The 72,089-nt window shown below is 42.0% G+C and overlaps 2 protein-coding genes and 1 long non-coding RNA gene across 10 annotated transcripts; 2 read left to right on the top strand and 1 right to left on the bottom strand.

The window, feature by feature from the left end:
* Window positions 1-12,684: 12,684 nt before the first annotated feature.
* Window positions 12,685-32,825, top strand: LOC143303462 (uncharacterized). Of its 8 annotated transcripts, XR_013059813.1 has the most exons (6): window positions 12,686-12,824; window positions 13,634-13,756; window positions 14,273-14,355; window positions 14,594-14,683; window positions 14,784-25,547; window positions 32,598-32,825. It is a non-coding gene; the product is annotated as an uncharacterized LOC143303462 (long non-coding RNA). The 8 variants fall into 8 exon arrangements; XR_013059811.1 differs by lacking the exon at window positions 14,784-25,547 and having other exon boundaries at window positions 12,685-12,824; window positions 14,459-14,683; XR_013059815.1 differs by lacking the exon at window positions 14,784-25,547 and having other exon boundaries at window positions 12,686-12,800; window positions 14,459-14,683.
* Window positions 32,826-34,682: 1,857 nt separating this feature from the next.
* Window positions 34,683-53,750, top strand: LOC117165189 (uncharacterized). Its single transcript, XM_076623494.1, has 2 exons — window positions 34,683-35,367; window positions 51,254-53,750. The coding sequence occupies exon 2, from the start codon at window positions 51,258-51,260 to the stop codon at window positions 53,250-53,252; it is 1,995 nt and encodes a 664-aa protein (XP_076479609.1). The 5' UTR covers window positions 34,683-35,367; window positions 51,254-51,257; the 3' UTR covers window positions 53,253-53,750.
* A 14,015-nt stretch (window positions 53,751-67,765) lies between these two features.
* Window positions 67,766-69,589, bottom strand: LOC143303461 (uncharacterized). The gene is made up of 2 exons (XM_076623491.1): window positions 69,065-69,589; window positions 67,766-67,777 (listed from the first exon to the last, which is right to left on the bottom strand). Exons 1-2 carry the CDS (start codon window positions 69,587-69,589, stop codon window positions 67,766-67,768), a joined length of 537 nt encoding a protein of 178 aa, XP_076479606.1.
* Window positions 69,590-72,089: the final 2,500 nt, after the last annotated feature.

Here is a 72,089-nt window from a genome sequence, read left to right as displayed (position 1 = left end):
AATAACTACAATTGTTCAATTACAGCTATAGTAGACTCTAGGTTACAATGTTGCGGGATTATCCAAAATTCCAAAGGCTCCGCTGTTCTTTCATCTCCGACACGGCCTTCCTGACTATCACACGTCCTCGTGTGTAACTAAAATATCGTGTTTTCTTTCATTAGATTCAACTGACATTATTTACGATTTAACTAAATGTCCAAGCAAGTCAAGGGTCCAGTGCAATAACAAAATTTCGTTCGGAGGCTTGACAACACAAAACTAAAAGAGAACAAGAATTTGTAGCGTTATAATTTGTATTCAAAGTGCTAGTTGCGTTCTGTGAGTCGCCAGACCGTAATGACACGACAGATCATGTTCGATTTCGTACACTGATGAATCTCAGTTGGTTGGATCATATTGCTACGTTGGGTGTATCACTATGGGTATATTGCAGATGTATGAAACATCACAGTGGATATATTGCAGACACGCAAAACGTCACTGTGGGTATATTACAGATGTATGAGACATCACAGTGGATATATTGCAGATACGCAAAACGTCACTGTGGGTATATTACAGATACATGAGACATCACAGTGGATATATTGCAAATACGCAAACGTCACTGTGGGTATATCACAGATGTATGAGACATCACAGTGGATATATTGCAGATACGCAAACGTCACTGTGGGTATATTACAGATGTATGAGACATCACAGTGGATATATTGCAGATACGCAAAACGTCACTGTGGGTATATTACAGATATATGAGACATCACAGTGGATATATTGCAGATACGCAAAACGTCACTGTGGGTATATTACAGATGTGTGAGACATCACAGTGGATATATTGCAGATACGCAAAACGTCACTGTGGGTATATTACAGATGTGTGAGACATCACAGTGGATATATTGCAGATACGCAAAACGTCACTGTGGGTATACACTACGACCACAACGTGGTGTTAATGATCCTCTGAGGTCAGTGCACTTGCATCGTTATTATCACCATCGTTGTCATCACCACAGACGTCCATCTCAGCAGGGGCGCAACTTTCTAGCATCTTTCTCAGTCTGTCATGTCTGTCCTTATATGATTGTTTGCCGTCTAAGGTTTTTAAAGTATATCTACCTCCTTCCAAAATCTTTGCTATCTCGAATGGACTTCTGAATTTCGGATCTAACTTCGTCTAGTTTCTTTCCTCGTTTTTGCATAATACAAAATCACCAAGGTTAAACCTAACTACCTTAGTTTTAGTTTTGTCAACTCCACCCTTATCGTACCTAGCACTAATTTCTATATCCTCTATTGCCCGCTGTCTTACATCAGAGATATCTACTTCTTTTTCTTCGATATTATCGGGTATCAATGAGTCGTAAGGTCTTTGCTGTTCCACCAATTAATAGTTCCAATGGGCTCGATTTAGTCACGCGGTTGGTGGTGCAATTTAAAGCCAGCCGTATTTTTGCCAACCGCGTCTAGCCACGATCGCCCGGTCGTTTCTATGATCGTGAACATAATTTTCAACGTACCGTAATACGCTCTACCTGACCGTTGGCCCTACTCGCACCGGTTGAGATTAAGTGGAGTTTTAGTGTTCACCTTGCCAGAAATCTTGGAATTCTTTACCCGTTAGGACACCTCTCTTGGTCCGCTATTATCCGGCAAGGACTGCCGAATAAAAATATAGTACTTAAGTGCTTTACCGGTACTAAGGAAATCTACTTTGCGAGTATGATGCAGATATGCGAATTTAGTGAAGACGTCGACCAAAACAATGACATACTCTTTCGAACCACTTTTACCGCTTAGTTTGCCCGTTATGTCCACGTGATCTGTATGCCAAGGTATGCTGGTCTTAGGTATAGGATGTAATTCAGCTTGTATTTTACCTGAACTGGCCTTTGAAACTTGACAAGCGTGACAGTTCTCTACGAATTGGCGAACATACTCCGCCATTCCTTCGAACCAGTAACACTCGCACGGTTTCTCAAGCGTTTTATCCCAACCTAAGTGCATAATTGACTGTTGCACATGGTTAATAACAGATCATCTAAAACCTCTGGGGACAATGGACAAGCAGAGAGTTCTGCCTTTTCTCTGTATTTTACGATGAAGGGTACCGGACCGTAACTCATACGTATTCGCGACGTCTTCCGCGAGCTCTTCGTTCTGTAATTTATTGACGATCCCAGAAATTTGGGAGTCGCGACGTTATTCCACTAATAGCTAGTCTTCGGAGATTTCGGTCAGATTGATTTCCTTCTTTATGACTTCGTTGATCGTAAGGTGATCCAAGTCTACGGGATTTCGCGAGACAAAATTTACGTGGGCCATTCGTTTACCTTCCCGGTACAGAATGTCAAAAGTAAAAGTTTGTAAGTAAGCCCACCACCTGTAAACCCTGTCATTTAAATTTACCTTACTACTGGAAGCCTTCAAAGGATTACAATCGGAGACGACAAGAAATTCTCGTCCGTGGAGATAATGACGGAAGTGCTTGACGGCGTTTACAACTGCTAGCGTTTCTAATTCGTAGGAATGATACCTAGATTCTGCAGGGCTAGTTCTTTTGCTGTAATATTCCACTACTTGATTTTTACCTTCAACCCTGTGCATTAAAATGACCTCCTATCCATCCGAACTAGCGTCGATACGAAGTTCTATCGGGTAGTTCGGGTCAAATACCATTAACACCGGCGCGTCGGTCAGGGCGGAAATTACCTTTTGCCTTATTTTTCCATGCCTATCTGTCCAAGTCATGTTTTTATTATCGGAAGTAAGCGCATACAAGGGTTTCATTACCCGTGAAAATTTAGGGACGAATTTTCGGAAATAAAGGGCTAAACCTATGAACTGCCTGAGCTGTGTGACGGTCGTTGACGCAGGTAAAGAACTCAAGGCGTGCATTTTACCCGGATTGGGACGAACTTCTCCGACGTAAATTACATATTCCAAATAGAGTACCGATGCCTTTAGAAAAGAACATTTTGAAAAGTTAAAGGAGAATCCGGCTTTTACAAGGGTATCTAGTACGGTGTGCAATACTTTTAGAGCTTGATCTATCGAGTCGGCAATAATTAGGACATCATCCAAATAGACGACAACGTACGAATGGCACGTTGGCTGTTATACGTGTTTTCAAAGGAATCTCAAGAACGATCTCTCGTTTCGTTTGTTCGCAACATCGAAATCAGCAGCCGCTGCTGAATACAATGAAGGAAAGTGTAGTACAGATCACTCCGACCAAATGATTTCTTATGTTACCACAATTAAAAAGGGTCAAATGCTACAGAAGACTTGGCACGCGACTACTCCTGAGGGTTTCCGTAGTAAACGCTTTGATGGTTTACAAAATTGTAGCAAGGAAGAACATAAATATTAGAATATTTAGACAAGTATGAGTTGCAAAATTATTAGGGTTGTCCGAAGATATAAGAATCCCCATTTTCGACGGAGTCAGCATAGTATCGCCGTCCCGAAAATGACTTCCGGAAGAAACATTAAACGCGCACGCACTTATGTTATGCAAATAAAGGACATCGAATGGATCGAACAAAGGCACAAAAGAATTCGAAGAAAACAACAACTTATTATCCAAATTGTTCATCGAGGGTAATCAATGCTGTATACTTCCTAGAATTAGGATGAATAGGGGTTTGGAGAAACCCACCGGCCATGTCCAGAATAATAAAATATCTCGCTTTTGCAATCTCGCGACTCGATCCGCAATGAGGGGTAAAGGCTACCGATCCGCGACCGTATGTTTATTTAGTTCTCGAAAATCTGTCTATCATCTATCTGTACCATTGTTCGTCTTCACGAGTAACACGGGGCTCGCGAACGGTGAATTACTAGGCTTTATGATTTTTGGCTGTAATTAAGTCGCTTGTTCTATCACGTACTACTCTGCGCTCGCGAAGTCTATTAGGACTCCTTGTACGGCGATGTTAGGATCAATTAATTGTACTTCTAACTGTCCTGTATTTTTTGTACGAGTACGTAGGGAACCCGTAACGGATGAATCTCTGAATTTTCGAAAAGAAAGATTAATCGACTTTTATCACTACCACGTACCTCACTGTCAACTTCATTGACATCGATCTCGTTTTCAGCGGTTTTATTACGGGCATGAATTATTTTTGTTTTACACATAGCGAGGCTAGTTTGTGTAATATTACGTCAAGATCTTGGCTTAAAATTTGACGAGCAATCGCGATATCGTATTTTTAAATAACTATCAGCCAGGACATGAAAAATTTATCTCTAACCACTAACACCTGCAACGGGCAAGATTTGAGCGATACGTTTAGTACCAATATCTCTTATTCCTCGCATTACTACTATATCAATCGTTCTTTTGCCAGAAATTCTCAAGACTACGGATTCTTTAATTAGCGAACACTCGGCTCCGAAATCGGGGTAAAATGGAAACGACTCACCCGGATGGCTTGATCTACCAGTTGGCGCCTCCACTACGTGGAAGTCGATTCGACACTCGGTATTGAAATTATATTCAGGAAACTGCTTTGTAAAGGATTTTCCTCCATAATCAGATTGGTAGCTGCGCACCATGCAGCGGAGTCGAAAAATTGTTAGGTTCCACACTCGATTCTTGCACTAGCGACGGAATTAACTCGCGCACGATGGTCGTAAGCTCTTGCACTGTTATAACCGGCACTGATCCCACTTCTGATGTCGGAGCGCACATTAGAATTAGGGTTAGGGGCGTGAAACGAATCTTCGTTTGGGTTACACGTTGTCGTTGTGCAATAGAGGAGACATCGGCTAGTGCAAATACGATTATTATAGAGCCGGACAAGTAACCGTGGTAGTTAGGCACTCGAGAAACTAATGACAATGATCCTAGGTTCAATAACGAATCCGCGGTCGACGGGATGATAGATGAACGTACTCACAAAATCTAAGTCGGATGCGTGATATTCACTGGTCGTAAAGGGTTACTCCTCTCATCATTGAGATCGCGAACGAGAATGCCTTTCCTGTCCCGATGATGCCACAGAGGAAAACTATAATGGGGTGTGTCTAAGGACACGAGATCATCGGATTCGTCGAGAAAAGCCTTCGTTCAGAAAGTAAGGGAAATTGGCGTTGCTGCTAATTGGTCAATCTCCATATCGGTGGTTAGAAAAGGATGTTAGCCGCCCTCGAGGGAAAGTTGCTAGTGGGAGACGCCACTAGTTGAAAAATATGTCTCCCCTATCTTCCCGTAGTTGGGACAAAGACTGTTTGTCTGTTTGAAGGACTTTAGTTAACTAAACCTTAAGATTTATAACGGGCTCTCGGGCTAGCCGAACATGTCCTGCGGAGACGCATCGACATCTGGCAATCATCTTACTCGAAGAATAGGGTCTGCACGTGGCGAGCCACGGGACAGAAACCGTTGGAATGTTTATTGTCTCGTGTCGCCCCGAATATTTCTTTTAAGGAGAGCTATAGAATTACTCCATACCTTGTTAGGCAAAACGTTCATCCCGTGACCGCGGCTACGTTCGGCGACTGACTGTCGCCTCGAGCCCAAGCTCATTATCACGACTCTCGAACAATTACAATCGGGTTGAATAACTACAATTGTTCAATTACAGCTATAGTAGACTCTAGGTTACAATGTTGCGGGATTATCCAAAATTCCAAAGGCTCCGCTGTTCTTTCATCTCCGACATATATATACGTATTCATATGCATATTTCTCTTGGCAGTGTAGTATTCATACGAAATGAAATGTCAATTATTTATTTATCCTTTACCGGAATGTAGGCTAGTTTTAAGTATGTATCTTAGATTATCGGTTTGATAGAATTCGCACACATATATATATTTCTGACAATGTAACCTTCATTTCTTTAATAATACAATATTGTATGTTTTATGTATTCGTTAAACTATTAGTTTTTGACTTCATGTATACTTATATTTCATAAATTGATAATATTGTATTTATTGCATAGTATTGGAAGCACTGTCTCTAATATTTACTAGGTTATTACATGTTCGGCATATATGTTTATACTTATATGTAACTCTCCAAATTGATTGATTGAAATATATTTATATATATATATATATATATATATATATATATATATATATATATATATATATATGTCGGAGATGAAAGGAAAGCCGAAGCCCTTCCTTGGAAATTTTGGGAACATCCTCTAGTACCTTAGCCTAGATTTTATTATAGTTGTAATTGTTTAAGATTTGTAATAAGCGAGATTGGGTTCGAGGTGACAATCGGTCGCTGAACGTAGCCACGGTCACGGGATGGATGTTTTATCTAACGGAGGTCTGGAGTGGTTGTATGTGTTTTCCGAGAAGTGTGGTTGTGGCGGCATGCGGCCTCGAGAGCGGGCCGAGCCACGTGTGATGTTGCCTCGGAGGTGCCGATGCAATGGGACATACATTGTATTTAGTAATCAAAACTCCAGGCGGAAACTGCCTAGCAACGGCGTTTGGAACTTTCTCGATGCTTCCAACGAGTGTGCCTAGCAACGGCGTTTGGAACCTTCTCGATGCTTCCAAACGGGTATAGAAAACAAAATGCAATCGTACAGGGAGAAAAATCTCCACGAGGCTGGCATTCTTGCGATTGCCTTGGAGAGTGATACATCGAGCGTTTTCGAGGATCGCATTTGCGCCTAAGTTAGTTTCGCTTAGTAAGGAGTTATCCCGGTGACCGTGGATTCGTTTGAACTCAAACATTGCTAATAGTATTATTTAATTTAATTATTCGTAGATCGTATTATTCATTAGGCTTAGTGTTTGTTAGACTTATTATTAGTTGTACTTATTATTTGTTAAGCTTAGTGATAGACCTGTATATACGTGTAAATAAAATCTCGGCTTTGTGAAACGATGGCTAGTCCACATGAAGAGTCGTCGCGCGCCCAAAATTCGAATCCCGATCCGACATCAGAAGTGGGATCAGAACCGTTTAAAGTGCTACAAGAGCAAATGGACCTTATGCGCGAGTTAATTCAGACGCTAGCGCACAAACCGGGGGAGCAACGACCGAGTACGGAATCTAAGGATGCAACGTTACCACGTTTTGACCCCGAAGGCGCGGGCGCCGATCCATCCGCGTGGTGCTCTCATGCTGATCTGATTTTGAAAGACCACCCGATGCAAGAGAGTGCGTTACTTTCCGCTCTAAATCGCGCCCTAAGGGGTTCTGCTGCGCATTGGCTTTCACAAATGGTGCGCGGTGGAAAGCTTACCTGGCCAACGTTTAAGGAACAATTTCTTTCGCGTTTTGGTGGCAGAGAGACAGCCGCTTCGGCGTTAATAAGGATATCCAGAGAACGACCGTCGGAGACTGAATCTCCGGGAGCGTACGGTAGTCGCCTCCGCTCCATGCTGCAGATGAAGTTACAAGATCTAACGATGCCCGAAGTGATCAATGCCCTCGCCCTTTATATGCTGAGTTCACAAGATCGACGCTTTCGGCGACTAACGCTCGCGAATAATATCAGGACGGAGGACCAATTTCATGATGAAATGAGGATTCTCCCTTACAACGATCAGCCGACATTTTCGCCAAGAAATTCACTAACGGAACCTGAAGCTAAACGCAGCAGGCTATCAGTTCCTCGGATTAAGTGCTACCGCTGTGGTGCTCACGGACATAGGAGAACGGAGTGTTGCCTGCAAACACAAACGGGGAAGGAGCAGGATATACGAAACCCGAAGGAAAAACGACCAGCCGCATCGTCGAAGGTGACCTGCTTCAAATGCCACGAGGAGGGACATATCGCGCCTAATTGCCCATCATCGCGGAAAAGGAACTACGATTCCATTGACGAACGCCGGATCGACTCCTGTGTAGTAGAAGCTCCGGCTGGTAGATTAAGCCATCTGGGTGAGTCGTATCCATTTTACTTTGATTCTGGGGCCGAGTGTTCGTTAATCAAAGAGTCCCTAGCCTCGAAATTTTCGGGCAAAAAAATAACCGATGTGGTAGTGATGCGGGGGATCGGGAATACTTGTATTAAGAGTACACTTCAGATTTTGTCCACTGTTCGTATTAACGATCTTACATTGGAGATAGTTTTTCATGTCCTTGCTGACGATTACCTAAAATACGACATCATGATTGGTCGCGAGATTTTGAGCCAGGGATTCGACGTAAATATCGCGCAAGATAGCCTCGTTATTTGTAAAACAAAGGTCGTTAACGCTTGTGGTAAAGTCGCGGAAGATGCGGTCAACATTAACGAGGTTGACACTGATGTGATCGGTAACTATAAAGATCGATTAATCTCTGTTCTCGAAAAATTTAAAGAATCATTCATTACGGGTTTCCCGCGTACTCGCGTCAGTACGGGCCAGTTGGAAATACGGCTAATCGATCCCAACGTCACCGTGCAGAGAAGCCCTTACAGGCTTAGCGTGGAAGAGCGAAGAATAGTACGCGAGAGGATAGACGAGTTAATTAAAGCACAAATTGTAAAACCTAGTAATTCGCCGTTCGCGAGCCCTATAATACTCGTGAAGAAGAAGGACGGCTCAGACAGATTGTGCGTAGACTTTCGAGCGCTGAATAAAAATACGGTCGCGGATCGGTATCCCTTACCCCTTATTGCTGACCAAATCGCGAGATTGCAGAGTGCGAGATACTTCATTAGCCTGGACATGGCTAGCGGATTTCACCAGATCCCCATTCACCCTAACTCGACGGAATATACTGCGTTCGTTACCCCCGACGGTCAATACGAATACGTGACGATGCCGTTTGGGTTAAAAAATGCACCAGCCGTTTTCCAGAGAGCCATTTTCAAGGCCTTAGGCGACCTCGCTTATTCGTATGTCGTTGTTTATTTGGACGACGTTCTAATAATCGCCGACTCAATAGATCAAGCTCTAGAAAGGTTGCACACTGTACTAAACACTCTCGTAAACTCCGGATTTTCTTTCAATTTCGCTAAATGTTCTTTTCTGAAGACGTCGGTACTTTATTTGGGATATGTAATTCGTAACGGAGAAGTTCGTCCAAACCCGGGAAAAATACAAGCTTTGAATTCTTTACCTGCACCGTCGACCGTCACACAGCTTAGGCAGTTTATAGGTTTGGCCTCTTACTTCCGAAAATTTATTCCTAAATTTTCGCAAGTGATGAAACCCTTGTACGCACTCACTTCTAGTAACAAGCACATAACTTGGACGGACAGGCACGAAAAGATAAGACAACAGATAATTTCCGTTCTGACCGACGCGCCGGTGTTAATGATATTTGATCCCAATCGTCCCATAGAGCTACATACCGACGCTAGTTCGGAGGGGTATGGAGCTATTTTAATGCATAGAGTCGAAAAGGAAAACAGAGTCATCGAATATTATAGTAAAAGGACCAGTCCCGCGGAATCTAGGTATCATTCGTACGAACTGGAGACACTAGCAGTAGTCAGCGCCGTTAAGCATTTCCGACACTACTTACATGGACGGAAATTCTTAGTAGTTACGGACTGTAATTCTTTGAAAGCCTCCAGCAACAAAGTAAACTTAAACGACCGGGTTTATAGGTGGTGGGCTTATTTGCAAACATTCGATTTTGACATCATGTATCGAGAGGGTAAACGAATGGCCCACGTAGATTTCTTTTCGCGAAACCCCGTAGACTTGAATCGCCGTATGATAGACAAGGTCGCAGAGAAAGAGATTAATCTGGCCGAGATCTCCGAAGACTGGCTATTAGCGGAGCAACGTCGTGATCCGCAAATCTCCGAAATCGTTAATAAATTACAGAACGAAGAGCTCGCGGAAGATATCGCGAATACCTACGAACTGCGATCCGGTACACTTTACCGTAAAGTACAACGAAAGGGCAGAACCCTTTGCTTACCCATTGTTCCGAGAGGTTTTAGATGGTCCGTCATCAACCATGTGCATCAGTCAATTATGCACTTAGGATGGGATAAAACGCTCGAGAAGCTCTATGAGTATTATTGGTTCGAGGGAATGGCGAAGTATGTTCGCAAGTTTGTCGAGAACTGCCATGCTTGTAGAGTTTCGAAGGCTAGTTCAGGTAAAATACAGGCTGAACTGCATCCTATACCTAAGACCGGCATACCGTGGCATACGGTGCATATGGACATAACGGGCAAGCTGAGTGGCAAGAATGACTCGAAAGAGTATGTCGTCGTCTTGATCGATGCCTTTACGAAATTCGTGCACTTATATCACACACGCAAATTGGATTCGCTCAGCGTTATCAAGGCACTTAAGTCCGCCGTGTTTTTGTTCGGTAGTCCCTGTCGGATAATAGCAGATCAGGGTAGATGTTTCACGGGCCGGGAATTTCAAGAATTCTGTGCAAGCAAACAAATCAAAGTTCATTTGATCGCGACCGGTGCAAGTAGGGCCAATGGGCAAGTAGAACGTGTTATGAGCACGTTAAAAAATATGTTCACAACGGTAGAAACGACCGGGCGTTCATGGCAAGACGCGATCGGGGAGATGCAATTGGCTTTGAATTGCACCATCAACCGCGTAACCAAATCGAGTCCTTTAGAGTTATTGATTGGTAGAGCAGCAAGACCGTATGACTTATTACTACCTGATAACATCGAGGAAAAAGAAATAGATATCTCCAGTGTAAGACAACAGGCAATAAAAGAGATGGAAACTAGTGCTAGGTATGACAAAGAGAGATTCGATAAAACCAAAGCTAAAGTAGTTAGGTTTAATCCTGGTGATTTGGTACTACGCCAAAATGAAGAAAGGAACCAGACAAAATTGGATCCAAAATTCAGGGGTCCGTTTGTGATATCGGAGGTCCTGGAAGGAGACCGATATACCTTGAAAACACTGGATGGGAAAAGGTCATACAAGTACAGTCATGACAGGTTAAGGAAAATGCCGGATAGTCGCATTCCTGCGGAGTTGGATGTCTGTTGTGATGACGAGAACAGTGACCATGGCGATGTGAGTACCCCGATCCCAGAGGATCGTAGAATTATATGAGCCCAGGTGCGGCCATGGGACGGAGTTCAGTGCGGTCAGGCACTGGGAGTGACGATGTCACGAAGCTGGGAGCCGGTTTAGTACCGACAGCGACGATGTCACGAAGCTGGGAGCCGGTTTAGTACCGACAGTGACGATGTCACGAAGCTGGGAGCCGGTTTAGTACCGACAGCGACGATGTCACGAAGCTGGGAGCCGGTTTAGTACCGACAGCGACGATGTCACGAAGCTGGGAGCCGGTTTAGTACCGACAGCGACAATGCCACGAGGTTGGAGCTGGTTTAGTACCGATAGCGACAATGTAACGAGGTTGGAGCTGGTCTAGTACCGACAGCGACAATGTCACGGATTTGGAGCTGGTCTAGTACCGACAGCGACGATGTCACGAAGCTGGAGCTGGTCTAGTACCGACAGTGACAATGTCACGAGGCTGGAGGCGGTCTAGTGTTGACAGCGATCGTGTTACGAAGCTGGTTATGTAACGAACTTTGAGAGTATGTGCGATTCGAAGGATGAGACCCATTTGGGTGTGAAATCGAGAATGGTCCGTCATGTCATTACGACCCGACTGAAAGCACGCAGAATGCAACTGGCACTTTGAATGCTAATCACAATGACACTAATCTTGTTTCCTTTTGTTTTGTTGACGAAGGTACACCCGAGGACGTGTGATAGTCAGGATGGCCGTGTCGGAGATGAAAGGAAAGCCGAAGCCCTTCCTTGGAAATTTTGGGAACATCCTCTAGTACCTTAGCCTAGATTTTATTATAGTTGTAATTGTTTAAGATTTGTAATAAGCGAGATTGGGTTCGAGGTGACAATCGGTCGCTGAACGTAGCCACGGTCACGGGATGGATGTTTTATCTAACGGAGGTCTGGAGTGGTTGTATGTGTTTTCCGAGAAATGTGGTTGTGGCGGCATGCGGCCTCGAGAGCGGGCCGAGCCACGTGTGATGTTGCCTCGGAGGTGCCGATGCAATGGGACATACATTGTATTTAGTAATCAAAACTCCAGGCGGAAACTGCCTAGCAACGGCGTTTGGAACTTTCTCGATGCTTCCAACGAGTGTGCCTAGCAACGGCGTTTGGAACCTTCTCGATGCTTCCAAACGGGTATAGAAAACAAAATGCAATCGTACAGGGAGAAAAATCTCCACGAGGCTGGCATTCTTGCGATTGCCTTGGAGAGTGATACATCGAGCGTTTTCGAGGATCGCATTTGCGCCTAAGTTAGTTTCGCTTAGTAAGGAGTTATCCCGGTGACCGTGGATTCGTTTGAACTCAAACATTGCTAATAGTATTATTTAATTTAATTATTCGTAGATCGTATTATTCATTAGGCTTAGTGTTTGTTAGACTTATTATTAGTTGTACTTATTATTTGTTAAGCTTAGTGATAGACCTGTATATACGTGTAAATAAAATCTCGGCTTTGTGAAACGATGGCTAGTCCACATGAAGAGTCGTCGCGCGCCCAAAATTCGAATCCCGATCCGACATATATATATATATATATATATATATATATATATATGTGCGTGCAATGATAAATACGACGGCTTATTTTTATGAGTCACTTGCATTATCAATGGAAGTGAATGTTATAAATATCGCCTACTTTACAACATGCGTGTATATATATATTGGTGAACATAAGTGAAAATTATATGCATAGTTATAAATGTTGTTTGTTTACAGGTGGATAGCATCAGTATTTGGTTTCGTGAGTGGCTTACAAATACTTTACAGTTCTACTGTGCGGATTGCTATTCATGTTCTTCCATCCGTCGTTCAGAGAATGGTTGATGAGTTCGCCATCAGTTCTGTACACACATATAAAAATAGTTAATGTATATATATATTATTTATTATTATTTTTTTTTTTATTAATACCTAACATTGCTATTATGATGCTGTATTATATTGCTTTGGCTATTATTTGTATGTGCGCGCGACGAATTTTTCAACATGGCCGCTCGCGTGTCTCTTTGGTATGGCGTTGGTTTAATGTCAACAGTAACATGTTGTTGAAATAGCTAATTAATTGTTAATCACTATAATTTTATTTAGTAGTGTTTTGTAATATTGTTTTGTGTTTCATGATATTGTGTGTGTCAATACCGTGTGCTACTTTAATGTGATAGCATGGATTGTATTGTTACCGAATTTCAATAGTCATTGTTTTGATTCTACGTGACTTGCATTTATGTAAGTCTCGTTTAATTTAGTTAATGTTTTGTGTATTGTGTTACCAGTTATTTCGTGTAGCATAACTTTATTCCTTTGCACCGAGTTCAGTCATGTCTTGTCGTTAATATTTAGTTAGTCTATCTTGATTAATTTCTAACCCATTTCTGTGTTTATTGACCCTTCTTATTTTCCCTATTAATTTATTATTACATGTACTTGCGATTTGTTATTATTTTATGTATGATATGGATTAGTTCCCTTATTAGTGATTAAAATTTATTTGTTAGATTGACATTGTAATTTCTAACCTATTTCTGTGTTTATTGACCTTTCCTTATTTTCCCTATTAATTTATTATTGCATGTACTTGCTATTTGTTATTATTTTATGTATGATATGAATTAGTTCCCTTATTAGTGGTTAAAATTTATTTATTAGATTAACATTGTCTGTAATTCTTCAGATTCTACTCATTCGATGCTGCGTCACTTACCTGGATCATTCCCACAACGTCATCCAATTCTTCGATATGCCTTGGATACTTACTACGGTTGCCTTCAATCGTCTTATATCTGTGGCTATAAAGGTACTGTTTAATTCATTTAATTTAATATGTGTATAATGCATTGTGTGTGCGACCGCTATTGTGCATTACAAAATCCACTTCTACATGTTAGATGTGATAATATAACAATACTACGTAGATTAATACATAATAAAATATCCTTTTACTCCGGTTATATTTATTACTAACTCTCAATTAATCTATCTTAATTATTTTCTAACCACTTTCTATATTTATCAGCTATTTTATTTCTTCTTGTTAATCTGCGAAATCCATGCATGTGCACTTCCTTGTATGGTGATTGATTGTGCACGAGGTAAGTTGCACTTTCACTGTTTTCGTTATTCGTTGAACTAACACGTTTTACATTCAAACAGTAATTGGAGCACTCGTAATAAACTTCTTTTCTTTTTCCAAGTTTCCGCTATCTGTGTCATTCGACGAACAGTGCCACGCCTCCACAGCACCGTTATAACATTTAGCGATGCTGCTCTTTGCATTAAGGCAATTGAAGTTAATTCGTTCGTTTATTTTCAGCTGGTACATGGTGTTCCGCAAGCAGGGAGCCACAACCTATTTTGCATGTAGACCTTCTTGTATGATGATTACCTGTTTACAAGGTAACTTTCACTTTCCCTCTTTTAATTATTTATTGAATCGACACGTTGTATATTCAAACAATAATTGGAGTACACATAATAATTTTTCCTTTTTTCTTTTTAGGTTTTCGCTATCTGTATTGTTCAACGAACAGTGTCACACCTCCTTTTGATTTATCCATAATATAGTTATAACATTTAGTTATAACCTTGTATTTTGCACTGAGACAATTGAAACTAATTTATTCACTTATTTTAGGTAGCTGTCATACATTGTGTTCCATGAACAACGATCCATAACCTATACTTGCACGTACACTTTCTTGTGTGTTGATCACTTGTTCACAAGGTAACTTTCACTTTCACTAGTTAATTGTTCATTGAGTTAACACGTTTTATATTTAAGCAATAATTGAAACACGTATAATAATTTTCCTTTTTCCTTTTAGGTGTTCGATATCTGTATTATTCGACGAACAGCACTATAACATACACTACCGCACTACGTTGCCCACTGAAATCGCTTTATTCATTGCTTATTTCGATTATGCGCTAGTTTTAACTTGTTTAAATTCACCGTTCGCGGAATCCCTTTTACTTCGATCTTGACGTTTTGGTTCTGCAAGATTTCTAGCACTTTGTATGGTCCAGTATATTGATCGGAGAATTTTCCTTTACTGGGTTCTTTTAGTAAATATATCGAATCTCCTATTTTAAAATCTTGGGGGTTGATTCATCGGTCGTAATATTCTTTTGATCTTAGTTTGGATTTTATCAAATTTTCTCTTGCCATTCGTTGTACGGTGTTAATTTTATCGAACAGATCTTCGAGATATTCTGCGTAAGTTGGTTCCATGTTCTCTTCGATTATTACTTCACCAGTAGGTTCTCTGGCTAGATGTCCAAAAACTAATTCGTGCGGGGAGAATTTCGTTCCTCCGTGTACAGAGGTATTATAGGAAAACATAGCTAATTCTACCCATTCGTCCCAATTTTTGGAATTTTCAATGTATAATATGAGATATTCTATCAGCACGTGGTGAGATCTTTCGATTGAACCGTTACTTTGTGGATGATATGCCGTCGTGGTATATTGTTTGATGCGGAATCTCTTTGCTACTTTCTTCATTAGTGAAGATGTAAAGTTCGTTCCTTGATCAGTGAGAATAGCTCTCGGTGACCCGAAACGATAAATAAATCGCTTTACAAAAACGTCCGCTATCTCGGCTGAAGAGATTCCTCCTAGTGGAATCCCAATTGAGTATTTTGTTAATAAGTCTTGGATAGTTAATATATATTCGTTTCCCTTTTGGGTTTTTGGTAATGGACCTACAATATCTATACTAACCTTATCGAACGCTTTACCTGGTGTGTCTGTAAGTACCATTGGTTGCTTTGCTTTTATTCTTGTGAGTTTCTTCAATTGACATTCCTTACATGTTCTTACGTAATCTTGAATTTCCTTTTTCATATTTTCCCAATAGTAATGTTGTCGTATTCTTTGATAAGTTTTTGTTATTCCTTTGTGTCCTGCTACGCTTGATTCATGTTTTTCTCGTATTATGTTGTTCCACGCTTCCACAGGTGGGGTAATTACTTCCCCAGTGCAAATGGTGATGGTTAAGGTTTTTTCCATAAATATTTCCTTTAATTTTCTGATTGTATATCGCCAGGGTATTTCCTCCAAGTTTCCTTTGCTAATGCTGAACGAAGTTAACTGTTTTTCATTTACTACGTCTAATAGAGATCTTAGCGAGTTTAATAAATTTTCTGGTGTTATTGGAATATTTCTATTTTCCTTTATCGGTAGGAATACAATGTATTTTCCAGAATCGTAATTCAATCTTGCTTTTTCTAACATTAAATCTTCATAACGAGGCAATTTTCCCGTTTCCTTCATTTCTAAGGCTCCTTTATTTATCGGATTGCCATGTATATCTATAAATACTACTTTATGGTCATTTACTCTCGCAATTGAGTCTCGGGTTTCTGAAATTCTTAGTTCCGCAATTATCGTAGGTCTCGTGTCCTTTTCTCGTTGTTGAATTAGTTCTGGAATTACAGTGGAGGTCTCTTTTTCGCTTGTTGTATCCGTGTCTTCTCTTTCTCGATTGGTTATTTCTCTATCTGTACTTACATCGATTTCTGCTAATGCTTGGTCTAAATATTTTATGGGGGTTTCTTCTATTGTAAAATTTTTTCGGGTAAAACCCTTTCCTTGATTTTTAGAATCACTGGATTGAGGCAAGACGTGTGGTTTAGCTTCGAATATGGGAGAGTCTTCGGTTGACGTATCTATTTCGAATCTTTTTGAGACAGGATAGCGAATCGGTGAGACTTCCTCTCTCTTTCTGATTGGTAAACAAACTTCCGGAGGGTTCCTAGATAATGCGTCTGCGTTTGCGTTCGCCCTGCCTTCTTTGTATACAATATCAAATTCGAAGTCCGATAACTTTAATTTCCATTTCCAAATTCTTGAAGTAGGATCTTTGATAGAATGCATCCACACTAAAGGTTTATGATCGGTTACGATGGTAAACTTTCTTCCGTAAAGATACGGTCGGAAGTGCATTGCGCTGTAAACAATTGCCAGACACTCCTTTTCTATGGTAGAGTAGTTTTGTTCGGCGGGATTTAATAGCCTTGAGGCATACGCAATCGGCAAATCCTTTCCGATTGGCCCTTGACTCAGTACACCGCTTATTGCATATCCTGATGCGTCTGTAGTAAGGTTAAAGGGTTTGGAACAGTCTGGATATTGCAGGATGGGTTTCGTCACTAACGCTGTCTTTAAATTATTGAATGCGTTTTCTTGATTTTCTGTCCATTTAAAGGGAGTGTCTTTCTTTAATAGTTGTGTCAATGGTTTCGCGACCTTGGAGAAATCGGGTATAAATCTTCTGTAATATCCTGCTAGTGCCAGAAATTGTTTGATATTTTTCACCCTCTTTGGTCGTGGAAATTTTGATACGGCTTCGACTTTCTTTGGGTAAAAATTCGCACTTATCAGGTTGTAATCGTAATTTGGCTTTCCTCAGTCTTTCCATTAATTTATTAAATTTAATTTCGTGTTCTTGGAGAGACGTGGAATAAATCACTATGTCATCCAGATAGACGAATAGTTCTATTCCTTGCAGACCAGATAATATTGAATTCATCAAACGTTGAAATGTTGCTGGGGCATTTTTTAATCCAAAGGGCATTCTTTTGAATTGAAAATGTCCGTATGGTGTCGAAAATGCAGTTTTGTGGGCATCTTCCTGTGACATACGGATCTGGTGAAAGCCCGATGCCAAGTCAAACGTGGAAAAATATTTTGCACTTCCTAATTGATGCAATATTTCTGTAATGTTGGGTAGTGGGAAGGCATCGCCAATCGTTTTATCGTTCAATTTTCTAGAATCGATGACTAATCTCCAGCGCTTATTTCCTTGCGAATCGGGTTTTTGGGCACAATCCATAACGGGGAGTTATATGGAGATATTGATGGTTCCACTACGTCCGTATCTAGTAGTTCTTGGACCTGTCGATTTATTTCTTCTCGATGTATTGGTGGATATCGATACTGTTTAGTATTGATGGGTATATTATCCGTTGTAATTATCCTATGTTCCAGAACTTCGGTTGCTTCCAATGTATCTCCTGGAATATGAAACCTATCTTGATTATTACGAATCAATTTTTTAGCATTTTCCTTTTCTTCTTCGTTCAAATGTTCGAGTCGTAGTAACCCATTTATTTCATCGTATCTACTTTCCTCCGATCTTAGAACTGTATTGCACGCTGTCCTAGGAAGCGGGGGGGGGGGGATTTTCAAATTCTTTAATTACCATCGTTGGTGTTGTAAATACATAATCTCTCGAAGTAGTATTTATTACTCTTATGTAACCTTTTCCTTTATGATTCCTCACAACTGCATTACCAAAATAGATTCCCTTGTTCAGCTCGATTCTTGGAATAAATCCCTCTTTTATCTCTGGATTAGCGATATTAATCGAACACGTTATTGAACTTCGCTTCGGTATAATTATTTTTTCTTTAGTATCGAAGGGAATATAAATATTTCCCCATCTGATATGTTTTCCCTCATAATCTAAACGAGCCTTACAACCTGCAAAAAATTCGGATCCTAGGATTCCGTCTTGATCGATTAGCAATGAATCATCGACTACATGAAAAACAACCGGATGGCCCGCAACCTGTATTACCGTCTGCCCTAGGGAGACCAGGCTCGTTGCCGTAATTCCTCGCACTTCGATTGATTCCTTTTCGTCGATGATGGCTGAATCGAGTAAAGCAGGTTTCTTGATAATGTTGATTTCCGATCCAGAGTCTAATAATAAACTCGTCTTAGTCTTTAGATCTGGGGAAACTATTCGTGCAGTTGGGGTCGTTGGGGAATCGTTAAATTTTAATGAAATAATTCGGAGAGGTCGCCTTCCGAATCTGAATTCAACTCCTGATGATTTTCCTTCGCCGGTTGCTTGTGCTTCACCCTTTTCCTTTTGCCTTGAGATTCTGGATTCTCTGTCTGTGACCTCGTTTGGTTGTGGGATGACTCCCCCACAATATTTAGTGGTTGTTCGTTCGATCTTATGGTCGGCATTGCGTTCGCTCTGTCTCTCGTTATGGGTGGTGGAGTCGATCTCGCGGGGGTGGCTGTCCTTGTTCTGTTTGTTGCCGTCGGCGCCGGTCGCCTGGTTGCCGCCTGTACTCTTGGGCGATTCGGCGTATCGTTCCTTCGTGGCTCGCCCCATTCTCCCGAAGGACGTGTTTGGTTTCCCGATGGTCTCGAAGCATAGGGTACGATTAATCCGGCATCTACTCGGGCTTTAAATTTCATAACAGTCTTTCACTAGATGCCCGGGTTTTTTGCAATAGTTACACGTGATATTTTGTCTTGTAGAATTCAAAAAATTCTGCGATGGAGGTAGCGATCTTCGATCTTGGCGGTTGTTCCTGATATTGTTGTTAGTGTTCGAAGGATGTGCGTTGTCGCGTCTGTAATAGTTCGAGGGTGTCGGTCGTTGGGGTAGCGTTCTATCGGTTATTTGTTTCAATTCGTGTGTTGCTTTGACGGCTTGACGATACGCATCTTCTAAAGTATGGTACCCTGCTATTTTTACTCGCACATATACCTCGTTCGGAAGTCCTTTAACGAAAGCTTCTTTCGTTTCCCAATCTATAGTATCTTGGATATCGGGGGATATGATGCCGTAGTCGCCTCTTTCTCCGTCCATTATTGCCAATCTAAGATTTCTAACGCGATCCATGTAATGTAATATGTCTTCCCCGGGTCGTTGAAATATCGTTCCTAATTCCCCTTTATATTCGTTAAGAGATTTCTTTGGGCCGAATAGATCCTTTAATTTGTTTCCGAAATCGTTTAGACTCATTAATTCTGTGTCTTCGATGGCGAGGAGCCCGTGTCCACGGAGCTTATTTACTAACAATTTTACCAATTGAGGTTCTTGATATCTGGGAATCATATTTCGCGCGCGCTCACAAGCTCTTAAAAAGTGGAATACCGATGGTCGATATCCGTCAAACACTGGCACCGATTCGATCGCATCTTTTAGCTTAATTGGCTGGGTATGTCCACTCGGCTGGACCGTCTCTTGTTGCGTTGTCGGCGGCGATACGGGTGTTTTAGGTTCTTGTTTTGTTTTAAGTTCGAATAAGCCGCTTTGTAATTCGGCGAGTTTTGCACTCATATCGCGAAAGTTCGCATCCCATGCTTTAAGCTTTTCCGACAATGTCAAAACCATTTCTTCGTCCAACGATTCCACTACAGTCGCCATTGTTCCTTAAATATTTGTTAAATATATAATGTCGGAGCGCACATTAGAATTAGGGTTAGGGGCGTGAAACGAATCTTCGTTTGGGTTACACGTTGTCGTTATGCAATGGAGAAGACATTGACTAGTGCAAATACGATTATTATAGAACCGGACAAGTAACCGCGGTAGTTAGGTGCTCGAGAAACTAATGACAATGATCCTAGGTTCAATAACGAATCCGCGGTCGACGGGATGATAGATGAACGTACTCACAAAATCTAAGTCGGACGCGTAATATTCACTGGTCGTAAAGGGTTACTCCTTTCATCGATGAGATCGCGAGCGAGAATGCCTTTCCTGTCCCGATGATGCCACAGAGGAAAACTATAATGGGGTGTGTCTAAGGACACGAGATCATCGGATTCGTCGAGAAAAGCCTTCGTTCAGAAAGTAAGGGAAATTGGCGTTGCTGCTAATTGGTCAATCTCCATATCGGTGGTTAGAAAAGGATGTTAGCCGCCCTCGAGGGAAAGTTGCTAGTGGGAGACGCCACTAGTTGAAAAATATGTCTCCCCTATCTTCCCGTAGTTGGGACAAAGACTGTTTGTCTGTTTGAAGGACTTTAGTTAACTAAACCTTAAGATTTATAACGGGCTCTCGGGCTAGCCGAACATGTCCTGCGGAGACGCATCGACATCTGGCAATCATCTTACTCGAAGAATAGGGTCTGCACGTGACGAGCCACGGGACAGAAACCGTTGGAATGTTTATTGTCTCGTGTCGCCCCGAATATTTCTTTTAAGGAGAGCTATAGAATTACTCCGTACCTTGTTAGGCAAAACGTTCATCCCGTGACCGCGGCTACGTTCGGCGACTGACTGTCGCCTCGAGCCCAAGCTCATTATCACGACTCTCGAACAATTACAATCGGGTTGAATAACTACAATTGTTCAATTACAGCTATAGTAGACTCTAGGTTACAATGTTGCGGGATTATCCAAAATTCCAAAGGCTCCGCTGTTCTTTCATCTCCGACACGGCCTTCCTGACTATCACACGTCCTCGTGTGTAACTAAAATATCGTGTTTTCTTTCATTAGATTCAACTGACATTATTTACGATTTAACTAAATGTCCAAGCAAGTCAAGGGTCCAGTGCAATAACAAAATTTCGTTCGGAGGCTTGACAACACAAAACTAAAAGAGAACAAGAATTTGTAGCGTTATAATTTGTATTCAAAGTGCTAGTTGCGTTCTGTGAGTCGCCAGACCGTAATGACACGACAGATCATGTTCGATTTCGTACACTGATGAATCTCAGTTGGTTGGATCATATTGCTACGTTGGGTGTATCACTATGGGTATATTGCAGATGTATGAAACATCACAGTGGATATATTGCAGACACGCAAAACGTCACTGTGGGTATATTACAGATGTATGAGACATCACAGTGGATATATTGCAGATACGCAAAACGTCACTGTGGGTATATTACAGATACATGAGACATCACAGTGGATATATTGCAAATACGCAAACGTCACTGTGGGTATATCACAGATGTATGAGACATCACAGTGGATATATTGCAGATACGCAAACGTCACTGTGGGTATATTACAGATGTATGAGACATCACAGTGGATATATTGCAGATACGCAAAACGTCACTGTGGGTATATTACAGATATATGAGACATCACAGTGGATATATTGCAGATACGCAAAACGTCACTGTGGGTATATTACAGATGTGTGAGACATCACAGTGGATATATTGCAGATACGCAAAACGTCACTGTGGGTATATTACAGATGTGTGAGACATCACAGTGGATATATTGCAGATACGCAAAACGTCACTGTGGGTATACACTACGACCACAACGTGGTGTTAATGATCCTCTGAGGTCAGTGCACTTGCATCGTTATTATCACCATCGTTGTCATCACCACAGACGTCCATCTCAGCAGGGACGCAACTTTCTAGCATCTTTCTCAGTCTGTCATGTCTGTCCTTATATGATTGTTTGCCGTCTAAGGTTTTTAAAGTATATCTACCTCCTTCCAAAATCTTTGCTATCTCGAATGGACTTCTGAATTTCGGATCTAACTTCGTCTAGTTTCTTTCCTCGTTTTTGCATAATACAAAATCACCAAGGTTAAACCTAACTACCTTAGTTTTAGTTTTGTCAACTCCACCTTTATCGTACCTAGCACTAATTTCTATATCCTCTATTGCCCGCTGTCTTACATCAGAGATATCTACTTCTTTTTCTTCGATATTATCGGGTATCAATGAGTCGTAAGGTCTTTGCTGTTCCACCAATTAATAGTTCCAATGGGCTCGATTTAGTCACGCGGTTGGTGGTGCAATTTAAAGCCAGCCGTATTTTTGCCAACCGCGTCTAGCCACGATCGCCCGGTCGTTTCTATGATCGTGAACATAATTTTCAACGTACCGTAATACGCTCTACCTGACCGTTGGCCCTACTCGCACCGGTTGAGATTAAGTGGAGTTTTAGTGTTCACCTTGCCAGAAATCTTGGAATTCTTTACCCGTTAGGACACCTCTCTTGGTCCGCTATTATCCGGCAAGGACTGCCGAATAAAAATATAGTACTTAAGTGCTTTACCGGTACTAAGGAAATCTACTTTGCGAGTATGATGCAGATATGCGAATTTAGTGAAGACGTCGACCAAAACAATGACATACTCTTTCGAACCACTTTTACCGCTTAGTTTGCCCGTTATGTCCACGTGAACTGTATGCCAAGGTATGCTGGTCTTAGGTATAGGATGTAATTCAGCTTGTATTTTACCTGAACTGGCCTTTGAAACTTGACAAGCGTGACAGTTCTCTACGAATTGGCGAACATACTCCGCCATTCCTTCGAACCAGTAACACTCGCACGGTTTCTCAAGCGTTTTATCCCAACCTAAGTGCATAATTGACTGTTGCACATGGTTAATAACAGATCATCTAAAACCTCTGGGGACAATGGACAAGCAGAGAGTTCTGCCTTTTCTCTGTATTTTACGATGAAGGGTACCGGACCGTAACTCATACGTATTCGCGACGTCTTCCGCGAGCTCTTCGTTCTGTAACTTATTGACGATCCCAGAAATTTGGGAGTCGCGACGTTATTCCACTAATAGCTAGTCTTCGGAGATTTCGGTCAGATTGATTTCCTTCTCTATGACTTCGTTGATCGTAAGGTGATCCAAGTCTACGGGATTTCGCGAGACAAAATTTACGTGGGCCATTCGTTTACCTTCCCGGTACAGAATGTCAAAAGTAAAAGTTTGTAAGTAAGCCCACCACCTGTAAACCCTGTCATTTAAATTTACCTTACTACTGGAAGCCTTCAAAGGATTACAATCGGAGACGACAAGAAATTCTCGTCCGTGGAGATAATGACGGAAGTGCTTGACGGCGTTTACAACTGCTAGCGTTTCTAATTCGTAGGAATGATACCTAGATTCTGCAGGGCTAGTTCTTTTGCTGTAATATTCCACTACTTGATTTTTACCTTCAACCCTGTGCATTAAAATGACCTCCTATCCATCCGAACTAGCGTCGATACGAAGTTCTATCGGGTAGTTCGGGTCAAATACCATTAACACCGGCGCGTCGGTCAGGGCGGAAATTACCTTTTGCCTTATTTTTCCATGCCTATCTGTCCAAGTCATGTTTTTATTATCGGAAGTAAGCGCATACAAGGGTTTCATTACCCGTGAAAATTTAGGGACGAATTTTCGGAAATAAAGGGCTAAACCTATGAACTGCCTGAGCTGTGTGACGGTCGTTGACGCAGGTAAAGAACTCAAGGCGTGCATTTTACCCGGATTGGGACGAACTTCTCCGACGTAAATTACATATTCCAAATAGAGTACCGATGCCTTTAGAAAAGAACATTTTGAAAAGTTAAAGGAGAATCCGGCTTTTACAAGGGTATCTAGTACGGTGTGCAATACTTTTAGAGCTTGATCTATCGAGTCGGCAATAATTAGGACATCATCCAAATAGACGACAACGTACGAATGGCACGTTGGCTGTTATACGTGTTTTCAAAGGAATCTCAAGAACGATCTCTCGTTTCGTTTGTTCGCAACATCGAAATCAGCAGCCGCTGCTGAATACAATGAAGGAAAGTGTAGTACAGATCACTCCGACCAAATGATTTCTTATGTTACCACAATTAAAAAGGGTCAAATGCTACAGAAGACTTGGCACGCGACTACTCCTGAGGGTTTCCGTAGTAAACGCTTTGATGGTTTACAAAATTGTAGCAAGGAAGAACATAAATATTAGAATATTTAGACAAGTATGAGTTGCAAAATTATTAGGGTTGTCCGAAGATATAAGAATCCCCATTTTCGACGGAGTCAGCATAGTATCGCCGTCCCGAAAATGACTTCCGGAAGAAACATTAAACGCGCACGCACTTATGTTATGCAAATAAAGGACATCGAATGGATCGAACAAAGGCACAAAAGAATTCGAAGAAAACAACAACTTATTATCCAAATTGTTCATCGAGGGTAATCAATGCTGTATACTTCCTAGAATTAGGATGAATAGGGGTTTGGAGAAACCCACCGGCCATGTCCAGAATAATAAAATATCTCGCTTTTGCAATCTCGCGACTCGATCCGCAATGAGGGGTAAAGGCTACCGATCCGCGACCGTATGTTTATTTAGTTCTCGAAAATCTGTCTATCATCTATCTGTACCATTGTTCGTCTTCACGAGTAACACGGGGCTCGCGAACGGTGAATTACTAGGCTTTATGATTTTTGGCTGTAATTAAGTCGCTTGTTCTATCACGTACTACTCTGCGCTCGCGAAGTCTATTAGGACTCCTTGTACGGCGATGTTAGGATCAATTAATTGTACTTCTAACTGTCCTGTATTTTTTGTACGAGTACGTAGGGAACCCGTAACGGATGAATCTCTGAATTTTCGAAAAGAAAGATTAATCGACTTTTATCACTACCACGTACCTCACTGTCAACTTCATTGACATCGATCTCGTTTTCAGCGGTTTTATTACGGGCATGAATTATTTTTGTTTTACACATAGCGAGGCTAGTTTGTGTAATATTACGTCAAGATCTTGGCTTAAAATTTGACGAGCAATCGCGATATCGTATTTTTAAATAACTATCAGCCAGGACATGAAAAATTTATCTCTAACCACTAACACCTGCAACGGGCAAGATTTGAGCGATACGTTTAGTACCAATATCTCTTATTCCTCGCATTACTACTATATCAATCGTTCTTTTGCCAGAAATTCTCAAGACTACGGATTCTTTAATTAGCGAACACTCGGCTCCGAAATCGGGGTAAAATGGAAACGACTCACCCGGATGGCTTGATCTACCAGTTGGCGCCTCCACTACGTGGAAGTCGATTCGACACTCGGTATTGAAATTATATTCAGGAAACTGCTTTGTAAAGGATTTTCCTCCATAATCAGATTGGTAGCTGCGCACCATGCAGCGGAGTCGAAAAATTGTTAGGTTCCACACTCGATTCTTGCACTAGCGACGGAATTAACTCGCGCACGATGGTCGTAAGCTCTTGCACTGTTATAACCGGCACTGATCCCACTTCTGATGTCGGAGCGGACATTAGAATTAGGGTTAGGGGCGTGAAACGAATCTTCGTTTGGGTTACACGTTGTCGTTGTGCAATAGAGGAGACATCGGCTAGTGCAAATACGATTATTATAGAGCCGGACAAGTAACCGTGGTAGTTAGGCACTCGAGAAACTAATGACAATGATCCTAGGTTCAATAACGAATCCGCGGTCGACGGGATGATAGATGAACGTACTCACAAAATCTAAGTCGGATGCGTGATATTCACTGGTCGTAAAGGGTTACTCCTCTCATCATTGAGATCGCGAACGAGAATGCCTTTCCTGTCCCGATGATGCCACAGAGGAAAACTATAATGGGGTGTGTCTAAGGACACGAGATCATCGGATTCGTCGAGAAAAGCCTTCGTTCAGAAAGTAAGGGAAATTGGCGTTGCTGCTAATTGGTCAATCTCCATATCGGTGGTTAGAAAAGGATGTTAGCCGCCCTCGAGGGAAAGTTGCTAGTGGGAGACGCCACTAGTTGAAAAATATGTCTCCCCTATCTTCCCGTAGTTGGGACAAAGACTGTTTGTCTGTTTGAAGGACTTTAGTTAACTAAACCTTAAGATTTATAACGGGCTCTCGGGCTAGCCGAACATGTCCTGCGGAGACGCATCGACATCTGGCAATCATCTTACTCGAAGAATAGGGTCTGCACGTGGCGAGCCACGGGACAGAAACCGTTGGAATGTTTATTGTCTCGTGTCGCCCCGAATATTTCTTTTAAGGAGAGCTATAGAATTACTCCATACCTTGTTAGGCAAAACGTTCATCCCGTGACCGCTGCTACGTTCGGCGACTGACTGTCGCCTCGAGCCCAAGCTCATTATCACGACTCTCGAACAATTACAATCGGGTTGAATAACTACAATTGTTCAATTACAGCTATAGTAGACTCTGGGTTACAATGTTGCGGGATTATCCAAAATTCCAAAGGCTCCGCTGTTCTTTCATCTCCGACATATATATTAATCAAGATAGACTAACTAAATATTAACGACAAGACATGACTGAACTTGGTGCAAAGGAGTAAAGTTATGCTACACGAAATAACTGGTAGCACAATACACAAAACATTAACCAAATTAAACGAGACTTACATAAATGCAAGTCACGTATAATCAAAACAATGACTATTGAAATTCGGTAACAATACAATCCACATTATCACATTAAAGTAGCACACGGTATTGACACACACAATATCATGAAACACAAAACAATATTATAAAACACTACTAAATAAAATTATAGTGATTAACAATTAATTAGTTATTTCAACAACACGTTACTGTTGACATTAAACCAACGCCATACCAAAGAGACACGCGAGCGACCATGTTGAAAAAGTCGTCGCGCGCACATACAAAGAACAGCCAATGCAATACAATACAGCATCATAATAGCAATGTTAGGTACTAATGAAAAAAAAAAAAGAAACAAGAAAAAGGGGGATTGAGTTAAGGAAAATATATATAATAAATAACAACTAACATAATTATAACATATTATATATATTATATTATATACAGGGATACAGTATTCGTACAAAGGAACAGATCCAAACGAAAATTATATATATAAAAAAAAATAAATAATATATATATGTAATATCGTGATATAATATATTTACAAGGAATGGATGATACAGATGTTAATCGGTCAGAAAAAGACGATTGTTGTTCAACCTGAACTATTCACACCAAACGTACAGAAAACAGCACAACTAAATAATTAGATAACGACTCGACTTTCACAAAATGCAATCAACACTCTCTCGGCAACGCCACTCGCAAACTCTGTTTGTTGATTCCTTTTTTCCCGTCCCTTGGCAACCGCTCGTGGCCAAGATCACGTAGGTCTCCTCTTTCCAAAACTACGCGATCAAAAACAAACGCCTCGGCTCTCGCGACATTCCACGCGGTTCACCCGCCAACTCCCAGGCCTCTCACTCACGATACTACACTCGGCCATCCTGCAATAACATCTGCCCTCAGATGTTGCCTTCTATCTCGCTGTCATCAGATGCGTCACTTTCGGCGTTTATGATCCAAGGTTTCATAAAATCAGCAGTAGTTGATGACCGTTTTGGCCCCTCATGCTCTCCTACCTTCTCCACAATGTAGCGATCATTCCGCATTGCTCGCACTATCCGGTACGGACCCAAAAATCTTCCTCCCAGTTTTAATCCTGGGCCAAACTGCGTTCTCTTTATGGCCACCAACTCTCCACTTAGGTACTGTTTCGCACCTTTTCTTCTTTTGTTGTAGTGCCTCCGATTTTCCTCTTGAGTAGCAGCAATTTTCTTTTTCGCGTCCTCACGCAGTTCACGACGTTGCTCTTCGAATTCCACCACCCATTCTTCTTCAACCAATTTTCGGATCTGTGGGTCTTCTTTAGTTTGCATCTCGACCCCGACAAGTAGCTGGAAAGGAGTTTTTCCCGTGCTCCTGTTTAATGTAAAATTCAGGTATTTCTGTACTTGGTCGACATGTTTATACCAATCATCGGGTTTAGGGGCAGTCAGTTTAGTTAGTAAAGGTATGAGTGTCCTGTTTACCCTCTCTACCTGCCCGTTCCCCCTCGGCGCCCCCGTCGTGACTAATAAATGCTTTATATTTTCTTCTTCGCAATACTCTTGGAACGCGTTGGATGTGAACGCTGTTCCCCGATCAGAGATAATTCGTCGTGGGTTCCCAAAAACAGCCGCTTGCTTCTTCAGTCGATCGATAACATCCGCGGTATCAGTAGATCTAGTAGGATAAAGCCACGTAAACTTCGTGAACGCATCCACTACTACAAAGATGTGTGCGTATCTTTTCTTTGTAGCTGTCATAGGACCCACATGGTCAATATGGTAAGTGTCTAACGGTGTGTCACCTTTGTCTAACGGATTTAGATATCCCTTTTGCTTGCCCAATTTTCGTTCGGCTAGGATACAATCGAGACAGTTAGATACCACATGCTCGACCTTTTCACGTAGCCCCTTAAACCAAAAGTCCTTCTTGACTATAGCTTCTGTTTTGGTGACCCCAAAATGCCCACGCTCGTGCGCCTGCCTGACTACCTGAACCTGCATAGCCTTCGGTACTACTATTAACACATCATCCTTACACTCTTTATACAAAATATTGTTCCTTATTACATACCCATCGACCTGATTGCACGTTGCGGCGTCTAAAATCCTACGGACTTCAACGTCCTTGTTCTGTGCACTTCTCAACCGTGCAATCAGCCCGTCTTCACTTTCCGTTACATACATAGTGCTCGGCAGGGGGTTTCTACTCAGAGCATCCACATGCTGCATGCTTTTACCTGGCCTATGACACACCTGATACTTAAACTCGACTAGTAACAAGGCCCATCTGGCTACACGCACACACAAATCTTTCTTTTTCATTGTCATAGCAAACGCTTGGCAATCCGTGACGATAGTAAACGGCATACCTAACAGATATATTCTAAACTTGTTCAACGCTTTTACAATTGCTAGTACTTCCAGTTCGTAACTGGTGTACTTTGCTTCGGCGGGAGTTGTTTTTCCGCTGGCAAAGTAGACCGGATGGAATTTTCCATCGTCCAGATCTAGTTGCATTAAAATTGCTCCGTAACCCTCTGCGGACGCGTCTGTATGCAACTCAGTCTCCGCGCCCATTCTATACAACTTTAACACTGGTTCGTTGACAAGCGCTGTTTTCAAGATTTCAAAGGCCTCTACTTCTCGATCGCCGAACTGAAATTTTACCTCCTTTTTCAACAAATCCGTCAAAGGCTTAGCAATCTTCGCGTATCCCCTAATAAATTTTCGAAAGTACCCCGTAAGTCCCAAAAAACTCTGAACCTTTTTAACAGATGTTGGCTTGGGAAAGTTTGCTACTGCCCTAGTTTTATGTGTAGACGGCCTTATGGTATTTTTTGAGACTATATACCCCAAATATTCAATTTCCTGCTGCAGAAAACGACATTCTCCCCAGTTTATAATTAGCCCATACTGCTCAGCTAACTCTATGACCATTTGCAAACGTTCCCACGCCTCCTCTAAATTCTTTGCAAGAATAATAATGTCATCCATATACACGATAACAATACCTTTACCTACTAGTTCCTTAAAGATCATCGAAATATACTTCTGAAACACAATGGGTGAAATCTTTAAACCAAACGGCAACTTCAAAAATTCATATTGCCCCGATGGCGTAACGAAAGATGTATATTTTCGGCTGTCTTTGTCTAAACACACGTGAAAAAATTCTTTTTCATTCTTTAAATCCAACGTTGTGAAAAACTGAGTACCTTGCAATGCATCTAAAATATCATCAACTAAAGGCAATAGGAAATATGGACACTCAATAAGTTCATTAAGCTCGCGAAAATCAACACAGACTCTGATAGAACCATCTTTCTTTCTAACTACAACTATGGGACTTGCATATTCTGAGTTTGACGGTTTTATTATGCCTTCATTTGTCCATAATTCCATCAACTCGTCCACCTCTTTTTTCTCAGAAGGCGCCAATCTTCGCGGCCTTCGAACCACAGGTTTGTCACTCTTTAAAACGATTTTTGCCGTTATCCCAACGTCCCGCTTTTTCTCCGGGCTATACCCCCTAACGATATCGCGAATCGCTTCACGATAATGCGGTTCCCGTACGTGTGTTAGGTCTGTTTCGTCGGTCTGTTCTACCACGTTAACTCTAAACACATCCGGCACGTCTTTGTTAGTCTGTTCGTCAAGCCGCAAGAAAGTCACTTCGCCTCGTTTAACCCGTAACTCTACCTGATCCAGAAAATCAGTGCCTAACAACAGGCCGTGCTTCGTCAATATTTTGTTTGATACAACGTGCAAAGTGATTGGCAGTTTACACCCATCAACCGTCATTACCTTGGTGAATTCACCCCAGGTCTCATTGCCAGCGGAACCAACACCGTCGAACTTAAGCGTGCATTTACCTAGCGGTGGTGACCCTAACCTCGCATACTCGTCTGATAGAATGAACGTGAGATCACTACCCGTATCCACTAGTGCCACAAACCTACAATCATCTATCGCCACTTCCTTCACATGCTTCCCCTTTTCGGATCTTGACACTACGCAAGTCTCTTTCGGTCGTGCCGTACACCTCGCTGCAATATGTCCAAATCCGCTGCACTCGGAACACCTAACACCTTCTCCCCTCTCCGGACACTTAACACTTAGATGATCCTCACTACCGCAAATGAAGCATCTTCTTTTCTTCATTGCATCTACAGATTGACTGGGCTTCCCGTTCTTCTGGGTTTTAGCCGGCTTCACAATCGACTTTACTCTGCGACTCTTCTGCTCTTCGTACATCACTAACCTCTTCCTCAACTCTTTGATTGACGTAGCGCCGTACAATATAGCCTTATTGTTCTCATCGTCTATTATTCCATCCACTATGTACTCCACCTTTGCTTCCTCCTCTATGTCCACATGGTTGGCTATTTCGAGCATGCGGAACATGTAAGCCAAACATGCTTCATCACTCTCCTTTTTTGTTTCTTCAAGTTTCTGATGTACTTGCCTACTGTTGACTTTCCTCGAAAATTCTTTCACTAGCCCCCTCTTCAACTCATGCCAAGTCCTGGCATGACACTCGAAGCTCGCAAATATTTTCGCTGATCCTTTCAGCAGCTTCCTCGCGTAGACTGCCTTCTGCCCATCCGACCACATGCGCGTATCAACGACTTCCTCGAACGACTCGAACCATCGTTCGACATTTTCACCTTTGTTGCCACTAAACGACTCTAATGCATCTTCGACGTCTCTAAAACTCAGTGTCGAACCAACACATGCCCTTCGACAATATTCATCACGGTCCTGATACACCCTTCGCGTACCTCTCTTGTATCCTCTTGCGTTTTTTTTGTCATCTTCATACTCGCTTTCGTCGTCGCTCTTCCGACGATATGTCATTACCATCCATGGCCGCTTGTAGCCGTGCGCGTAATTCTACTTTTCTTCCCGTCGTTTTTAAACCCAAACTAGCGAGGCGCTCCTTCAACTCCTTCGTATTCATTTTCTCAAAATTTTCATCTTCGTTACAATCACGCTCTGCTCTCTGTACATTTCCTAAATCTCGTTGACCGGTTAGCTCTTCACCGCCCGTCGATCCCTTAGGATACGATTGTCCAGCCCTACACGCCCGATTCAGCCTTGCAATCAGCACTGACCTCGTACCAGATATAGGGAGGTTCATTCGCGCGAGCTTACTCCTCAGCTCCTCCAGCGTCGAACCCTCTTCACCCGACAATCGTTCGTCCCCAACGTTTGCCATTTTTCACACTACACAAACTTAAACAGTCAACGATATCGTCTTTTATCGCACCGCGTACCTGTAAATTCACAACTAGCTCGAATAGCTCTGTTAAACCGTTTCGTTTTCTGTCTTGTCCAATCCCGGACGAGCCCCCAAAAATGTAATATCGTGATATAATATATTTACAAGGAATAGATGATACAGATGTTAATCGGACAGAAAAAGACGATTGTTGTTCAACCTGAACTATTCACACCAAACGTACAGAAAACAGCACAACTAAATAATTAGATAACGACTCGACTTTCACAAAATGCAATCAACACTCTCCCGGCAACGACACTCGCAAACTCTGTTTGTTGATTCCTTTCCTCCCGTCTCTTGGCAACCGCTCGTGGCCAAGATCACGTAGGTCTCCTCTTTCCAAAACTACGCGATCAAAAACAAACGCCTCGGCTCTCGCGACATTCCACGCGGTTCACCCGCCAACTCCCAGGCCTCTCACTCACGATACTACATATATACATTAACTATTTTTATATGTGTGTACAGAACTGATGGCGAACTCATCAACCATTTTCTGAACGACGGATGGAAGAACATGAATAGCAATCCACACAGTGGAACTGTAAAGTATTTGTGCGCCACTCACGAAACCAAATACTGATGCTATCCACCTGTAAACAAACAACATTTATAACTATGCATATAATTTTCACTTATGTTCACCACTATATATATATATACACGCATGTTGTAAATATACTCGAAGACAAGGTACATTTGTGATATTTATTCCTATTGATGATATATACTTATATATTTATAACAATAAAACAAATCTCATTTATACTACTTACCAATACGTACGCATATATGTATCTAATTACAATCCAAGTAGTATCCATAATATTTATTTTCACTGATAACAAGTACGTAAAACCTAAAATAAAACAAAGATTTTAACAAAAAAAAAAAAAAAGAAAAAGGGGACGAAGAAAAAAAGAAGAAAAAAAGGAAAGAAAAAAATATAATATATATAAATATAAAATTTTCTTTTTCTATAAAAGGTTATTCCTATTTCTGATAAACTCGAGAAATGAAAACATTATACCATGATACACTGACACAAAGATACAAGAAACTAATAGAGAACGCTTTAAGCTTGACAAACTTACCGCCCGACGAATTTGCATACACCACAACCAAAACCCAGGACACATGGCTTTGATCGCAGGAGAAGCGGTCCATATAGTCAAATGCATTCCGGTACAAGTAAAGGTACGACATACAACAAAATGCTACTCGGAACTACCCGTTTGACAAAGGAATCGCACCACAGGAACTCCGCCCGGACGTGCGCCAAACGTGGCGATATTCAGCACCATCGTCGTTGGCCACGAGCGGAATATATACCCAAAAGACCTCGATGCACTACGGGACCACGTCATGTTCCCGGCAGAAAATCTGCAGTCTTGAACGCATTGGCCAGAGGAGCAACAGGAAAAACAATCGTCCCTGGAACAGTAAACATCCTGGGAATGATGGACGAAAACACATTAACGACAATAGCGAAAAATACCGTATCAAGCTTATGGACTGGTTTTATGGAATTTGGAACTGTCAGTGCAGCAATATTTGGAATACTCGCAATATTTAAACTAATCAAGACAATAATAGATATAGCCGCACACGGATACCAGTTACGTGAAACTTACGAATGCGGAATCGCCCTATTAGGAGCAATATGCGGCTCAGTCACTCACCCGCTACTATACCTCAAAAGAAGACGAAATATCGATGATCAAACAGCACAACCTCAAGGGATATCGATAACACCGGTAGTCACTCAACTACCAACGACATCTACGTCCGCCTTGAGCGAACTCAGAGATGCCATCAGTCAAATTTCCTTTGGAAATTTGAACTCCAAGAGCGGGGGTGTCACGTCCCGCGCTCCGCGCGCGCCGTAACAAGAACAAGAAAACCATTCTATACAAAACACGCGAATAAGGATTTGAATGCACAAACGAACACACGGCACTACGAAACGAAAGGAAGGATTAACAAAACGAGGGCGATTAACGGATCCAACCAATGAACAAAATACATATACACACAATTCTAAATAAACCAGGAAATAAGAATAACTACAAAAGGGGAAAATAATTGAAACGCCAGGAATATATATATATATAAATATATTTCAATCAATCAATTTGGAGGGTTACATATAAGTATAAACATATATGCCGAACATGTAATAACCTAGTAAATATTAGAGACAGTGCTTCCAATAGTATGCAATAAATACAATATTATCAATTTATGAAATATAAGTATACATGAAGTCAAAAACTAATAGTTTAACGAATACATAAAACATACAATATTGTATTATTAAAGAAATGAAGGTTACATTGTCAGAAATATATATATGTGTGCAAATTCTATCACACCGATAATCTAAGATACATACTTAAAACTAGCCTACATTCCGGTAAAGGATAAATAAATAATTGACATTTCATTTCGTATGAATACTTCACTGCCAAGAGAAATGTGTATATGAATACGTATATATATATATATATATATATATATATATATATATATGTCGGAGATGAAAGAACACCGGAGTCTGTAATTGAACAATTGTAGTTATTCAATCCGATTGTAATTGTTCGAGAGTTGTGATAATGAGCTTGGGCTCGAGGCGACAGTCAGTCGCCGGACGTAGCCGCGGTCACGGGATTTGCCTAGCAAAGGTATGGAGTAATTCTATAGCTCTCCTTAAAGGAAATATTCGTGGCGACACGCGACAGTAAACATTCCAACGGTTTCTGTCCCGTGGCTCGCCACACGCAGACCCTATTCTTCGAGTAAGATGATTGCCAGATGTCGATGCGTCTCCGCAGTACATATTCGGCTAGCCCGAGGGCCCGTTATAAATCTTAAGGTTTAGTTAACTAAAGTCCTTCAAACAGACAAACAGTCTTTGTCCCAACTACGGGAAGATAGGGGAGACATATTTTTCAACGAGCGCGGTCTCCCACTAGCAACTTTCCCTCGAGGGCGGCTAGCATCTTTTTCTAACCACCGATATGGAGATTGACCAATTAGCAGCAACGTCAATTTCCCTTACTTTCCGAACGAAGGCTTTTCTCGACGAATCCGATGATCTCGTATCCTTAGACACACCCCATTATAGTTTTCCTCTGTGGCATCATCGGGACGGGAAAGGCATTCTCGTTCGCGATCTCAATGATGAAAGGAGTAACACTTTACGACCAGTGAATATCACGCATCCGACTTAGATTTTGTGAGTACGTTCATCTATCATCCCGTTGACCGCGGATTCGTTATTGAACCTAGGATCATTGTCATTAGTTTCTCGAGTGCCTAACTACCACGGTTACTTGTCCGGCTCTATAATAATCGTATTTGCACTAGTCGATGTCTTCTCTATTGCACAACGACAATGTGTAACCCAAACGAAGATTCGTTTCACGCCCCTAACCCTAATTCTAATGTCCGCTCCGACATATATATATATATATATATATATATATATATATACGTATTCTGTATAAAATACTGTATAAAATAAACTACTCAAAATAATAAATAACGCAATCGAAGAATTCCAAAACATTAGCCATATTAAAATGACACACAACATAAATATATATATATATACGTATATTCACACGAACAATACTTTTGTCACTTTAAAGCAATATTAATAAATAAATGTTCTAATTGCGGTAGAATAAGGAAAAACGAGCGGCAGACGGAAAATTACTTCGATATTAAACAAAATTAAAGACCCGTCACTATAACTTTGCTGATGACATTTATGAGCAGCCATGTTAGATTTACACGCGTCACGGCGACAGGAATATTAAGGATTAATGGAAGTCAGGCGCGAGAAATAAATCATGAAAACACATTGTTAACACTTTTCTTTAATAAAATCTGTGCGCAACTATAAATGTAAAAAATATATATATATATATGTCGGATCAGGATTCGAATTTTGGGCGCGCGACGACTCTTCATGTGGACTAGCCATCGTTTCACAAAGCCGAGATTTTATTTACACGTATATACAGGTCTATCACTAAGCTTAACAAATAATAAGTACAACTAATAATAAGTCTAACAAACACTAAGCCTAATGAATAATACGATCTACGAATAATTAAATTAAATAATACTATTAGCAATGTTTGAGTTCAAACGAATCCACGGTCACCGGGATAACTCCTTACTAAGCGAAACTAACTTAGACGCAAATGCGATCCTCGAAAACGCTCGATGTATCACTCTCCAAGGCAATCGCAAGAATGCCAGCCTCGTGGAGATTTTTCTCCCTGTACGATTGCATTTTGTTTTCTATCCCCGTTTGGAAGCATCGAGAAGGTTCCAAACGCCGTTGCTAGGCACACTCGTTGGAAGCATCGAGAGAGTTCCAAACGCCGTTGCTAGGCAGTTTCTGCCTGGAGTTTTGGTTACTAAATGCAATGTATGTCCCATTGCATCGGCACCTCCGAGGCAACATCACACGTGGCTCGGCCCGCTCTCGAGGCCGCATGCCGCCACAACCACACTTCTCGGAAAACACATACAACCACTCCAGACCTCCGTTAGATAAAACATCCATCCCGTGACCGTGGCTACGTTCAGCGACCGATTGTCACCTCGAACCCAATCTCGCTTATTACAAATCTTAAACAATTACAACTATAATAAAATCTAGGCCAAGGTACTAGAGGATGTTCCCAAAATTTCCAAGGAAGGGCTTCGGCTTTCCTTTCATCTCCGACACGGCCATCCTGACTATCACACGTCCTCGGGTGTACCTTCGTTAACAAAACAAAAGGAAACAAGATTAGTGTCATTGTGATTAGCATTCAAAGTGCCAGTTGCATTCTGCGTGCTTTCAGTCGGGTCGTAATGACATGACGGACCATTCTCGATTTCACACCCAAATGGGTCTCATCCTTCGAATCGCACATACTCTCAAAGTTCGTTACATAACCAGCTTCGTAACACGATCGCTGTCAACACTAGACCGCCTCCAGCCTCGTGACATTGTCACTGTCGGTACTAGACCAGCTCCAGCTTCGTGACATCGTCGCTGTCGGTACTAGACCAGCTCCAAATCCGTGACATTGTCGCTGTCGGTACTAGACCAGCTCCAACCTCGTGACATTGTCGCTATCGGTACTAAACCAGCTCCAACCTCGTGGCATTGTCGCTGTCGGTACTAAACCGGCTCCCAGCTTCGTGACATCGTCGCTGTCGGTACTAAACCGGCTCCCAGCTTCGTGACATCGTCGCTGTCGGTACTAAACCGGCTCCCAGCTTCGTGACATCGTCGCTGTCGGTACTAAACCGGCTCCCAGCTTCGTGACATCGTCGCTGTCGGTACTAAACCGGCTCCCAGCTTCGTGACATCGTCGCTGTCGGTACTAGACCAGCTCCAAATCCGTGACATTGTCGCTGTCGGTACTAGACCAGCTCCAACCTCGTGACATTGTCGCTATCGGTACTAAACCAGCTCCAACCTCGTGGCATTGTCGCTGTCGGTACTAAACCGGCTCCCAGCTTCGTGACATCGTCGCTGTCGGTACTAAACCGGCTCCCAGCTTCGTGACATCGTCGCTGTCGATACTAAACCGGCTCCCAGCTTCGTGACATCGTCGCTGTCGGTACTAAACCGGCTCCCAGCTTCGTGACATCGTCGCTGTCGGTACTAAACCGGCTCCCAGCTTCGTGACATCGTCACTCCCAGTGCCTGACCGCACTGAACTCCGTCCCATGGCCGCACCTGGGCTCATATAATTCTACGATCCTCTGGGATCGGGGTACTCACATCGCCATGGTCACTGTTCTCGTCATCACAACAGACATCCAACTCCGCAGGAATGCGACTATCCGGCATTTTCCTTAACCTGTCATGACTGTACTTGTATGACCTTTTCCCATCCAGTGTTTTCAAGGTATATCGGTCTCCTCCCAGGACCTCCGATATCACAAACGGACCCCTGAATTTTGGATCCAATTTTGTCTGGTTCCTTTCTTCATTTTGGCGTAGTACCAAATCACCAGGATTAAACCTAACTACTTTAGCTTTGGTTTTATCGAATCTCTCTTTGTCATACCTAGCACTAGTTTCCATCTCTTTTATTGCCTGTTGTCTTACACTGGAGATATCTATTTCTTTTTCCTCGATGTTATCAGGTAGTAATAAGTCATACGGTCTTGCTGCTCTACCAATCAATAACTCTAAAGGACTCGATTTGGTTACGCGGTTGATGGTGCAATTCAAAGCCAATTGCATCTCCCCGATCGCGTCTTGCCACGAACGCCCGGTCGTTTCCACCGTTGTGAACATATTTTTTAACGTGCTCATAACACGCTCTACTTGCCCATTGGCCCTACTTGCACCGGTCGCGATCAAATGAACTTTGATTTGTTTGCTTGCACAGAATTCTTGAAACTCCCGGCCCGTGAAACATCTACCCTGATCTGCTATTATTCGACAGGGACTACCGAACAAAAACACGGCGGACTTAAGTGCCTTGATAACGCTGAGCGAATCCAATTTGCGTGTGTGATATAAGTGCACGAATTTCGTAAAGGCATCGATCAAGACGACGACATACTCTTTCGAGTCATTCTTGCCACTCAGCTTGCCCGTTATGTCCATATGCACCGTATGCCACGGTATGCCGGTCTTAGGTATAGGATGCAGTTCAGCCTGTATTTTACCTGAACTAGCCTTCGAAACTCTACAAGCATGGCAGTTCTCGACAAACTTGCGAACATACTTCGCCATTCCCTCGAACCAATAATACTCATAGAGCTTCTCGAGCGTTTTATCCCATCCTAAGTGCATAATTGACTGATGCACATGGTTGATGACGGACCATCTAAAACCTCTCGGAACAATGGGTAAGCAAAGGGTTCTGCCCTTTCGTTGTACTTTACGGTAAAGTGTACCGGATCGCAGTTCGTAGGTATTCGCGATATCTTCCGCGAGCTCTTCGTTCTGTAATTTATTAACGATTTCGGAGATTTGCGGATCGCGACGTTGTTCCGCTAATAGCCAGTCTTCGGAGATCTCGGCCAGATTAATCTCTTTCTCTGCGACCTTGTCTATCATACGACGATTCAAGTCTACGGGGTTTCGCGAAAAGAAATCTACGTGGGCCATTCGTTTACCCTCTCGATACATGATGTCAAAATCGAATGTTTGCAAATAAGCCCACCACCTATAAACCCGGTCGTTTAAGTTTACTTTGTTGCTGGAGGCTTTCAAAGAATTACAGTCCGTAACTACTAAGAATTTCCGTCCATGTAAGTAGTGTCGGAAATGCTTAACGGCGCTTACTACTGCTAGTGTCTCCAGTTCGTACGAATGATACCTAGATTCCGCGGGACTGGTCCTTTTACTATAATATTCGATGACTCTGTTTTCCTTTTCGACTCTATGCATTAAAATAGCTCCATACCCCTCCGAACTAGCGTCGGTATGTAGCTCTATGGGACGATTGGGATCAAATATCATTAACACCGGCGCGTCGGTCAGAACGGAAATTATCTGTTGTCTTATCTTTTCGTGCCTGTCCGTCCAAGTTATGTGCTTGTTACTAGAAGTGAGTGCGTACAAGGGTTTCATCACTTGCGAAAATTTAGGAATAAATTTTCGGAAGTAAGAGGCCAAACCTATAAACTGCCTAAGCTGTGTGACGGTCGACGGTGCAGGTAAAGAATTCAAAGCTTGTATTTTTCCCGGGTTTGGACGAACTTCTCCGTTACGAATTACATATCCCAAATAAAGTACCGACGTCTTCAGAAAAGAACATTTAGCGAAATTGAAAGAAAATCCGGCGTTTACGAGAGTGTTTAGTACAGTGTGCAACCTTTCTAGAGCTTGATCTATTGAGTCGGCGATTATTAGAACGTCGTCCAAATAAACAACGACATACGAATAAGCGAGGTCGCCTAAGGCCTTGAAAATGGCTCTCTGGAAAACGGCTGGTGCATTTTTCAACCCAAACGGCATCGTCACGTATTCGTATTGACCGTCGGGGGTAACGAACGCAGTATATTCCGTCGAGTTAGGGTGAATGGGGATCTGGTGAAATCCGCTAGCCATGTCCAGGCTAATGAAGTATCTCGCACTCTGCAATCTCGCGATTTGGTCAGCAATAAGGGGTAAGGGATACCGATCCGCGACCGTATTTTTATTCAGCGCTCGAAAGTCTACGCACAATCTGTCTGAGCCGTCCTTCTTCTTCACGAGTATTATAGGGCTCGCGAACGGCGAATTACTAGGTTTTACAATTTGTGCTTTAATTAACTCGTCTATCCTCTCGCGTACTATTCTTCGCTCTTCCACGCTAAGCCTGTAAGGGCTTCTCTGCACGGTGACGTTGGGATCGATTAGCCGTATTTCCAACTGGCCCGTACTGACGCGAGTACGCGGGAAACCCGTAATGAATGATTCTTTGAATTTTTCGAGAACAGAGATTAATCGATCTTTATAGTTACCGATCACATCAGTGTCAACCTCGTTAATGTTGACCGCATCTTCTGCGACTTTACCACAAGCGTTAACGACCTTTGTTTTACAAATAACGAGGCTATCTTGCGCGATATTTACGTCGAATCCCTGGCTCAAAATCTCGCGACCAATCATGATGTCGTATTTTAGGTAATCGTCAGCAAGGACATGAAAAACTATCTCCAATGTAAGATCGTTAATACGAACAGTGGACAAAATCTGAAGTGTACTCTTAATACAAGTATTCCCGATCCCCCGCATCACTACCACATCGGTTATTCTTTTGCCCGAAAATTTCGAGGCTAGGGACTCTTTGATTAACGAACACTCGGCCCCAGAATCAAAGTAAAATGGATACGACTCACCCAGATGGCTTAATCTACCAGCCGGAGCTTCTACTACACAGGAGTCGATCCGGCGTTCGTCAATGGAATCGTAGTTTCTTTTCCGCGATGATGGGCAATTAGGCGCGATATGTCCCTCCTCGTGGCATTTGAAGCAGGTCACCTTCGACGATGCGGCTGGTCGTTTTTCCTTCGGGTTTCGTATATCCTGCTCCTTCCCCGTTTGTGTTTGCAGGCGACACTCCGTTCTCCTATGTCCGTGAGCACCACAGCGGTAGCACTTAATCCGAGGAACTGATAGCCTGCTGCGTTTAGCTTCAGGTTCCGTTAGTGAATTTCTTGGCGAAAATGTCGGCTGATCGTTGTAAGGGAGAATCCTCATTTCATCATGAAATTGGTCCTCCGTCCTGATATTATTCGCGAGCGTTAGTCGCCGAAAGCGTCGATCTTGTGAACTCAGCATATAAAGGGCGAGGGCATTGATCACTTCGGGCATCGTTAGATCTTGCAACTTCATCTGCAGCATGGAGCGGAGGCGACTACCGTACGCTCCCGGAGATTCAGTCTCCGACGGTCGTTCTCTGGATATCCTTATTAACGCCGAAGCGGCTGTCTCTCTGCCACCAAAACGCGAAAGAAATTGTTCCTTAAACGTTGGCCAGGTAAACTTTCCACCGCGCACCATTTGTGAAAGCCAATGCGCAGCAGAACCCCTTAGGGCGCGATTTAGAGCGGAAAGTAACGCACTCTCTTGCATCGGGTGGTCTTTCAAAATCAGATCAGCATGAGAGCACCACGCGGTTGGATCGGCGCCCGCGCCTTCGGGGTCAAAACGTGGTAACGTTGCATCCTTAGATTCCGTACTCGGTCGTTGCTCCCCCGTTTTGTGCGCTAGCGTCTGAATTAACTCGCGCATAAGGTCCATTTGCCCTTGTAGCACTTTAAACGGTTCTGATCCCACTTCTGATGTCGGATCAGGATTCGAATTTTGGGCGCGCGACGACTCTTCATGTGGACTAGCCATCGTTTCACAAAGCCGAGATTTTATTTACACGTATATACAGGTCTATCACTAAGCTTAACAAATAATAAGTACAACTAATAATAAGTCTAACAAACACTAAGCCTAATGAATAATACGATCTACGAATAATTAAATTAAATAATACTATTAGCAATGTTTGAGTTCAAACGAATCCACGGTCACCGGGATAACTCCTTACTAAGCGAAACTAACTTAGACGCAAATGCGATCCTCGAAAACGCTCGATGTATCACTCTCCAAGGCAATCGCAAGAATGCCAGCCTCGTGGAGATTTTTCTCCCTGTACGATTGCATTTTGTTTTCTATCCCCGTTTGGAAGCATCGAGAAGGTTCCAAACGCCGTTGCTAGGCACACTCGTTGGAAGCATCGAGAGAGTTCCAAACGCCGTTGCTAGGCAGTTTCTGCCTGGAGTTTTGGTTACTAAATACAATGTATGTCCCATTGCATCGGCACCTCCGAGGCAACATCACACGTGGCTCGGCCCGCTCTCGAGGCCGCATGCCGCCACAACCACACTTCTCGGAAAACACATACAACCACTCCAGACCTCCGTTAGATAAAACATCCATCCCGTGACCGTGGCTACGTTCAGCGACCGATTGTCACCTCGAACCCAATCTCGCTTATTACAAATCTTAAACAATTACAACTATAATAAAATCTAGGCCAAGGTACTAGAGGATGTTCCCAAAATTTCCAAGGAAGGGCTTCGGCTTTCCTTTCATCTCCGACATATATATGTCGGATCACGATTCGAATTTTGGACGCGCGACGACTCTTCATGTGGACTAGCCATCGTTTCACAAAGCCGAGATTTTATTTACACGTATATACAGGTCTATCACTAAGCTTAACAAATAATAAGTTCAACTAATAATAAGTCTAACAAACACTAAGCCTAATGAATAATACGATCTACGAATAATTAAATTAAATAATACTATTAGCAATGTTTGAGTTCAAACGAATCCACGGTCACCGGGATAACTCCTTACTAAGCGAAACTAACTTAGACGCAAATGCGATCGTCGAAAATGCTCGATGTATCACTCTCCAAGGCAATCGCAAGAATGCCAGCCTCGTGGAGATTTTTCTCCCTGTACGATTGCATTTTGTTTTCTATACCCGTTTGGAAGCATCGAGAAGGTTCCAAACGCCGTTGCTAGGCACACTCGTTGGAAGCATCGAGAAAGTTCCAAACGCCGTTGCTAGGCAGTTTCTGCCTGGAGTTTTGATTACTAAATACAATGTATGTCCCATTGCATCGGCACCTCCGAGGCAACATCACACGTGGCTCGGCCCGCTCTCGAGGCCGCATGCCGCCACAACCACATTTCTCGGAAAACACATACAACCACTCCAGACCTCCGTTAGATAAAACATCCGTCCCGTGACCGTGGCTACGTTCAGCGACCGATTGTCACCTCGAACCCAATCTCGCTTATTACAAATCTTAAGCAATTACAACTATAATAAAATCTAGGCTAAGGTACTAGAGGATGTTCCCAAAATTTCCAAGGAAAGGCTTCGGCTTTCCTTTCATCTCCGACATATATATCATACATAAAAACAAAAGACATTTAAAAGAAAAAAAATAATAATAATACGGAACCTCTGATGGAAATGCCTCCGCAAACATTGTTCGAACGTCGATCTCCGAAACCTAGGGAAACAACAAGAAGGGGAAAAACATCAAAATCGCAAAAACAATCATAAGCGTACCCCCAGCGGACCACCACCCCGTGGGGGATGGCATTATAAATACGCAAAGCAACGTAGAGCAGGGCTCATTATTATTATTCCGGTGATCATTCTTATTTCGTCCATTGCTCATTATTATTCCGGTGAACATTCTTATTACGTCCATTGCTCATTATTATTCTGGTGAACATTCTTATTACGTTCATTGCTCATTATTATTCCGGTGAACATTCTTATTACGTTCATTATTCTTCGTTCATTATTCTTTGCTCATTATTATTCTGGTGAACATTCTTATTACATTATTCTTCGTTCATTATTCATTGCTCATTATTATTCTGGTAAACATTCTTATTACGCTCATTATTCTTCGCTCATTATTATAGTGATCATTGTTATTACCGTTCATTATCATTGCGATCTTCGTTATTACGGTTCATAATTATTTTGTTCACTCCTTGAGTTCATTGTTACTACGTTCGTTATTGCGCTCATCTTTAGAAATTTTGTATAGTATTTTGCGCTTCGGGGTCTTTAGTTTTTCGGTCAAGAAAAGAGAGCCGCGACTAAGTAAAAAGAAAATTCTTTCTTTGAACGCGCATTGTAATTGCGGTATTAATCCAGTTAGTAAATTGTTCTGTCTGTATCGAAATAGATAAATAAAGTAAAAGTTGATAGTAAACTATATTCGAGTTCAAGTAATAAACCCAGCAAAAACTTCGACGACCACTGGAGCAGCTGAAGTAATGGCGCCAGACAGCGCCTACTCCTCAAGGTAAGAAAATTAATTTTGAGAATTTCCGTTTTCTCTGATAATTCCGTTGCCCTCGAGAATCGAATTAGAACTTCCTATCATCGGTCTCGTTTTATTTTCGTGAACAGTTTTGAAGATAGAATCATTGTTTAAACATTAAACAAAGGAGTTGTCCGCTGTGTCGGCTTGTGCGAACGGTGTTTTCAGCTACTGAAACACCCACTGATCTTCGCATTCCTCCTCCCATTGTTGGCAAAATATTGCCCGTCTTTGGGCAAGGCTAGCGAAATCACACAAATCCCGCACAGAAAGGACTATTAAATACATCGTCGGGGTCAATCGAAAATTAAGAGCAATACCGGCATTGCTAATAATCGATATTCTTGCCATCGTGCATGCGATTGTAAGAGAGAAATAGCAGAACAATTTCCCTTCGGAAATTTAACCAAAGGATCGTTCGCTGTGTTGGCTTGTGCAAACGGTGTTTTCGATTATCAAAAAAACACCCGTCGATCTTCGCATTCCTCCTCCCACTGTTGGTAAAATACTACCCGTCTATGGGCAAGGCTTGCAAAATCACACGAGTCCCACACAGAGAGGATCGTTAGAATCATCCTCGATTATTAAACTCAAAAGGCAAGAAAATCGTTGTAAGGGAATCCATCGTAGTAAATGAATTGAGTTTCGGTTCTAACGGCAAACTATTACAGCGAAATTAAAAGAGAAGAAGCAGTCAAACGTAAAAATAAATTTATATAAAACAACGAAAAATCTCACATTCCTATCCAATCCAGCAACGCTAAAATATATATATATCCGGCTAATAAAATATATATAAAGGTAATAATCTAAGCAATTCTACATTCAAATAAAAATCCGTTCAACGAGGACAAATATTTATTGTTCCCAGCTTTAATCCTCTCCCGTGCCAGTATCCCTGCAGGTTAGCCGAAAAGTGAAATTCGTTTACCAGTTGCATTAAGCGTCAGTTAACGCTACCAATTAAACAAAAAGTAATAAAATTAAGATATCTTGAAATAGTCCTTAGACTATTTCTGGTGGCAGCAACTACCGTATTAATTAGAAATCTAAATCAGTATTACATACACAATAATACCATTTCAATTTATTTCCCTTCAGATTAAATTCAAACTCAACAAAAAAAAATTTTTTCAGTAAAATTTAACTTTAGATTTGATCGATTTAAACAAATAGATACGTAACAGAGTAAAGTAATAAATTTTTGGTGGCAGCGGTGGGATACGCTCCACGGAGGATTAAAGTTGGTTTAAACGGTTTGATTCGCTCCACAAGGGATTAAAGTTGTCACGATTATCGATAAAATATATACCTAAGAAATAATGTCGACTGAATTAGAATCGTTGGACAAAGGCATGACCTTGATGTTATCGGAAAAACTTAAAGCATGGGATGCGAATTTTCGCGACATGAGTACAACAATGAATAAATTACAAGACGATGTGCGTTCACTGAAAATAAAAAAGGAAATCAAGACACCCGTATCATCGCCGATAATTTCGCAAGCGACAATACCGATAGAAGTTAATCCCCAAACAATTAAGTTAAAAGATGCAATAGAGACAGTACCAGTGTTCGACGGACATCGACCCTCGGTATTTCGATTTTAAGAGCATGCGAGCGTGCACGAAACATGGTTCCTAGGCATCAAGAATCTCAGTTAGTAAAATTATTAACGAATAAGCTTCGCGGACACGCGTTTCTCGCCGTAGAAGACATAGAAGTAATAAGTTTAAACGATTTCGGGAATAAATTAAAAGATATGTTCGGTCCGGGAAAAACGGTTAACGAATATAAAGGGGAATTAGCTACAATATTTCAACGACCGGGAGAAGATATTTTGGACTACATAGAACGCGTCAAAGATCTCAGGCTGGCGATAATGAACGGGGAAAGGTACGAGTACGGCACCGTATTTCAAGATAGGATAGAGCGAGACACGAGGGAAGCTTTCGTTAAGGGGCTCCCAAACGAGGTGTATTTACGAGTAAAGATAGCAGGATACCAATCCTTGGACGATGCGTACCGCCAAGCCGTGAAAGCAACACGAGAATTAAAACAAGTGAACAATAGAATTCGATACCAACGTCCGACACCTTCGGATAATTATAACCAAAACAACGCTCATCCACCATACAATAGTATCTATACTGTAAACAACCGCCAGGACTGGAGATTTGTACCGCCGTCGCAGAAACATTTAAACAACCCGGGAATAGAAGAAAATGTCAGGAAAGAAACAAGAGCAATAACTTGGGAAGAAAAACGCATAAATAAATACCTCGATAGAGATCTAAATCAAAAGAGAGATGCTGATCATTTCAACCAATCAACTTTTCAATGCAAACACCATTCCGTTGCTGTGATAAGGGATAATGTCACGTTAAATAATAATAGGACGCACGGTGCCATAGACAGGATCATGAGTGAGAAATTTTCTGAGTTACCAAACAAGATAAATAATATTAGTGCCAAAGAACTTTCAGACAAAGCAGAAACTAGGAAATTGAACGACGAGACGACAGGCAATGCTTATCCACTGCCTAACATCACAGAGATATTGGACCCGCTGGGAAGTGCAAATCGCCTCTCCACGTTCGACTTGGCAAAGATACAAAAGCAAGACTCCACGAATTTCGTGAATGTTTCAACCATAATAGGAAAAGAGATAGCGAGTACATCTCACTCAAAAACTTCTATAAAACCATCAGAAGGAAACTTTATCGAACTCAAAGCCAAATCATTAAATTGCAAGGAAGATTACACTATAGCAAATAAAAATATAGCTATCCCTAAATCCAAAACAGAATCTATAAGCAAAAAGGTTTGTAATAAAAATTCAAAGAATAATTCCAAATCTACCAAAAATATTCCTAAACGTTCCATACAAATAAATAATAATTTAATTATAATAAGCACTTCCAGTAAAACTATTCATCCTGAAAAGGTAGAGAAAAATAAAGGTGCTGCGAATAAAATAAATGAAGAAGAAAAAAGGGTAACTAAGGAAAAGGATTCTAAACATTTTCAAGTTGAAGAAACGTAAGTTCAACGAGCTCAAAGAAATCAAAAGGGAGAAAACAGGGAATCACCAGTCGAAGATATATATAAAAACTTGAATAAATACGCTAGCCATTGGATTATAATTGGATTAAAAATACTTTATTGGTTACTACATCTAATATTTGACGTAGGTAACATAGTAAGTAGTGCTGATCTTATGATTCCCTCAGGAAAATATGGATGGTATCACACTATACTATATACAAAATATTTTTGGGTTAATATGGCTGCGGCACTCTCAAAAATTTGTATCTTAAATGCTATTAGCAAGCAATTGGATAATTGGATCAATGTCAGTAAACCTGTGTCTTGGCGCAAAATAAAAACTAAAATGAAGGAAAGGAACGAAATTCTCCCCGCACAAATTAGTTTCGGACATCTAGCCAGAGAACCTATTGGTGAAGTAACAATCGAAGAGAACACGGAACCAACATGCGCAGAATATCTCGAAGATCTGTTCAATAAAATTAACACTGTACAACGAATGGCAAGAGAAAATTTGATAAAATCCAAACTAAGACTAACGATCGACGAATTAACCCTCAAGATTTTAAAACAGGAGATTCGATATATCTACTAAAAGAACCTAGTAAAGGAAAATTCTCCGATCAATATACTGGACCATACAAGCTGCTAGAAATCTTGCAGAACCAGAACGTCAAGATTGAAGTAAAAGGGATTCCGCGAACGGTGCACTTAAACAAGCTAAAACTAGCGCATAACCGAAATAAGCAATGAATAAAGTGATTTCAGTGGGCAACGTAGTGCAGTAGTGTATGTTGTAGTGCTGTTCGTCGAATAATACAGATATCGAACACCTAAAAGAGAAAAGGAAAAATTATTATGTGTACTCTAATTATTGTTTGAATATAAAACGTGTTGATTCAATAAATAATTAAAAGAGTGAAAGTGAAAGTTACCTTGCGAACAAGTGATCAACAAACAAGAAAGTGTACGTGTAAGTATAGGTTATGGATCGTTGTTCGCGGAATATAATGTATGACAGCTACCTAAAATAAGTGAATAAATTAGTCTCAATTGTCTCAGTGCAAAATACAAGGTTACTAAGTGTTATAACTATATTGTGGATAAATCAAAAGGAAGTGTGACACTGTTCGTCGAATAATACAGATAGCGAAAACCTAAAAGAAAAAAAAAGAAAATTATCAGGTGTACTCCAATTATTGTTTGAATATACAACGTGTTGATTCAATAAAAATTAAAAGAGTGAAAGTGAAAGTTACCTTGTGAACAAATAATCATCATACGAGAAGGTTTACGTGCAAAATAGGGTATGGATCTCGGTTTGCGAAACACCATGTACAACAGCCAGCTGAAAAATAAATGAACAAATTAACTTCAACTGCCTTAATGCAAAATACAACAGTACTAAGTGTTATAACAATACTATGGAAGCATGGCACTGTTCGTCGAACAACACAGATGGCGGAAACCTGAAAAGAAAAAGAAGTTTATTACAAATTCTCCGATTACTGTTTGAATGTAAAACATGTTAGTTCAACGAATAACTAAAACAGTGGAAGTGCAACTTACCTCGCGAACAATTTATCACCATACAAGGAAGTGTACATGCATGAATGTCGCAGATTAACAAGAAGAAATAAAATAGCTGATAAGTGTAGAAAGTGGTTAGAAAATAATTAAGATAGATTAATTGAAAGTAAAAGGATATCTTATTATGTATTAATCTACGTAGTATTGTTATATTATTATATCTAACATGTAGAAGTGGATTTTGTAATACACAATAGCGGTCGCACACACAATGCATTATACACATATTAAACTAAATAAACTAAACAGTACCTTTATGGCCACAGATATAAGACGATTGAAGACAACCGTAGTAAGTATCCAAGGCATATCGAAGAATCAGGTGATGTTGTGGGAATGATCTAGGTAAGTGATGCAGCATCGGAAGAGTAGAATCTGAAGAATTACAGACAATGTTAATCTAACAAGTAGGTTTTAATCACTAATAAGGGAACTAACTCATATCATACACAAAATAATAGCAAATAGCAAGTACATGCAATAATAAATTAATAGGGAAAATAAGAAAGGTTAATAAACACAGGAATAGGTTAGAAATTAATCAAGATAGACTAACTAAATATTAACAACATGACTGAACTCGGTGCAAAGAAATAAAGTTACGTTACACAAAATATCTGGTAACACAATACACAAAAAAAAAGAAAAAAAACATTAACTAAATTAAACAAGATTTATATAAATGCGAGTCACGTATAATCAAAACAATGACTATCGAAATTCGAAAACAACACAATCTATGCTATTGCATTAAGGTAGCACACGCGGTATTGACACACACAATATCATGAAACACAAACAATATTACAGAAACACTACAAAATAAACTATAATGATTAACAAATTAACTATTTCAACAACACGCTACTGTTGACATTAAACAAACGATACACGCAAGCGACCATGTTGAAAATTCGTCGCACGCACCCCACACATACGCACCCCAACACAAATAATAGCCAATACAATGTAATACAGCATTATAATAGCAATGCTAGGTACTGAACACAAAAAAAATAATAAAAAAAAAAAAGAAAAAAAAAGAGAGAGATAAGGAAAATATATATAATAAACAACAACTAACATAACCATAACATATTATATATTATACCACATACAGGGATACAGTATTTGTACAAAGGGATAGGTCCGAACAAAACTTATAAAAAATTATAAAATATATACATTAACTGTTTTCGTATGTATGTCCAGAACAGGTGGCGAGTTCATCAACCCTAACATAGAGGACTCAGACGGGCCCGTACCCGCATTCGATCTGGAAGCGACGGAGGATGTTCAGTCTTGCCTCTGTGTTCGGTTGATACGTTCTGTCTACCATTTAGATAACGGTCATCTTTGTCAAGACTGTTTCGATAACTTAGATCCAGACCACCAGGACCTATGTGACGACCCACCCACTCATTTCATATGCGGAGTATCTGCAAGAACACGAATATCATACTGTCGTATGTGTGATATAAACCTAGCGGACCTACAACCCGCTATATCATGCCTCCAATGCATGATCGTTTACACTTATCTAACTCACCTTGAAAGAAACTTTTTAGTTCAAGGAATAGCAATCCGCGCCGTAAAACTATAAAGTACTTGTATGCTACGCACAAGACCAAATACTGATGCTATCCACCTGTAAACAAACGACATTTATAATTATGCATATAATTTTCACTTATGTTTACCAATATATATATGCACACATGTTGTAAAGTAGGCGATATCTATGACACTCACTTCCATTGATAATCCGAGTGACTCGTAAAATAAGTCGTCATATTTACCATTACACGCACATATATATATATTCAAAGACAAGCTATAATTGTAATATCTATTCCTATAGATAATATATACTTATATATTTATAACGATAAAACAAATCTCATCTATATTACTTACCAATACGTATGCATATACGTATATAATTATAACCCAGGTAGCATTCATGGTATTTATTTTCACCGATAATAAGTTTTAACAAAAAAAAAACATAAATATAAATTTTTTTTATATATATTAATAATAATAAAAGATTATTCTTATTTCTAATAAACTCGAGAGTAAGAAACAATTTAATAAATTGTTAATAGGAAGATGAATCGCCTGGTCATCGTACTTACCCTCATCAAAATAGCATACGGCCTGGTAGGATATGACTGCAATGGCAACCACCTCAACGTTACCACTATCTCTCTAAACTCCATCGGGGACTGCAGCATACAGCCTACAATGACTGAAACCCAAGATATTTATATACAACTACTTCAACTCTCAGAATTTGAATTTACCAACGTAAGGCAATGCAAGGTGCAAATAACTCGAATTGTATATTACTGTGGCATGCACTCTCACACGTCGGCAGTGCATAACGGATTCGCCGAATACCTCCATGAAACAACCGACCAACAATGTGCAAGGATGCACCAAGACAGCACGTTTTCACTCGGACCACAAAACCTTATAGTTGGCCTAAAAGATAATGCAACAGAAACAAGGTCGCTCGTCCTAGCCGGCAAGCTAACAGACGACGGCAGCTGCCAGGGAACACAGTATGTAGACCCATACGGGAGCTGGGAAAAGGTCGTCGTACAAGTAACAGTAAGGATAAGTTTAAAGTCAGCAGTTGTGCCAGTACGGATCGAGGCGAACAAAATTCTACTGAAATCAGGAACAGTATGTACATTTAGCGAAGGAAACTGTCTAGACGCTGAAGACGGATACACTTATTGGCAACCACAACCACCCTCACCATGCAAATTTGATCAGTACGATGTGCTATATGAAGGAATTGCTACAAAGATCCAGGAAATAAAAACCAACAGAGAATCAGCACAACCAGTTTACGCACTAACAACGCAAGAAGTAACATTTGCACTGACTAAAACCGGAGAACAGCCACTGTGTGGATATACCCTACTATCCACCGAACACCCCAAATTGTTCCTGTTAGAAACAACAAGAGGAAATACGTTTATCTCCAAAAGCAAGACAGCAGTCGAAAACTTGGACATATTCGCATACGTCAACTCAAAATTCATTTACGTAGAGAAACATATTAAACGACAAATGACAACATTGTGCCATGATATACTGACACAAAGATGTACCACGCAGAAGAAACTAATAGAAAATGCTTTAAGCTTAGCAATCTTACTGCCCGATGAATTTGCATATACCATATCCAAAACCCCAGGACACATGGCCCTGATCGCAGGAGAAGCAGTCCACATAGTCAAATGCATTCCGGTACAAGTAAAAGTACGACATACAACAGAATGCTACTCGGAGCTACCCGTTTGGCAAGGGAATCGCAATGCATTTTTAACGCCAAAAACACACATCCTAACGCAACACGGAAACCACAGAGAATGTAGCGCGGTACTACCTACGCTATACAATATCGACGGACTCTGGCACAAATTCGTACCAAAACCCATGGAAACAATTGCACCACAGGAACTCCGCCCGGACGTACGCCAAACGTGGCAATATTCAGCACCATCGTCGTTGGCCACGAGCGGAATATATACCCAAAAAGACCTCGATGCACTACGGGACCACGTCATGTTCCCGGCAGAAAAATCTGCAGTTTTGAACACATTGGCCAGAGGAGCAATAGGAAAAACAATCGTCCCTGGAACAGTAAACATCCTGGGAATGATGGACGAAAACACATTAACGACAATAGTAAAAAATACCGTATCAAGCTTATGGATTGGTTTTATGGAATTTGGAACTGTCAGTGCAGCAATATTTGGAATACTTGTAATATTTAAACTAATCCAGACGATAATAGATATAGCCATACACGGATACCAGTTACGTGAAACTTACGGATGTGGAATCGCCCTATTAGGAGCAATATGCGGCTCAGTTATCCACCTGCTACTATACCTCAAAAGAAAACGAAATATCGATGATCAAACAGCACAACCTCAAGGGATATCGATAACACCGGTAGTCACTCAACAACCAACGCCATCTACGTCCGCCTTGAGCGAACTCAGAGACACCATCAGTCAAATTTCCAAAGGAAATTTGAACTCCAAGGGCGGGGGTGTCACGTCCCGCGCTCCGCACGCGCCGTAACAGGAACAAGAAAACTATTCTATACAAAACGCGCGAATAAAGATTTGAATGCACAAACGAACACACGGCGCTACGAAACTAAAGGAAGGATTAACAAAGCGAGGGCGACTAATAAATCCAACCAGTATAAAATAAAATAAATAAAACCAGCTAACGGATTGAACGAGTTACGAACCAAACAAATAAACCAGGAAATAAGAATAACTACAAAAAGGGAAATAAGTGAAACGCCAGAAATACATGTATATATAAATATATTTTAATCAATCAACTTGGAGAGTTACATATAAGTATAAACATATATGCTAGATATGTAATAAACTAGTAAATATTAGAGTTAGTGCTTATAATACTATGCAACAAATACAATATTATCAATTTATGAAATATAACTATATACGAAGTTAAAAACTAATAGTCTAACGAATACATAAAACATACAATATTGTATTATTAAAGAAATAAAAGTTACATTGTCAGAAACATATATATATGTGTGCGCATTCTATTAAACAGAAACATACTTGAAACTAGCCTACGTTCCGGTAAAGAGTTATAAAATAAGAACTACGCTACGAAACATGCATGTCTCTATATAAACATATAAAAATCTATATTCTAAACTACTACTAATCTATGTGCATTCTACAATCTGAAATACATACTTAAAACTAGCCTACATGCCGGTAAAGCATTATAAAATAAGAACTACATTATGAAACATGCATGTCTCTATATAAACATATAAATAATCTACTTTCTAAACTAAAACCACTATTAATAATCTACAAAAGAAATAGAACACACAACGCAACACTTGGGACCAAGCGACAACCTGTCGACAGGCCAAACGCTCAAAATAATTAACACCGCAACGACTTGAGGAATTGCATACAGAAATTCTGGCATCAAGCACAAATATGTAAACACACATTAAACGCACAATAATCTAGAAACAAAACCTTCAATACTATGTTGTCACAATACAAAATATATATGTATATATGAAATCAAATGATTGACACATAACCTCAAATACACAACACTATATCACAAAAGAATCTAAATGAAAATCACTTTGCCAGAAATATATACATATATACGTGTGCGTGTGCGTGTTCTATCTTATTAAAAGAAATTAATAAAAAATAAATAATTAACATTTCATTTCGTATGAACACTACATGGGCACGAGAAATATGCATATAAATACGTATATATATATATATATATATATATATATATATATATATATGTGTGAGTGCATATGTTTTATATTATCGAATACTCTATAAAATAAACTACTCAAAGCAATAAATAACGCAATCGAAGAATTACAAAACATTAGCCATATTAAAATGACACACAACATAAATATATATATATATATACGTATATTCACACGAACAATACTTTTGTCACTTTAAAACAATATTAATAAATAAATGTTCTAATTGCGGTAGAATAAGGAAAAACGAGCGACAGACGAAAAATTACTTCGATATCAAACAAAACTAAAGAGCCGTCACTAAAACTTTGCTGATGACATTTATGAGCAGCCATGTTGGATTTACACGCGTCATGGCGACAGGAATATTAGGGATTAATGGCAGTCAGGCGTGAGAAACAAATCACGAAAACACATTGTTAACACTTTTCTTTAATAAATTCTATGCGCAACTACAAATGTAAAAATATATATATATATATAATTAATTAAAAAGGGGGAAAATATAAAATTAAATATATTTAACGTACATAAAATAGATAACACATTTAAAAAATATATATATATGTCGGAGATGAAAGGAAAGCCGAAGCCTTTCCTTGGAAATTTTGGGAACATCCTCTAGTACCTTAGCCTAGATTTTATTATAGTTGTAATTGCTTAAGATTTGTAATAAGCGAGATTGGGTTCGAGGTGACAATCGGTCGCTGAACGTAGCCACGGTCACGGGACGGATGTTTTATCTAACGGAGGTCTGGAGTGGTTGTATGTGTTTTCCGAGAAATGTGGTTGTGGCGGCATGCGGCCTCGAGAGCGGGCCGAGCCACGTGTGATGTTGCCTCGGAGGTGCCGATGCAATGGGACATACATTGTATTTAGTAATCAAAACTCCAGGCAGAAACTGCCTAGCAACGGCGTTTGGAACTTTCTCGATGCTTCCAACGAGTGTGCCTAGCAACGGCGTTTGGAACCTTCTCGATGCTTCCAAACGGGTATAGAAAACAAAATGCAATCGTACAGGGAGAAAAATCTCCACGAGGCTGGCATTCTTGCGATTGCCTTGGAGAGTGATACATCGAGCATTTTCGACGATCGCATTTGCGTCTAAGTTAGTTTCGCTTAGTAAGGAGTTATCCCGGTGACCGTGGATTCGTTTGAACTCAAACATTGCTAATAGTATTATTTAATTTAATTATTCGTAGATCGTATTATTCATTAGGCTTAGTGTTTGTTAGACTTATTATTAGTTGAACTTATTATTTGTTAAGCTTAGTGATAGACCTGTATATACGTGTAAATAAAATCTCGGCTTTGTGAAACGATGGCTAGTCCACATGAAGAGTCGTCGCGCGCCCAAAATTCGAATCGTGATCCGACATATATATATATATTATATATATATATGTCGGATCATCACTGGGAATGGGGTTGTGGGCGTCAAATGAATCTTCTCGAGGATTAGCCATTGATACAGTACACACAGGCGTAGTTTATTGCAGTGATAGAATTATTACAGTCTTAACAGTTGATCACAGCGGTTCGGCACTCGCGACGCTAGTGACGATGTTCTCGTGCTCAATAACGAATCCGCGGTCAACGGGATGACAACAGAACGTTCAATCACTGATCGCGAAGGCGTTACTCCTTGATCGATGAGATCGCGAGCGAGAATGCCTTTCCTGTCCCGATGATGCCACAGAGGAAAACTATAATGGGGTGTGTCTAAGGACACGAGATCATCGGATTCGTCGAGAAAAGCCTTCGTTCAGAAAGTAAGGGAAATTGGCGTTGCTGCTAATTGGTCAATCTCTATATCGGTGGTTAGGAAAGGATGTTAGCCGCCCTCGAGGGAAAGTTGCTAGTGGGAGACGCCGTTCGTTAAAAAATATGTCTCCCCTATCTTCCCGTAGCTGGGACAAAGACTGTTTGTCTGTTTGAAGGACTTTAGTTAACTAAACCTTAAGATTTATTACGGGCCCTCGGGCTAGCCGAACATGTACTGCGGAGACGCATCGACATCTGGCAATCATCTTACTCGAAGAATAGGGTCTGCGTGTGGCGAGCCACGGGACAGAAACCGTTGGAATGTTTACTGTCGCGTGTCGCCACGAATATTTCTTTTAAGGAGAGCTATAGAATTACTCCATACCTTGTTAGGCAAAACGTTCATCCCGTGACCGCGGCTACGTTCGGCGACTGACTGTCGCCTCGAGCCCAAGCTCATTATCACAATTCTCGAATAATTACAATCGGGTTGAATAACTACAATTGTTTGATTACAGCTATAGTAGACTCTAGGTTACAATGTTGCGGGGTTATCCAAAATTCCAAAGGCTCCGGTGTTCTTTTCATCTCCGACACGGCCATCCTGACTATCACACGTCCTCGTGTGTAACTAAAATATCGTATTTCTTACATTAGATTCGCTACAACCGACATTGTTTACGATTTAACTAAATATCTAAGTAAGTCAAGGGTCCAGTGCAATAACAAAGTTTCGTTCGGAGGTTTGACAACAGAAAAATAAAAGAGAATAGGAATTTGTAATGTTATAATTTGTACTCAAAGTGTCAGGTGCGTTCTGTGAGTCGCCAGTCAGACCGTAATGACACAACAGATCATTTTCGATTTCGCACACTGGTGAACCTCAGTTTGTTGGATCATATTGCCACGTTGGGTGCATTACACCCAGAAAGTACGTAAGCCCACTCAACGGGTTACAACAAAAGCACGTAACCCCACTCAACGGGTTACAACAAAAGCACGTAACCCCACTCAACGGGTTACAACAAAAAGCATATCAACCCACTCAACGGGTTACAACAAAAGCACATCAACCCACTCAACGGGCTACAACAGAAACACATCAACCCACTCAACGGGTTACAACAAAAGCACATCAACCCACTCAACGGGTTACAACAAAAGCACATCAACCCACTCAACGGGTTACAACAAAAGCACATCAACCCACTCACCGGGTTACAACAAAAGCACATAAAACCACTCGGTGTATTACTATGACCACAACGCAGTGTTAATGATCCTCTGAGGTCAGTGTACTTGCATCGTTATTATCACCGCCGTCGTCATCACCGCAGACGTCTAACTCAGCAGGGACGCAACCTTCTGGCATCTTTCTCAGTCTGTCGTGTCTGTCCTTATATGATCGTTTGCCGTCTAAGGTTTTTAGGGTATATCTATCTCCTTCCAAAATCTCTGCTATTACGAACGGACCCCTGAATTTCGGATCTAACTTCGTCTGGTTCCGTTCCTCGTTCTTGCGTAATACGAAATCGCCAAGGTTGAACCTAACTATTTTAGCTTTGTTTTCGTCGAACCTATCCTTATCGTATTTGGCGCTTGCTTCTATATTCTTTATCGCCTGCTGTCTTACATGGGAGATATTTACCTCTCTTTCTTCGATACTGTCGGGTAGGGATAAGCCGTAGGGTCTCGCTGTTTTACCGATTAGTAGTTCCAACGGGCTTGACTTAGTCACGCGGTTGGTGGTACAATTCAAGGCTAGTTGTATTTCCCCGATCGCGTCTTGCCAGGACCGCCCGGTGGTTTCTATTGTTGTGAACATGTTTTTTAGCGTACTCATAATACGCTCTACCTGCCCGTTGGCCCTACTAGCTCCGGTCGCAATTAAATGGAGTTTTATGTGTTTACTTTGACAAAAGTCGCGAAATTCTTTGCCCGTAAAACATCTTCCCTGATCCGCTATTATCCGGCAGGGACTGCCGAACAAAAATATAGCGGACTTAAGCGCTTTAATGGTGTTAACGGAGTCTAACTTACGGGTATGGTGCAAATATACGAACTTGGTAAAGGCGTCGACCAACACAACGACGTATTCCTTCGAATCGTTTTTACCGCTTAGTTTGCCCGTTATGTCCATATGAACCGTATGCCAAGGTATACTGGTCTTAGGTATGGGGTGTAGTTCGGCTTGTACTCTACCCGAACTCGCCTTTGAAACTCGACAAGCATGACAGTTCTCTACGAATTTGCGAACATACTTCGCCATTCCTTCGAACCAGTAATACTCGTACAGTTTCTCAAGCGTTTTATCCCAACCTAAGTGCATAATGGACTGGTGCACATGGTTAATAACAGACCACCTAAACCCTCTCGGAACGATGGGCAGGCAGAGAGTTCTACCTTTTCTCTGTATTTTACGGTGAAGGGTGCCGGACCGTAACTCATACGTATTCGCGACATCTTCCGCGAGCTCTTCGTTCTGCAATTTATCGACGATCTCGGCAATTTGTGGGTCGCGACGTTGTTCCGCTAGTAACCAATCGTCGGAGATTTCGGTTAGGTTAATTTCTTTCTCTACGATTTTGCTAAACGTACTGCGATCCAAGTCTACGGGATTTCGCGAAAAGAAATCTACGTGGGCCATTCGTTTACCTTCCCGGTACATAATGTCGAAGGTAAAAGTTTGCAGGTAAGCCCACCATCTGTAAACCCTGTCGTTCAAGTGTACCTTACTACTGGATGCTTTCAGGGAGTTGCAATCGGTGACGACGAGAAATTCTCGTCCGTGTAAGTAATGACGGAAGTGTTTGACGGCGTTTACAACCGCTAACGTTTCCAATTCGTAGGAATGATACCTAGATTCCGCAGGGCTAGTCCTTTTGCTATAATACTCCACTACTCGATTTTTGCCTTCGACCCTGTGCATTAGAATGGCTCCATATCCTTCCGAGCTAGCGTCCGTATGTAGTTCTATGGGGTAATTGGGGTCAAATATCATCAGGACCGGCGCGTCAGTCAGGACGGAAATTACCTTTTGTCTTATCTGTTCGTGCCTATCCGTCCAAGGTATATTCTTGTTACTCGAGGTAAGTGCGTACAGGGGTTTCATTACTTGTGAAAATTTGGGAATGAAGCTTCGGAAATAAGAGGCCAAACCTATGAATTGTCTAAGTTGTGTGACGGTCGACGGTGCAGGTAAAGAACTCAAGGCTTGTATTTTACCCGGGTTTGGACGGACTTCTCCGTTACGGATTACGTATCCCAAGTAGAGTACCGATGTCTTTAAAAAGGAGCATTTCGAAAAGTTAAAGGAGAATCCGGCTTTCACGAGGGTATCTAATACGGTGCTCAACCTTTCTAGAGCTTGATCTATTGAGTCGGCGATAATTAGGACGTCGTCCAAGTAAACAACAACGAACGAATACGCGAGGTCGCCTAAGGCGTTGAGAATGGCCCTTTGGAAAACGGACGGTGCGTTTTTCAAACCGAACGGCATAGTCACGTATTCGTATTGCCCGTCGGGTGTAACGAACGCCGTATATTCCGTCGAATTAGGATGAATGGGAATTTGATGGAATCCGCTGGCCATGTCCAGGCTAATGAAGTATCTCGCCTTCTGCAATCTCGCGATTTGATCCGCGATGAGGGGTAGGGGATACCGGTCCGCGACCGTATTTTTATTTAGTGCCCGAAAATCTACGCACAGTCTATCTGAGCCGTCCTTCTTCTTTACAAGTAAGACAGGGCTCGCGAACGGCGAGCTGCTCGGCCTCACGATTTTTGCTCTAATTAACTCGTCTATTCTCTCACGCACTATCCTACGCTCTTCTTCGCTAAGTCGGTAGGGGCTTCTTTGCACGGTAACATTAGGATCGATTAACCGTATTTCTAACTGGCCCGTGCTTACGCGAGTACGTGGGAAGCCCGTAATGAATGAATCTTTGAATTTCTCGAGGACAGAAATTAACCGACTTTTATCGTTGCCAACTACGTCAGTGTCAACCGCATTGATATTGATCTCGTCCTCGGAGGTTTTACTACAGGCATTAATAGTCTTCGTTTTACAAATATCGACGCTATTCCGTGTAATAGTTACATCAAAACCCTGGCTTAAGATCTCGCGGCCAATCATGATATCATAATGTAAGTGACTATCGGCCAGAACGTGGAAGGTTATCTCCAATGTAAAACAGTTAATGCGCACCGTAGATAAGATCTGGGAGGTACTCTTAACGCAGGTGTTTCCTATTCCTCGCATAACTACTATATCTGTCGTTCTCCTTCCGGAGAATTTCGGAGCGACAGATTCTCTAATTAATGAGCACTCGGCTCCGGAATCGAAGTAAAATGGGAACGACTCACCCAGATGACTTAGACTACCGGCTGGGGACTCCACCACGCAGGAGTTGACTTTACGCTCATCCTTGAGGCCTGGTCTACCGTCCCGTCGTGCCGGGCAGTTAGGTGCGATATGGCCTTCCGCATGACACCTGTAGCAGACCACCTTGGACGGTGCGGCCGGTCGGTTTCCTTCCTGGCGTCGTGCATCCCTCTGTTGTTCGCCCTGCATCCTCTTGCGGCAGTCCTTGATTCTGTGTCCGAGAGTACCACAGTAATGACACCTCGTCTGGTGGCCCGATAACTTGCGTCGCTTAGCTTCGGGTTCCGCCGGTGCATATCTCGGCGAAGATGTCGACTCTTCTTCGTAACAAAAGGGTCGCATTTCGCTCAGGAATTGGTCCTCCGTTCTGATATCGCTCGTGAGGGCCAGTCGTTTAAGACGTTGGTCGTGTGGAATTAATATGTAGAGAGTGACAGCGTTAAGTATTTCGTCTAGCGTAGAATGTTGCCACCGCATCTGCAGGAGGGAGCGGACACGGCCGGCAAACGCCCCCGTGGATTCGCCCGCTCCCCGCGGTTCCCTGGATACCTTGATTAACGATGAGGACGTCGTCTCCCGGCCACCGAACTGTGTAAGGAATCGTTCCTTAACTTTAGGCCAAGTAATTTCTCCGTTTCCCGTTGTTCGCGCCAGCCAATGTGCTGCAGAACCCTGTAGAGAGTCACTTAAGGCAGAGTATAGCGCGCCACCTCGCAGGGGGTTGTCCTCCATGGCCATACTAACAGCCGCGCACCACGCGGCTGGGTCGGCGCCTGCGACTTCTGGGTTAAAATGTGGGAATTTGGTGATTCCCGTATTTGGTCGTTGCATTAGCGTATGCATCAGGTTGCTCATGGTAGCGACCTGCCCTTCCAGCGTTCGCAACCGTTCGAATCCCACTTCTGATGTCGGATCGTCACTGGGAATGGGGTTGTGGGCGTCAAATGAATCTTCTCGAGGATTAGCCATTGATACAGTACACACAGGCGTAGTTTATTGCAGTGATAGAATTATTACAGTCTTAACAGTTGATCACAGCGGTTCGGCACTCGCGACGCTAGTGACGATGTTCTCGGGCTCAATAACGAATCCGCGGTCAACGGGATGACAACAGAACGTTCAATCACTGATCGCGAAGGCGTTACTCCTTGATCGATGAGATCGCGAGCGAGAATGCCTTTCCTGTCCCGATGATGCCACAGAGGAAAACTATAATGGGGTGTGTCTAAGGACACGAGATCATCGGATTCGTCGAGAAAAGCCTTCGTTCAGAAAGTAAGGGAAATTGGCGTTGCTGCTAATTGGTCAATCTCTATATCGGTGGTTAGAAAAGGATGTTAGCCGCCCTCGAGGGAAAGTTGCTAGTGGGAGACGCCGTTCGTTAAAAAATATGTCTCCCCTATCTTCCCGTAGCTGGGACAAAGACTGTTTGTCTGTTTGAAGGACTTTAGTTAACTAAACCTTAAGATTTATTACGGGCCCTCGGGCTAGCCGAACATGTACTGCGGAGACGCATCGACATCTGGCAATCATCTTACTCGAAGAATAGGGTCTGCGTGTGGCGAGCCACGGGACAGAAACCGTTGGAATGTTTACTGTCGCGTGTCGCCACGAATATTTCTTTTAAGGAGAGCTATAGAATTACTCCATACCTTGTTAGGCAAAACGTTCATCCCGTGACCGCGGCTACGTTCGGCGACTGACTGTCGCCTCGAGCCCAAGCTCATTATCACAATTCTCGAATAATTACAATCGGGTTGAATAACTACAATTGTTTGATTACAGCTATAGTAGACTCTAGGTTACAATGTTGCGGGGTTATCCAAAATTCCAAAGGCTCCGGTGTTCTTTTCATCTCCGACATATATATATATACTTACGCAAAACAACTCGAAGGAGGAGGTCCTTGTTATGGGAGAGCAGCGGAGTTGCGCGTGTTTACCCAGCAAACATTGAAATGATAATGATGCTGCAGCCACCAGCCCTTCCACGCGCCGAAGAACACCGGTAATTCCCACGGTAGAGCACGTAGAAGTTTCTCGTGGAAAGGACTAGATCAGCGTGGAATGCTTCAAATCTCCTAGACGCTAGCTCAGCGGAACACAGGACTGATAAAAACTAAGTCGAAATATGGAATTTGCATTTTGTCACGTACGATTCCAAGAAGCCCAAACTGAAACATCCCGATTCCCACGGAAGCGTACCCCCAGTGGACCACCACCCCGTGGGGGATGGCATTATAAATAAGCGTAGCAACATAGCGCAGCGCTCATTATTATTCTGGTGAACATTCTTATTACGGTTCATTATTCTTTGTTCATTATTATAGTGTCCATTCTTCTTATAATTTGCGTTCGTTCATTTTTTATAGTGTTCATTCCTTACGGCTCATTATTCTTCGCTCATTAGTTTGTTCATAATTCTTGTGATCGTTTGTTATTACGGCCCATTATTAATTTATTACTACGTTCGTTATTGCGCTCGTCACTGCGTTTAGAAATTTTGTATAGTATTTTGCGTTTCGGGGTCTTTAGTTTTTCGGTCAAGAAAAGAAAGTCGCGACTAAGTAAAAAGAAAATTTTATCTTTGAAGTCCTCATTTCATCGTTTAAACACAAACGCGCATTGTAATTCCGGTATTAATCCAGCTAAGTGAATTGCTCAGTCTGTATTAAAATAGATAAATAAAGTAAGAGTTGATAGTAAACTATATTCGAGTTCAAATAATAAACCCAACAAAACTTCGACGACCACCGGAGCGGCTGAGGCAATGGCACCAGACAGCACCTACTCCTCAAGGTAAGAAAATTAATTTTGAAAATTTCCTTCTTCTCTGGTAATCTCGTTGCCCTCGAGAATTGAATTAGAACTTCCTATCATCGATTTCGTTTTATTTTCGTGAACGGTTTTGAAGATAGAATCATTGTTTAAACTTTTAACAAAAGAGTTGTCCGCTGTGTCGGCTTGTGCGAACGGTGTTTTCAGCTACTGAAACATCCACTGATCTTCGCATTCCTCCTCCCATTGTTGGTAAAATATTACCCGTCTTTGGGCAAGGCTTGCGAAATCACACAAGTCCCGCACAGAAAGGACTATTAAATACATCGTCGGGGTCAATCGAAAATTAAGAACAATACCGGCATTGCTATTAACTGATATTCTTGCCATCATTGCATGCGATTGTAAGAGAGATATAACAGAACAATTTCCCTTCGAGAATTTAACCAAAGGATCGTTCGCTGTGTTGACTTGTGCAAACGGTGTTTTCGATTATCGAAAACACCCATCGATCTTCGCATTCCTCCTCCCACTGTTGGTAAAACATTATCCGTCTTTGGGCAAAGCTTGCGAAATCACACGAGTCCCACACAGAGAGGATCGTTAGAATCATCCTCGATTATTAAACTCAAAAGGCAAGAAAATCGTGGTGACAGAATCCATCGTAGTAAATGAATTGAGTTTCGGTCCTAACGGCAAACTACTACAGCGAAATTAAAAGAGAAGAAGAAGTCAAACGTAAAAATAAATTTATATAAAACAACGAAAAATCTCACATTCCTATCCAATCCAGCAACGCTAAAATATATATTATCTAGCTAATAAAATATATATATAATAACCTAAGCCATTTTACATTCAAATAAAAATCCGTTTAACGAGGAAAAATATTTATTGTACCCAGCTATAATCCTCTCCCGTGCTAGTATCCCTGCGCATAGCAGGTTAGTCGAAAAGTGGAATTCGTTTACCAGTTGCATTAAGCGTCAGTTAACGCTACCCATTAAGCGTAAAAGAAAATAATAAAAATAAAATATTTTGAAATAGTCCTTAGACTATTTCTGGTGGCAGCAACTACCGTATTAATTAGAAATCTAAATCAGTATTAAATACACAATAATATCATTTCAATTTATTTCCCTTCCGATTAAATTCAAAACTCAAACTATAAAAAGAAAATTTTCAGTAAAATTTAACTTTAGATTTGATCGATTTAAACAAATAGATACGTAACAGCGCTTAAACGCCGAAATATCTCCAACGGGAAGGAAATGACGGCTATTTTTCGTCAAAAACGACGAAATCATCGCGATTTGCGAGCTATTTTGCTTGTTTCGACGCTTAAACGGTAGTGCATTACATTTGCAGTGTAAAACGGAGTGACATGAGCGCTTAAACGACGAAATATCTCCAACGGGAAGGAAATGACGGCTGTTTTTCGTCAAAATCGACGAAATAATCGCGACTTGCGAGCTATTTTGCTTGTTTCGAAGCTTAAACGGTAGTGCATTACATTTGCAGTGTAAAACGGAGTGAAATGAGCTTTTAAACGTCCAAATATCTCCAACGGGAAGGAAATGACGGCTATTTTTCGTCAAAATCGACGAAATCTTCGCGATTTGCGAGATATTTTGCTTGTTTCGACGCTTAAACGGTAGTGCATTGCATTAGCACTGTGAAATGGAGTTCAACGAGCCCTTAAACGTCTGAGGTGGTATAGTGATATGTGCGTAAGGAACTACTCTTGGTGTTTTTACGAACAATAGTTTATTAGAACTAATCAACAATCAGAGTTAACAATTAACGAACAACACTAACACTTAACGGACAACAGGTAACAACTAACAAATAACGATAGACACCGAGATGTCGTTCGACGCGTTGCTATCAGATAGTACCGAGGAGTTACACTTTTAATGGCGCAAGACAGACTGACTCTGCTTTTGTTTCGGATTCTTCCCTTCGTAGCCCATCGATATCCCCACTAGCGTGCATTCATTAGATGTGCCGCCAGTGCTGGCACGTGTATGCTCTTCCGAGAATTCGGCGGGAAGAGTGTGAAGATATCGATGGTTCATTGGGCACGTCGGTGTTGCGCTTTGGCGGCGTCGCGCTTTGTATCCGGAGCCGTTGAAAAGTTCCGTGGCCCGTGCCGCCACAGTACCCCCTTACCAGTGATAACGCTATATAAATGAAAAATATATAAATGTTACAGGCAAGAGTGCACGTTCGCCGGCTCCTAACGCCTATCCGAGACCCGCCTGAAACCGATCAGGAAATCGAACTCTCCTGCCCGCGCGTGTGGTGTGATGAACTCTTGGGTCCCCTTCGCTTTGTTCGTTTCGGGCACCGGGCGGTATTGTTACATTGCGCTTATCCGTGCTATGGTGTTCAATATTGTCGTTAAATAGAAATGCGGGTTTCAATCGGTCTATGGACACTATTATGTTTTTATTATTTATTTTAATGGTGAAGGTCTTTTTTCCTCGCTCTATAACCTGATACGGCCCGTCGTAGGGTGGTTGTAAGGGGTCTCCGATGGCGTCGCGACGCAGAAATACGTAAGGCGATGTTTCGAGGTCGCGGAACACGAAGGTTCTCTTTTCGCCGTGTCGCGTAATTGGATGAGGCCTGATTTTTCCTATTCGGTCTTTTAGGCGACTTGCGAATTCCGAATTGGCCTGTTGTTTAGTCGGTACAAAAAATTCTGCCGGCAATCGTATGCCGGTGCCATAAACCATTTCGGCTGCCGTCGCGTTTAGGTCCTCTTTAATAGCTGTTCGTATGCCTAATAGAACTATCGGCAAGATATCCACCCAGTTGCTCGTATCGTGGCATTTGATTGCTGCTTTTAGTTGTCGGTGGAGGCGCTCTACCATCCCGTTGGACGCGGGGTGATAGGCTGTCGTGCGCAAATGTCTGATGCCGAGCAACCGGCATAGTTCGTTAAATAGGTTCGACTCGAACTGGCGTCCTTGATCAGTCGTTATTCTTAAAGGCACGCCGAAACGAGATATCCACGTGGAAAGGAGAGCCGAAGCGACGATTGCAGCCTCCATGTCGGCGATGGGAATGGCTTCGGGCCAACGCGAAAAACGGTCGATGCACGTTAGACAATATCGGTAGCCTTTTGAATATGGCATCACGATAATGTCTATGTGTAAGTGTTCGAAACGGCCCGCTAATTCTCCGAATGTTCTGACGGGTGAGGATACGTGCCTGGTGACTTTACATTGTTGACACGGGATACATCGTCGTGTCCAATTTCGGGCGTCCTTGTTTATGGACGGCCAGACGAAACGCGTCGTCACCAGGTTTTGAGTGGCACGTATCCCTGGATGGGAAAGTCCATGGAGCGAATTAAATACGTCGCGCCGCAAGGATTTCGGTACGTACGGTCGTACAAAGTCACCCGATACGTCGCAATATATTTCTACGTCGTAATCGGGGAAACGTATTTTCTTTAACCGTAGCGCGGATGTACCGGAGTTGACGATGTTGCTTAGTTCTTTGTCGGCTTCTTGCGCGGCGGCGAGAGCTCGATGGTCCACAGACTTTCCTATCGCTTCGATGCGTGACAGAGCGTCGGCAACATTATTGTCTAACCCCTTGATATATCTTATGTCGGTAGTGAATTGTCCGATGTAATCTAGTTGCCGGAATTGTCGCGGCGAACACTTATCAGGATCTTGGTTGAACGCATATGTAAGGGGTTTATGATCGGTGTAAATTATAAAATTTCTCCCTTCTATGGCGTGTCGAAATCGCTTTACCGCAGTGTACATAGCAAGTAATTCGCGGTCGTACGCGCTGTACTTTCGCTGCGCGGACTTCAACGGTTTGGTAAGGAAACCTAACGGCTGCCAAGAGTCGTTGACGCGTTGCTGGAGGACCGCTCCTATTGCATAGTCGGATGCGTCTACCGCGAGGCTAACAGGTGCGCCAGGTATCGGATGCGCTAACATCGTGGCGTTAGCGAGGGCGCGTTTCGACTCGCGGAAGCTGGCTTCGGATTGCTCTGTCCATTTGATGGGCGCGTTGCCCTTTTTTCCTCCTTTCAATAGGTCGTTTAGGGGTTGAAAAATTTTTGCGGCCCCCGGAATGAAACGTCGATAGAAATTAATCATACCGAGGTACCTGCGTAGTGCTTTAACGGTCCCGGGGAGCGGTACTTCTACAATAGTGTCAACGCGTTCGGCTAGCGGCTTTATCCCGTCGGCGTTTACGGTCTGTCCCAAGAATGTGATTTCGTTCACACCGAATTCGCACTTAACTGGGTTGATGACTACGCCATACTCGTTTAAGCGTTCAAACAAAATCCGAAGGTGTTCGCGATGTTGTTCTTCGTTTTCGGATGCGATTAGGAAATCGTCTATGTAAGCGAACACGAAGTCTAGACCACGGGTAATTTCGTCAACGAATCTTTGACACGTTTGCGCGGCGTTTCGAAGCCCAAACATCATGTTGGTTGCTTCGAAAAGTCCGAAAGGTGTCGTGATCGCGGTTTTCTTAACGTCTTCTGGCGCGATCGGGATTTGGTGGTAAGCGCGGACAAGGTCGATTTTTGAGTAGACACGCTTACCGTACAGATGTTGCGCGAAATCTTCGATATGTGGTGGGGAGTACCTGTCGGGTATGGTGCGAGCGTTCAACGCACGATAGTCGCCGCATGGTCGTAGACTTCCGTCCTTCTTTGGGACGACATGCAGGGGTGATGCCCATGGACTCTTCGATGGCCGCATCACTCCTTGCTCGATCATTGTTGCGAAATCCGCCTTGACTTGCTTGAGGCGATCCGGTGCGAGACGTCGAGGTTTACTGTAGACGGGTGGCCCGGGTGTGGTTTCAATATGGTGTACCACACTGTGTCGGATTTTCTCTCGTCCGAAGGCCGGTAGACGAGTTAGATCCGGAAACTCCGCCAAAAGTCGATGGTAGACCGATTCGCCGATTACGGTTTTGATGGATATTTCTTCTGTCGTGGCAGCATATCCCCTTGTTGATAATTGGGTTGTCGTGTCGAGGAGTCGTTTGTTTCGCGGGTCCACGAGCAACCCATAATGGCTTAAAAAATCTACGCCTATGATAGGCGTTTGAACGTCAGCAATTACGAAGTTCCACTTGAAGGCTCGTCTAAGGGACAGGTTAAGGCCAATCGCAGTGGTACCATACGTTGCGATGCGCGTCCCGTTGGCCGCGAATAGTTCGTACGCGTTTTTCTTGACGTGCCTATGGATTTTACTGCGGGGGTATACGCTGATGTCGGCGCCGGTGTCTACGAGGAAAGAAATCTTCGTTCCCTTGTCCGTAACGAAGATGCGGCGGGATCTCAGGCCGTCGTCGTCTGCCGCGTCTACGGACGGCTGGTCTCGTTTCCCGACTTCCACGTGCATGGGAAACGACAGCTCCTCGCGCATTCTCTGAACTTTGCATGGTAGAAGCACAGACCGTCTTGCCGTGGCCGATCTCGCGAGCGCGAACGTCGGTGGTATCGCGAACGCGAGCGTGATCGTGATCGTGGTCGACGGTGATTAATCATGCTCAACGCGTTCATCTGTGCCCGCAACTGTGATATTTGCTCGCTCAACACGTTGATTGCGGCGGCCATTGGTTCGTATGCTCCCACGTTTTGCGCTGGTGGGTCCATTACTGCCGTTACCCGGGCGGTGCGCTGAAAATCCTCCCGGAATTCTTCCGCGATCAGGTCCGCCTGCCGCAATAACCTTTCTGGGTCCGAATCGTCGACTGCCGCGAGGATACGCCTGATGCGGGCGGGTAATCGGTTCCTCCACAGCGTGAGGGTAAAATCATCGGGCGTGGACGGGCTGGAGAGTTTTTTTAGGTGTTGATAAAACTGGGATGGTTTTCTATCTCCCATCTCCTCGCTTTCCACCAACTTCTTTATCCGGGTCGCGTCCGTATCGGATAATTTGCGAATGAGCGCATGTTTTAATTTTTCATAGCGTCCGATGTCTGGAGGGTTCGTCATTAGGTCTTCGACGTCCTGGAGCTGTTGATCGTTGAGGCATTTTGCCAGCGTCACGTACTTTATGGTGTCCTCCGTAATTCGCGCTGCCTCGAATTGTCTCTCCAGAAGGGCGAACCATGCCGCCGTGTTCGTGGGCAGCAGTGGAGACATGCTGATCACCTGGCTGGCTATGGTTCCCTGTGTATTACCTTCCATCGTCCCGGTGCACTCAAAATCGGTGGTCAAAACGATAGCACTATCACTGTCACATCATTCACTAAATATTACGTCAAATCACGTCGGTAGTCACCAATTTGAGGTGGTATGGTGATAGGTGCGTAAGGAACTACTCTTGGTGTTTTTACGAATAACAGTTTATTAGAACTAATCAACAATCAGAGTTAACAATTAACGATCAACAATAACACTTAACGGACAACAGGTAACAACTAACAAATAACGATAGACACCGAGATGCCGTTCGACGCGTTGCTATCAAAAAGGACCGAGGAGTTACACTTTTAATGACGCAAGACAGACTCACTCTGCTTTTTGTTTTTCTTCGCGCAGATCCTTCCCTTCGTAGCCCATCGATATCCCCACCAGCGTGCATTCATTAGATGTGCCGCCTGTGCTGGCACGTGTATGCTCTTCCAAGAATTCGGCGGAAAGAGTGTGAAGATATCGATGATACATTGGGCACGTCGGTGTTGCGCTTTGGCGGCGTCGCGCTTTGTATCCGGAGCCGTTGAAACGTTCCGTGGCCCGTGCCGCCACAGATATAAAAACGTTTGGACCGACACGACCGGTCGTTGGAACATAGAAAAATTCCGAGCCGGTACGTTGGGACTTGGAAAAATTCCGAGTGCGAAAAAGTTTTTTCGAGTTTACTCGGTTAAAAGCGTTACAAGCTATGAATTTTTTTGCATAAATCGACGTAACACGATAAAATACGTCGGGATTAATGGTTTATTTCCGTCCGAGACCGATTTTTAAAAACGGACCTATGCGGCCGGTCGTTCGAACTTAGAAAATTTTCGGACGGAACACTCTTTTCGAGTTAATTCGTTAAAAAGCGTTACGAGGTACGAATATTTTTACATAAATCGTTATAACTCGATAAAATACGTCGGGATTAAGCGTTTATATCGTCGGCAGACGGATATAAAAACGTTTGGACCGACACGACCGGTCGTTGGAACATGGAAAAATTCCGAGTGCGAAAAAGTTTTTTCGAGTTTACTCGGTTAAAAGCGTTACAAGCTATGAATTTTTTGCATAAATCAACGTAACACGATAAAATACGTCGGGATTAATGGTTTATTTCCGCCCGAGACCGATTTTTAAAAACGGACCTATGCGGCCGGTCGTTCGAACTTAAATTTTCGGACCGAACACTCTTTTCGATTTAATTCGTTAAAAAGCGTTACGAGGTACGAATATTTTTACATAAATCGTTATAACTCGATAAAATACGTCGGGATTAAGCGTTTATATCGTCGGCAGACGGATATAAAAACGTTTGGACCGACACGACCGGTCGTTGGAACATGGAAAAATTCCGAGCCGGTACGTTGCGACTTGGAAAAATTCCGAGTGCGAAAAAGTTTTTTCGAGTTTACTCGGTTAAAAGCGTTACAAAGTATGAATTTTTTTGCATAAATCGACGTAACACGATAAAATACGTCGGGATTAATGGTTTATTTCCGTCCGAGAACGATTTTTAAAAACGGACCTATGCGGCCGGTTGTTCGAACTTGGAAAATTTTCGGACCGAACACTCTTTTCGATTTAATTCGTTAAAAAGCGTTACGAGGTACGAATATTTTTACATAAATCGTTATAACTCGATAAAATACGTCGGGATTAAGCGTTTATATCGTCGGCAGACGGATATAAAAACGTTCGGACCGACACGACCGGTCGTTGGAACATAGAAAAATTCCGAGCCGGTACGTTGGGACTTGGAAAAATTCCGAGTGCGAAAAAGTTTTTTCGAGTTTACTCGGTTAAAAGCGTTACAAAGTATGAATTTTTTTGCATAAATCGACGTAACACGATAAAATACGTCGGGATTAATGGTTTATTTCCGTCCGAGAACGATTTTTAAAAACGGACCTATGCGGCCGGTCGTTCGAACTTGGAAAATTATCGGACCGAACACTCTTTTCGATTTAATTCGTTAAAAAGCGTTACGAGGTACGAATATTTTTACATAAATCGTTATAACTCGATAAAATACGTCGGGATTAAGCGTTTATATCGTCGGCAGACGGATATAAAAACGTTCGGACCGACACGACCGGTCGTTGGAACATAGAAAAATTCCGAGCCGGTACGTTGGGACTTGGAAAAATTCCGAGTGCGAAAAAGTTTTTTCGAGTTTACTCGGTTAAAAGCGTTACAAAGTATGAATTTTTTTGCATAAATCGACGTAACACGATAAAATACGTCGGGATTAATGGTTTATTTCCGTCCGAGAACGATTTTTAAAAACGGACCTATGCGGCCGGTCGTTCGAACTTGGAAAATTTTCGGACCGAACACTCTTTTCGATTTAATTCGTTAAAAAGCGTTACGAGGTACGAATATTTTTACATAAATCGTTATAACTCGATAAAATACGACGGGATTAAGCGTTTATATCGTCGGCAGACGGATATAAAAACGTTCGGACCGACACGACCGGTCGTTGGAACATAGAAAAATTCCGAGC

The sequence above is a fragment of the Bombus vancouverensis genome, chromosome 12 (genome assembly GCF_051014615.1).
Source record: "Bombus vancouverensis nearcticus chromosome 12, iyBomVanc1_principal, whole genome shotgun sequence".
In the NCBI taxonomy this organism is placed as follows: Eukaryota; Metazoa; Arthropoda; class Insecta; order Hymenoptera; family Apidae; genus Bombus; species Bombus vancouverensis.
Note: the sequence above shows the minus strand (reverse complement) of the source record. Positions and strands in the feature narration are given on the sequence as shown.

Excerpts from the sequence above, each read along its gene's own strand:
- LOC117165189 (XM_076623494.1), top strand. The coding sequence starts at position 51,258 with ATGAATCGCCTGGTCATCGTACTTACCCTCATCAAAATAGCATACGGC.
- LOC143303461 (XM_076623491.1), bottom strand. The coding sequence starts at position 69,589 with ATGGAAGGTAATACACAGGGAACCATAGCCAGCCAGGTGATCAGCATG.